This window comes from Triticum aestivum, chromosome 4A (genome assembly GCF_018294505.1).
Source record: "Triticum aestivum cultivar Chinese Spring chromosome 4A, IWGSC CS RefSeq v2.1, whole genome shotgun sequence".
Lineage (NCBI taxonomy): Eukaryota > Viridiplantae > Streptophyta > Magnoliopsida > Poales > Poaceae > Triticum > Triticum aestivum.
This window is the reverse complement of record NC_057803.1, coordinates 750664556-750736644: the sequence shown is the minus strand read 5'-3', so window position 1 is coordinate 750736644 and position 72089 is coordinate 750664556. Positions and strand designations below refer to the sequence as shown.

Genomic DNA, 72089 nt, shown 5'->3' with positions numbered 1-72089 from the left:
ACCTGAAACACAAGACTGCAGTCATCCAAGTTACAATCCAGTGTCAGTCTCCGCAATGTTGACCCCTTCTTCCGGATCAACATGTCTGAATGCATTAGAGAAAGAAAATTACACAGCTTTCAAGTTTACTGAAAAAAGGAACATCAATTCGTACGGAAGGCACGCGGAATGTCAAAGGAAAATTACCTGCTGGAATTCGTCTGGTAATAAAACAGCCAAAACACTGAGGAATATATACTTGTGTTGAAGAGATTCGGCTGAAGTGGATTCACATTCTAAACCGCACTTGAAGAGCCTTGGACTTGCATCGCGTTTCAAGGATATAATGCCTGGGTGGACAGAACTGTAACGGCATAAGCAGTGAAGCCCCATGGCCGATGCGCGCCGGACCTCCACATCCCTCCTCTCCGGCCGCGGCCCCCAGCGCGAAGGGGGGGAATGGATAGAGCGGTGGCGGAGGCTCGTGGCCGGCGGCGTGGAGGTGTGGTGGAGGGCGATAGGGGTGGGCATAAAACCGAGGAACCGAACACCGAACCGATGCCGAAACCGAATAAACCGAAATTTTGGTTTGCTGTACTGGCACACAGAAATTCGGTTTTCACTTCCAGTAACCGAACATAATTTATTCGGTTCGGTGTTGTACCGGTTAACCGAACAAACACCGAACAAGTGAGTCAGCGTACACCCTCAAAAAAAAGTCAGCGTGAAGAATAACCAAAAGCACGACGCCTGTCCTGCCCCTACTCTCGTGAGTCATGCTCCACGTCGCTAGCGACCAGCACATTCTGCGGAGACTCTGTTCTGCGTATCCAAAGAGGGTGGCCCTACGAGAGGGACGAGACTTGCCTGCTCCTCCAGCGTGCTCCCATCCGTGCTCCCACATACGTGGCATGATTTAATTGGAACAAAATAAGGCCCGGTCCCACCCCCTTAAAATCAGGGGGAAGATGATTAGATTAGAAAAAAAAAGGAAAAAAGGACAACCGTAGGATGGAGTGGGAGGACGGATGGGAGCATGGCGAGGGAGCAGGCAAGCCGGATCCCTACGAGAGTAAGGTGTCCAGGTGCATGCAAAGATGTAGGCCCAATTTAATATGGGCTTTTTATTCAAGGGTGAGCCGCAGTAAATCTGCTAGTGTGTTCCACTTCCATGCGTGTGTGTAAACAACATTTGTTTAGTACCACCTCGCCTAGTCGAGGAAACGAGCACATATTGTTGGTTATATAGGGTGTCGCTGCTGCGTTTTGTAGCCACAGTTGCTCACGTGTAGTTCTTTCGGTATAAACCGGGAACCGAACCGAATTATTTGGTTAATCGAATTTTCGGTTATCCATTTGAAGCTGTCATATTCGGTTTCTGATTTTCCTAACCGAACTTTGAAAAAAACCGATTGGTAGAAACCGAATTTTTGGTTTATACCGAACGCCCACCCCTAGAGGGCGACGGAATTGGTTTCTGTCTTTTTTTCCCCTTTCTTCGACAGAGAGAGAGGGAGAGAGAAGCCCAGCCAAGCGTGGTGGGCCGACGACCATTTCTCTCCCCGGCTTCACGCGTTCTTGGGCCCATTTCGTTTCCGCACGTTTGTTTTCTGCGGACATGTGTGCGTGTAAGTGTGTGTGTGAGAGAAAGCTTATGTGATGCAGGATGCTGTTGAAAGTGGGAGGGCTCTTTACCATGCAAAAAATAAAAGTGGGAGGGCTTGTCTAAGATTTATGTTATATGTTGTTTTGCAGTGCAGGTTAATCAAACTTGTAAATTGGGGTTCATTCCTACAGCGAACCGCTGACAGTATCCGCTACACACTCATTTTGCCTGATATCGCCAAGGTGTATACTCAACAAGTTTAATGGAAAGAAACACTTCTAAATGTCCATCCAAAACAATAGAAAATGATCCGCTCGGCATGAGTGGTTCGCTATCTCCACAAATTTATTTTTTCATGAGTCTGATCTAAACGTATTTTTTTTTTGGAATCGCATGCAAAGTACTCCTTTTCAGTCCTTTGCCACAAGCATGAGTCTGCTTTCGTTCTGTTTTCTCAACTCTAATCCTCTGCTTTTGCTCTCCTTTCTAAACTGTGAATACTTGCATGTCGCTTCCTCTGCTTTTGCTCTGTTTTCTCAACTCTGAATATTTGGCTGTAGCTTGAGGCGTCAGGTCGATTCGACTTGGGAGTTGGGGCCTGACAATCTTCCTCCTCCCCACCACGACTGAATATTCTCACACTTACCTGAAGAACAGTTGAAGTTACAGAGTATTAGGCTACTTACCAAGAGGTTAGCGATTGAACAGTCAGCAAGTTTCACGTTGATGCATACCATGAAGCGCTCTGTCTAATCTTCCCTGGTGCATATAATCGTACGCAAACACAAGCTCTACTAGTTTATCAAAAGTTAAATCCCCCTAGCCGTAGTTGTCCCTGTTCACCAAGGACCTGAGAGTCTGCCATTACCGCATCAGAAATTGATAGCGCAATGTTCACAGGCTCAAAAGACAACAGAGGCTACAACTACTTACAACACCAAAACTCACCTCAAACCTGTTCCGAGAAAGATTAACCCGGCCGAGGCACCAACTGCCCCCGTCGACTTCTCTGACGAAAGACACCAATTTTCACCAATGACGACAACCTTGCGTGTAGGTGCTGTTTGTTTTGTAAGCCTCGTTTCTGCAAACCAGTCCAGAAGACAACCAAGGTAACAATTGAAAAGCCATATAATAGACTTATTTATCTCAAGAATATCAGTCCCTGACTCCGCCCGAGTTCTGCTAGCTACATCTCTAGGATAAGAATTAGAAGAATATAAGACTATTGGAATCTGTAAATTACCTTGGTGCAGTCTTCCATCTGCTGACCCTCTAAACCTGCTATTCCTTCCATCTCCTCTTTAGAACTTCCCTTGTTCATCTGGTCTATCACCTGAGCGCTCAAACCATGTTTCTTAGCAAAATATTTTCGTGAAGAGCGAGCATATATAACTCAACACCAATATTGGATCAAAGTACTAGCAATTATAGATGCATATCACTTAATTACCAGACTCACTAATACAAATGACATTGGGCAACATTGTCATTGATAACATCACATCAGTAGGTGATGGCACATTGGGCAGTGTTGCAATGCGAGAAAAAAAATCATAATCTCCAATGGCCATGATCACATTTTGCTGCTTCACCAAGATACACTACCACTCTCAATTTCGTGAAATCATGAACATTTTTTTTAAAAATTGTGAACAATTTGAAATAGTGAACATTTTCTAAAATCAAAAAACATGTTTTGAATTCATGAAAATTTTATACTATTTGCAAACATTTTTTTTATCAATTTTCTTGAATCGGTGAACATTTCTAGAATTGAAGAACATTCTCTTGGAAAATGGTGGAACAATTTTTGAAATTCATGAACATTTTTTTATTGAAAGAGAACATTTTTTAAATGCATGATCTTTTCTTCAATCAGCGAAAATTTTATTTCTCAATAAAAAAAATTGTAAGTCACGAACAGTTTTTGAATTTTTAAGATATTTTTCAATTAATGAACATTTTTTGAAGTGGCGAAATTTTCATCAATTTTATATACTTTTTTAGTACATGAATTTTTCAAATCATGAATTTTTTTTATTTCCTGAACATTTGTTTTAAAAATTGCGAACATTTTTTAAGAGAACATTTCCTGAATCCACAAGCATTTATGAATTATTAAATATTTATATAAAAATTCTCATTTTTTAAATTTACGGAACTTTTTCGAAGTCACAAATTATTTGAAGTAGGAACAAACAAAGACAAAAAAGGGAAACGAAATTTAAAAAACAGGCTGCCCGTGAAGGAAATATGCCCTAGAGGCAATAATAAAGTTATTATTTATTTCCTTATATCATGATAAATGTTTATTATTCATGCTAGAATTGTATTAACCGGAAACATAATACATGTGTGAATATATAGACAAACAGAGTGTCACTACTATGCCTCTACTTGACTAGCTTGTTAATCAAAGATGGTTATGTTTCTTAACCATGAACAAAGAGTTATTATTTGATTAACAAGATCACATCATTAGTTGAATGATCTGATTGACATGACCCATTCTGTTAGCTTAGCACCCGATCGTTTAATATGTTGCTATTGCTTTCTTCATGACTTATACATGTTCCTATGACTATGAGATTATGCAACTCCCGTTTACCGGAGGAACACTTTGTGTGCTACCAAACGTCACAACGTAACTGGGTGAATATAAAGGTGCTCTACAGGTGTCTCCAAAGGTACTTGTTGGGTTGGCGTATTTCAAGATTAGCATTTGTCACTCCGACTGTCGGAGAGGTATCTCTGGGCCCTCTCGGTAATGCACATCACTTAAGCCTTGCAAGCATTGCAACTAATGAGTTAGTTGCGAGATGATGTATTACGGAACGAGTAAAGAGACTTGCCGGTAACGAGATTGAACTAGGTATTGGATACCGACGATCGAATCTCGGGCAAGTAACATATCGATGACAAAGGGAACAACGTATGTTGTTATGCGGTCTGACCGATAAAGATCTTCGTAGAATATGTGGGAACCAATATGGGCATCCAGGTCCCGCTATTGATTATTGACCGGAGACATGTCTCGGTCATGTCTACGTTGTTCTCGAACCGTAGGGTCCGCACGCTTAAAGTTACGATGACAGTTACTTTATGAGGTTATGTATTTTGATGTACCGAAGGTTGTTTGGAGTCCCGGATGTGATCACGGACATGACGAGGAGTCTCGAAATGGTCGAGACATAAAGATTGATATATTGGACGGATATATTTGGACACCGGAAAGGTTCCGGATGAGATTGGGATTATACCGGAGTTCCGGGAGGTTACCGGAACCCCCCGGTAAGTATATGGGCCTTATTGGGCCTTAGTGGAAAGGAGGGAGAAGGAGCAAAGGAGGGGGCGCGCCCCCCCAAGCCCAATCCGAATTGGGAGGTTGGCCGGCCCCCCTTTCCTTCTTCCCTCCCCTCTCTTCCTTCCCTCTCCTACTCCTAATAGGAAAGGGAGGGGGCAAACCTACTTGGAGTAGGTTTCCCCCTCCTAGCGCGCGCCTCCCCCTTGGCCGGCCCCCTCCTCCTCTCCCCCTTTATATACGGGGGAGGGGGGCACCCCATGGACACACAAGTAGATCTTCGTGATCGTTGCTTAACCGTGTGCGGTGCCCCCCTCCACGATATTACACCTCGGTCATATTGTAGCGGTGCTTAGGCGAAGCCCTGCGACGGTTGAACATCAAGATCGTCACCACGCCGTCGTGCTGACGGAACTCCTCCCTGAAGCTCTGCTGGATCGGAGCCCGGTGTGCGTCATCGAGCTGTACGTGTGTCAAGAACTCGGAGGTGCCGGAGTAACAGTGCTTGGATCGGTTGGACCGGGAAGACGTACGACTACTTCCTCTATATAGTGTCAACGCTTCCGCTTCGGTCTACGAGGGTACGTAGACAACACTCTCCCCTCTCGTTGCTATGCATCACCATGATCTTGCGTGTGCGTAGGAAATTTTTTGAAATTACTACGTTCCCCAACAGTGGCATCCGAGCCTAGGTTTTATGGTTTGATGTTATATGCACGAGTAGAACACAAGTGAGTTGTGGGCGATATAAGTCATACTGCTTACCAGCATGTCATACTTTGGTTCGGCGGTATTGTTGGATGAAGCGGCCCGGACCGACATTATGTGTACGCTTACGCGAGACTGGTTTTACCGCCATGCTTTGCACACAGGTGACTAGCGGGTGTCAGTTTCTCCAACTTTAGTTGAACCGAGTGTGGCTACGCCCGGTCCTTGCGAAGGTTAAAACAGCATCAACTTGACAAACTATCATTGTGGTTTTGATGCGTAGGTGAGATTGGTTCTTGCTTAAGCCCGTAGCAGCCACGTAAAACTTGCAACAACAAAGTAGAGGACGTCTAACTTGTTTTTGCAGGGCATGTTGTGATGTGATATGGCCAAGACATGATGCTATATTTTATTGTATGAGATGATCATGTTTTGTAACCGAAGTTATCGGCAACTGGCAGGAGCCATATGGTTGTCGCTTTATTGTATGAAATGCAAACGCCCTGTAATTGCTTTACTTTATCACTAAGCAGTAGCGATAGTCGTAGAAGCAATAGATGGCGTAAACGACAAATGATGCTACGATGGAGATCAAGGTGTCGCGCCGGTGACGATGGTGATCATGATGGTGCTTCGGAGATGGAGATCAGAAGCACAAGATGATGATGGCCATATCATATCACTTATATTGATTGCATGTGATGTTTATCCTTTATGCATCTTATCTTGCTTTGATTGACGGTAGCATTTTAAGATGTTCTCTCACTAAAAATTATCAAGAAGTGTTCTCCCTGAGTATGCATCGTTGCCAAAGTTCGTCGTGCCCAGACACCACGTGATGATCGGGTGTGATAAGCTCTACGTCCATCTACAACGGGTGCAAGCCAGTTTTGCACACGCAGAATACTCAGGTTAAACTTGACGAGGCTAGCATATGCAGATATGGCCTCGGAACACGGAGACCGAAAGGTCGAGCGTGAATCATATAGTAGATATGATCAACATAAGATGTTCACCATTGAAAACTACTCCATCTCACGTGATGATCGGTTATGGTTTAGTTGAGTTGGATCACGTGATCACTTAGATGACTAGAGAGATGTCTGTCTAAGTGAGAGTTCTTAAGTAATATGATTAATTGAACTTAAATTTATCATGAACTTAGTACCTGATAGTATCTTGCTTGTCTATGTTGATTGTAGATAGATGGCCCGTGCTGTTGTTCCGTTGAATTTTAATGCGTTCCTTGAGAAAGCAAAGTTGAAAGATGATGGTAGCAACTACGCGGACTGGGTCCGTAACTTGAGGATTATCCTCATTGCTGCACAGAAAATTACGTCCTGGAAGCACCGTTGGGTGCCAGGCCTGCTGCTGATGCAACTAACGACGTTAAGAACGTCTGGCAGAGCAAAGCTGATGACTACTCGATAGTTCAATGTGCCATGCTTTACGGCTTAGAACCGGGACTTCAACGACGTTTCGAACGTCATGGAGCATATGAGATGTTCCAGGAGTTGAAGTTAATATTCCAGAAGAATGCCCAGATTGAGAGATACGAAGTCTCCAATAAGTTCTATAGCTGCAAGATGGAGGAGAATAGTTCTGTCAGTGAGCATATACTCAAGATGTCTGGGTATTCTAATCACTTGATTCAACTGGGAGTTACTCTTCCGGATGATAGCTTCATTGACAGAATTCTCCAATCACTTACACCAAGCTACAAGAGCTTCGTGATGAACAATAATATGCAAGGGATGGATAAGACGATTCCCGAGCTCTTCGCAATGCTAAAGGCTGCGGAGGTAGAAATCAAGAAGGAACATCAAGTGTTGATGGTCAACAAGACCACTAGTTTCAAGAAAAAGGGCAAAGGGAAGAAGAAGGGGAACTTCAAGAAGAACAGCAAACAAGTTGCTGCTCAAGAGAAGAAACCCAAGTCTGGACCTAAGCTTGAAACTCAGTGCTTCTACTGCAAGCAGACTGAACACTGGAAGCGGAACTGCCCCAAGTATTTGGCGGATTAGAAGGATGGCAAGGTGAACAAAGGTATATGTGATATACATGTTATTGATGTGTACCTTACTAGAGCTCGCAGTAGCACCTGGGTATTTGATACTGGTTCTGTTGCTAATATTTGCAACTCGAAATAGGGACTACGGATTAAGCAAACACTAGGAAAGGACGAGGTGACGATACGCGTGGGAAATGGTTCCAAAGTTGATGTGATCGCGGTCGGCACGCTACCTCTACATCTACCTTCGGGATTAGTGTTAGACCTAAATAATTGTTATTTGGTGCCAGCGTTAAGCATGAACATTATATCTGGATCTTGTTTGATGCGAGACGGTTATTCATTTAAATCAGAGAATAATGGTTGTTCTATTTATATGAGTAATATCTTTTATGGTCATGCACCCTTGAAGAGTGGTCTATTTTTGATGAATCTCGATAGTAGTGATACACATATTCATAGTGTTGAAGCCAAAAGATGCAGAGTTGATAATGATAGTGCAACTTATTTGTGGCACTGCCGTTTAGGTCATATCGGTGTAAAGCGCATGAAGAAACTCCATACTGATGGACTTTTGGAACCACTTGATTATGAATCACTTGGTACTTGCGAACCGTGCCTCATGGGCAAGATGACCAAAACGCCGTTCTCCGGTACTATGGAGAGAGCAACAGATTTGTTGGAAATCATACATACAGATGTATGTGGTCCGATGAATGTTGAGGCTCGTGGCGGATATTGTTGTTTTCTCACCTTCACAAATGATTTAAGCAGATATGGGTATATCTACTTAATGAAGCATAAGTCTGAAACATTTGAAAAGTTCAAAGAATTTCAGAGTGAAGTTGAAAATCATCGTAACAAGAAAATAAAGTTTCTACGATCTGATCGTGGAGGAGAATATTTGAGTTACGAGTTTGGTCTACACTTGAAACAATGCGGAATAGTTTCGCAACTCATGCCACCCGGAACACCACAGTGTAATGGTGTGTCCGAACGTCGTAATCGTACTTTACTTGATATGGTGCGATCTATGATGTCTCTTACTGATTTACCGCTATCGTTTTGGGGTTATGCTTTAGAGACGGCCACATTCACATTAAATAGGGCACCATCAAAATCCGTTGAGACGACACCTTATGAACTATGGTTTGGCAAGAAGCCAAAGTTGTCGTTTCTTAAAGTTTGGGGCTGCGATGCTTATGTGAAAAAGCTTCAACCTGATAAGCTCAAAACCAAATCGGAGAGATGTGTCTTCATAGGATACCCAAAGGAGACAGTTGGGTAGACCTTCTATCACAGATCCGAAGGCAAGACATTCGTTGCTAAGAATGGATCCTTTCTAGAGAAGGAGTTTCTCTCGAAAGAAGTGAGTGGGAGGAAAGTAGAACTTGATGAGGTAACTGTACCTACTCCCTTGTTGGAAAATAATACATCACAGGAACCGGTTTCTGTGACATCAAAACCAACTAGTGAGGAAGTTAATGATGATGATCATAGAATTTCAGATCAAGTTAATACAGAACCTCGTAGGTCAAACAGAGTAAGATCCGCACCAGAGTGGTACGGTAATCCTATTCTAGAAGTCATGCTACTAGATCATGATGAACCTACGAACTATGAAGAAGCGATGGTGAGCCTAGATTCCGCAAAATGGCTTGAAGCCATGAAATCTGAGATGGGATCCATGTATGAGAACAAAGTATGGACTTTGGTTGACTTGCCCGATGGTCGGCAAGCAATTGAGAATAAATGGATCTTCAAGAAGAAGACTGACGCTGACGGTAATGTTACTGTCTACAAAGCTCGACTTGTTGCAAAAGGTTTTCGACAAGTTCAAGGGATTGACTACGATGAGACCTTCTCACCCGTACTTAAGTCTGTCCGAATCATGTTAGCAATTGCCGCATTTTATGATTATGAAATTTGGCAAATGGATGTAAAAACTGCATTCCTGAATGGATTTCTGGAGGAAGAGTTGTATATGATGCAACCAGAAGGTTTTATCGATCCAAAGGGAGCTAACAAAGTGTGCAAGCTCCAGCGATCCATTTATGGACTGGTGCACGCCTCTCGGAGTTGGAATAAACGCTTTGATAGTGTGATCAAAGCATTTGGGTTTATACAGACTTTTGGGGAAGCCTGTATTTACAAAAAAGTGAGTGGGAGCTCTGTAGCATTTCTAATATTATATGTGGATGACATATTATTGATTGGAAATGATATAGAATTTCTGGATAGCATAAAGGGATACTTGAATAAAAGTTTTTCAATGAAAGACCTCGGTGAAGCTGCTTACATATTGGGCATTAAGATCTATAGAGATAGATCAAAACGCTTAATTGGACTTTCACAAAGCACATACCTTGACAAAGTTTTGAAGAAGTTCAAAATGGATCAAGCAAAGAAAGGGTTCTTGCTTGTATTGCAAGGTGTGAAGTTGAGTAAGACTCAAAGCCCGACCACTGCAGAAGATAGAGAGAAAATGAAAGGTGTTCCCTATGCTTCAGCCATAGGCTCTATCATGTATGCAATGCTGTGTACCAGACCTGATGTGTGCCTTGCCATAAGTTTAGCAGGGAGGTACCAAAGTAATCCAGGAGTGGATCACTGGACAACGGTCAAGAACATCCTGAAGTACCTGAAAAGGACTAAGGATATGTTTCTCGTATATGGAGGTGACAAAGAGCTCATCGTAAATGGTTACGTTGATGCAAGCTTTGACACTGATCCGGACGATTCTAAATCGCAAACCGGATACGTGTTTACATTAAACGGTGGAGCTGTCAGTTGGTGCAGTTCAAAGCAAAGCGTCGTGGCGGGATCTACGTGTGAAGCGGAATACATAGCTGCTTCGGAAGCAGCCAATGAAGGAGTCTGGATGAAGGAGTTCATATCCGATCTGGGTGCCATACCTAGTGCATCGGGTCCAATGAAAATCTTTTGTTACAATACTGGAGCGATTGCCTTAGCGAAGGAATCCAGATTTCACAAGAGAACCAAGCACATCATGAGACGCTTCAATTCCATCCGGGATCTAGTCCAGGTGGGAGACATAGAGATTTGCAAGATACATACGGATCTGAATGTTGCAGACCCGTTGACTAAGCCTCTTCCACGAGCAAAACATGATCAACACCAAGACTCCATGGTTGTTAGAATCATTACTATGTAATCTAGATTATTGACTCTATTGCAAGTGGGAGACTGAAAGAAATATGCCCTAGAGGCAATAATAAAGTTATTATTTATTTCCTTATATCATGATAAATGTTTATTATTCATGCTAGAATTGTATTAACCGGAAACATAATACATGTGTGAATATATAGACAAACAGAGTGTCACTAGTATGCCTCTACTTGACTAGCTTGTTAATCAAAGATGGTTATGTTTCCTAACCATGAACAAAGAGTTGTTATTTGATTAACGAGATCACATCATTAGTTGAATGATCTGATTGACATGACCCATTCCGTTAGCTTAGCACCCGATCGTTTAGTATGTTGCTATTGCTTTCTTCATGACTTATACATGTTCCTATGACTATGAGATTATGCAACTCCCGTTTACCGGAGGAACACTTTGTGTGCTACCAAACGTCACAACGTAACTGGGTGATTATAAAGGTGCTCTACAGGTGTCTCCAAAGGTACTTGTTGGGTTGGCGTATTTCGAGATTAGGATTTGTCACTCCGAATGTTGGAGAGGTATCTCTGGGCCCTCTCGGTAATGCACATCACTTGAGCCTTGCAAGCATTGCAACTAATGAGTTAGTTGCGAGATGATGTATTACGGAACGAGTAAAGAGACTTGCCGGTAACGAGATTGAACTAGGTATTGGATACCGATGATCGAATCTCGGGCAAGTAACATACCGATGACAAAGGGAACAACGTATGTTGTTATGCGGTCTGACCGATAAAGATCTTCGTAGAATATGTGGGAACCTATATGGGCATCCAGGTCCCGCTATTGGTTATTGACGAGAGACATGTCCCGGTCATGTCTACATTGTTCTCGAACCATAGGGTCCGCACGCTTAAAGTTACGATGACAGTTACTTTATGAGTTTATGTATTTTGATGTACCGAAGGTTGTTCGGAGTCCCGGATGTGATCACGGACATGACGAGGAGTCTCGAAATGGTCGAGGCAAAAAGATTGATATATTGGACGGATATATTTGGACACCGGAAAGGTTCCGGATGAGATTGGGATTATACCGGAGTTCTGGGAGGTTACCGGAACCCCCCGGTAAGTATATGGGCCTTATTGGGCCTTAGTGGAAAGGAGGGAGAAGGAGCAAAGGAGGGGGCGCGCCCTCCCAAGCCCAATCCTAATTGAGAGGGGGGCCGCCCCCCCCCTTCCTTCTTCCCTCCCCTCTCTTCCTTCCCTCTTCTACTCCTAATAGGAAAGGGACACTAGTAGGAAAAGAGTCAAACGTGAAGCACATTAGTGTCGGTTTGATTTTGGCCCGGTACTAATGGTACCATTAGTGCCGGTTCGAACGGATTTGCCTTAGTTCCGGTTCGTGTTGAACCTTTAGTACCGGTTCGTGGCACGAACCGGTACTAAAGGGGTGGTGGCAGGCTGGCGTCAGGCCGGGGCCCCACGATCACCTTTAGTACAGGTTCGTGGCACGAACCGGTACTAAAGGTCCCTTTAGTACCGGTTCGTGCCACGAACCGTTACTAAAGAGGTCTGACCTATAGTACCGGTTTGTGACACAAACCGACACTAAAAGTGTAGGGAAAATGTAAAACGGCTATAACTTTTCCATACGATGTCGGAAAAAAACGTATAATATATCAAAAAATTCAGCACGAAAATCCGCATCCGATGGAGACAGCCTACAGCCTATTTGGAATTATTTAGAATCCTCAAATTCCAAAAGGAAAAAAGATATGGTAAAATAATTTCAGTTTTTTTTAAAAAAATTGGTTAAATCTGGTCAAACTACTTATTCAAGAAGTATTAATGTTACTACATAATTATTCAAGAATATTAGTGTTACTAAATAATTATTTTAATTTTTTGAATTTTGGTCAAATCTGGTCAAACTATGGTCAAACTATGGTCAAACTTATTCAAGAAATATTAGCGTTACTAAATAATTACTGTTTTTTAGAATAATAGTTTCAAACTCAAACGGTAAAATGTGTGACTTCATGCTCAAGCTAAACTCCTAAGGGTTAATAGGATTAACATCTTACTATTGTCAGGAAAACAACAAGTGCAGACTCGGAAACGAAGGAGAATAGAACCCGAAAGTTAAGCGTGCTCGGGCTAGAGTAGTGAGAGGGATGGGTGACCGGTCGGGAAGTTAGATGATTTGGAATGAGTGATCCACACTTGAGCAGTTAAGAGAGGGGATTAGAGACTAAATCATCAAATAATTCAGAAAAATTAAAAATCGACAAAAAAATCAAAAAAAAATTCCAAAATTTTCAAAAAAAAAACCCTTTAGTACCGGTTGGTAACACCAACCGGTACTAAAGGTCCCCCATACCGGGGCGCGAGCTCATGCCACGTGGTGGCACTTTAGCGCCGGTTCGTGCTGAACCGGTACTAAAGGGGGGGGGGGCCTTTAGTGACCACCCTTTAGTGCCGGTTATGGAACCGGCACTAAAGGCCCTTACGAACCGGCGCTAAAGCTCCGTTTTCTACTAGTGGGAGGGGGCAAACCTACTTGGAGTAGGTTTCCCCCTCCTAGGGCGCGCCTCCCCCTTGGCCGGCCCCCTCCTCCTCTCCCCCTTTTTATACGGGGGAGGGGGGCACCCCATAGACACACAAGTTGATCTTCGTGATCGTTGCTTAGCCGTGTGCGGTGCCCCCCTCCACGATATTACACCTCGGTCATATTGTACCGGTGCTTAGGCGAAGCCCTGCGACGGTTGAACATCAAGATCGTCACCACGCCGTCGTGCTGACGAAACTCCTCCCTGAAGCTCTGCTGGATCGGAGCCCGGGGTGCCTCATCGAGTTGTACGTGTGTCAAGAACTCGGAGGTGCCGGAGTAACGGTGCTTGGATCGGTTGGACCGGGAAGACGTACGACTACTTCCTCTACATAGTGTCAACGCTTCCGCTTCGGTCTATGAGGGTACGTAGACAACACTCTCCCCTCTCGTTGCTATGCATCACCATGATCTTGCGTGTGCGTAGGATTTTTTTTAAAATTACTACGTTCCCCAACAGCCCGGACATGGGCCGGCCCAAAGAGGCGCCCCGTATCTTCTCCGAGTGTGCAGAGTGCAGTATATAAGTTTTTAGTTACTTAATAGTGGTATCGGTCGGTAATATTTTACGACTTTGGGGCAATTTCGATGACATACTGTCAGAAGCAATAGCCTCTTTATTATTAGGTATAGATATAGATATAAATATAGATACATATGTATAGGTATAGATGCCCTGGAGCTAAAACTGTGGATCAACTAGTCCTACGTTGCGCCCTGGCTCATGAGATTTGGGACAGGCTTGGTGTCCTACATAGTACCATCGAGGATTTCTTGCTGTTGCAGTTCATTGATAAGTTGTTGTGTGAAGATCGTTGGTGGATGGTTATCATAGCCGCTTGTGCTATTGAGCTTTGGAAGGTCAGGAGTGCAAGAGACTTTGATGGAATCTTTGTCTCTCAAGCCATCTCCTGCTACAACATCTGTGAGATGCCGAACCAGTCACAGATCGAAGAGGCTCACACATATATTTTCCCTAGCTAGAAGATAAACAGCAGCAACATTGATCTGATGAATTTATTCATTTATTAATTATTATCGACATCCGGAAGGTGCTTTCATATGTTTTTTCATCCAAATGAACTGAAGATATTGACATAATCTGATTCACTCATTCTTTGATTGAAGAGATGATTTTCTCTGACTAGGTAATAATCAATCACAACAGTGACATTGATCTGGCTACAGGTGAGCTGATTGGATGCATCTCATTGTGCTGTTTTCTGTTTTTTTTAGAAAAGGGGGTATTCCCCGGCCTCTGCATCAGATCGATGCATACGGCCTCTCTTATTAACCAAATAAACAGGTTCTGAACAAAGGTCTTACAAACAAAGGAATAAAAGCAGCCTATAGCTCACATAGAGCATCGACTGCAAGGCAGAAATGAGATAAGCCACAAACCGGCTGGCATAATAGCAGGTAGGTAAACTAAATGTCTATCCTATTACATGATCGCCATCCAAACCGGTTGAAGATATCCCGCGCTACCGTCTCCCACCGGACAGATCCAGTAACCAAACGCTCCCTGGCCTCCGTCGGAGTGAGTAAGGACCAAGTACGGATCAGCGCCGTAGCCCGGAACAACACCTGCAAAAAATGAGTATTTGTTGTCCTATTAAAAACCAAATCATTCCTGCAATTCCAAATTGTCCATAATAACGCACATACTCCTACACGAATGTGTCTGGCTGTTTCGGACTCAATCCCAAGCAGCCACACCCCAAATAACGTGTTTACCGATCTCGGTGGAGTAATATTAAAGGCAATTTGCACGGTGCGCCACAACCCTTCTCACAGCACCACAAAGGGCAACCAGTCTTATATGTATGTAGCAGTAACTATCATACGTTTCTTTTCTCCAGGATCAAATCCAAAAAATACAATTATTGCTCTTCTTCTAAGGAAGATCCACCTCCTCTGATTCGTTGGCTACGACCACAAGCGGCAACGGAGCACCGAGCAGGCCGCTCAACAGCGTTTGGTTCAGCCCTCCTATCCCTCGTGCCATTCTAGAATGCCAGATCCTCGACGCCATGCTATGTCACCTGTTGTGGCATCATCCCCTGATGACTCGCTGCGGGGAATGCCACATGTACGCGGATCCAGATAGTAAGTCAGGACTAGGCTGTTCCCACGAGGAACGACCCCGAGCTCTCGTGACAGTGGCTTCCCCACTATTTGGACATAAGACACACTGGATGAAAAAGTACATGATTATTAATATCAGTGCAAATGATCATTCAGAGCAAAACAATACTGTAATAGTATCTATCTCCAAAGTTGGTCGACAACTCACCACACGTAGTAGAGACCATCAAATTCTTGCTTCTGAGCTCTCCCACCAATACAAAGAACCGGGCGCGGTAACTTGAAAGATTGTAGAACATCTTCCTGGAATAACACACATCATGTTACTTACTCAATAGGTTTACGGCACAAGGCGACTGCAAATGTCTAGATAGTATTAAACAAAATCCAAGTGATCTCTGTAATAAGCACGTCTAGAACACTGCTACAATATATTAATTGATCAAATGCAGTTTCTTCATGTTGGGCCTTTCCAGAAAGTTCTGGCTCATTTGTATGGCCCATTTATATATGCACGAGATTCTGTGTTCAGCGGGTAAAAATAATGAGCCTCTGAATTAATATGATTATGTGCTATTCAACTGACCTGCAGCATTGGAAATTGTGGAGATGTGTAGGTCCAGACATAGTTTCTGTCATGAATCAACTGCCCTTCATTTTCATCACAGACAAGTGCTTCAGGGCGTATAGGTGACCTTGGATACCTCTCCGACAATCGGAGTGACAAAACCTAATCTCGAAATACGCCAACTCAACATGTACCTTTGGAGACACCTGTAGAGCTCTTTTATAATCACCCAGTTACGTTGTGACGTTTGGTAGCACACAAAGTGTTCCTCCGGTAAACGGGAGTTGCATTATCTCATAGTTGTAGGAACTTTGTATAAGTAATGAAGAAAGCAATAGCAACATACTAAACGATCAAGTGTTAAGCTAACGGAGTGGGTCAAGTCTGATCCCGTTAATCAAATGACAACACATATGTATGGTTAGGAAACATAACCATCTTTGATTAATGAGCTAGTCAAGTAGAGGCATACTAGTGAAATTATGTTTGTCTATGTATTCACACATGTATCATGTTTCCGGTTAATACAATTATAGCATGAATAATCAACATTTATCATGATATGAGGAAATAAATAATAACTTTATTATTGCCTCTAGGGCATATTTCCTTCAGTTTGTCCATGGATAGCTCGGCGAGGACGAGACGGGCGCGCGCCTGGTTGAAGGTTGGGCAGGGGCACGGTGGACTGGAGGATTGCCGACTGCATCGCAAACTTGGGCCCCAGCCCATCGAGCATCTGCAAGGTGAGGGTGCGATCTGTGACGGGCTCACGGACATCGGCGAGGGCGGCCGCGATGCCTTGCAGCCGGCGACAGTACTCGTGGACGGTGAGGTCGCCGCGCACACACGCCTGAAACTCCTGGCCCAGATGCATAGCATGTTCAGCTTCGTTGGCGAGGAAGTACTCGTGGAGCCGCGTCCAGATGGTGAAGGCGGAGGAGCCGGCGGGGGCGACGATGTCGAGGAGGCCCCCCTCGATCATGGTGTAGAACCAAAGGACGACGGTGGTGTCGTCATCACGCCATGCCGGGTCGGCCAGCCGACGAGTCGAGACGGCCCGAACATGATCCTCGGCGTGGTGCCGCGCAAGCAGCAGGGTGATGTAGTTCCTCCAGCGCGTGAAGTTGCGGCCGTCGAGCGCGAGCTTGAAGTCGATGACGCCGGCGACGCTGGACAGGAGAGGTGGGGGAGGATTGGAGGAGGAAGGCAGGGTTGAGTGGGTGGGTGGGATGGCTGCAAGAGGAAGACCACCGGAGCCAGAGGTCTCGCCAGAAACCAGAGCGCATGAAGGCGCATCGACGGGGTTGCCGGAGGCGGCGGCAGCGGCGGCGGCGGCATCTGCCGTTCACTCGGGAGAGGAGGAAGGGGAAGCCATAGCTCCGATACCAAACTGAGCGAGCAATCACACTGTATCTCCATAACTGTTTACACGTACATATAGAAAGTCAGCCCTACATGCAGGGCGCGTCCCGGATGGTGGCGCTAGATTAGGTCTATCCCTAAAGACTAGGCCTACCTTGTTACAAAGAAGGAGATATACAACAACCCAACATTACAATGTATGTGACAGTTCAACAAAAACACCAACCTGATACTCAAAGCACACTCCAGTCCCTGTCCTGAGCAAGATTAACCCTGTCAAGGCACCAACAGCCCCCGTCTACTTCTCTGACGAAAGAAACCAATTTTCATCAGTGACGACAACCTCGCACACAGGCGCTGTCTGTTTCGTAGGCCACGTTTCTGCAAACCAGCTCAGACGACAACCAAGGTAACAATTGAAAAGCAATATAGACTTATTTATCTCAAGAATATCACTCTCTAACTCCGCCCCAGTTCTGCTAGCTACATCTTTAGGAGAAGAATTAGAAGAATATAGACAATTGGAATCTATAAATTACCTTGGTGCAGTCTTTCATCGGCTGACCCTCTAAACCTGCTATTCCTTCCATCTCCTCTTTAGAACTTCCCTTGTTCATCTGATCTATCACCTGAGCGCTCAGACCATGTTTCTTAGCAAAATATTTTCCTTGTTCATCATCATTTGGACCACCATCAACTTATACTGCACAATGAAAATTGTCACATGTTTGCGTGGAGAGGGAGCATATATAACTCAACACCATTATTGGATCAAAGTACTAGCAATTATAGATGCATATCACATAATTACCAGACTCACTAATATAAATGACATTGGGCAACATTGGCATCGATAACATCACATCAGTAGGTGATGGCACATTGGGCAGTGTTGCAACGGGAGAAAAAAAAATCATAATCTTCAATGGCCATGATCACATTTTGCTGCATCACCGAAATACACTATCACTCTAAATTTCATGAAATCATGAACTTATTTTAAAATCATGAACATATTTGAAACCGTGAACATTTTTTAAATCCATGAACATTTTTAGAAATTTTTAACATTTTCGAAAATCAAAAACATGTTTTGAATTTATGAAAATTTTATACTATTTGCAAACATTTTTTTATCAATTTTATTGAATCGGTGAACGTTTCTAGAATGGACGAACATTCTTTTGGAAATTGGTGGAACAATTTTTGAAATGCATGATATATTCTTGAATCAGCGAACATTTTATGAATCAATAAACTTTTTTGTAAGTCACGAACAGTTTTTGAATTTTTAGTATATTTTCAATTCATGAACATTTTTTGAATTGGCGAAATTTTCTTCAATTTTATTTAATTTTTTAGTACATGATTTTTTTAAATAATGAACATTTTTTATTTCCAGAACATTTGTTTTAAAAATTGCGAACATTTTTTAAGAGCATATTTTCTGAATCCACAAGCATTTATGAATCATGATAGATTTATTTAAAAATTCTCATTTTTTGAAATTTATGGAACTTTTTTGAAGTCACAAAATATTTGAAGTAGGACAAAACAAAGACTAAAAAGGGAAAACGAAATTTAAAAAACAGGCTGCCCGGACAAGGGCCGGCCCAAAGAGGCGCCCTGTATCTTCTCCGAGCGTGCAGAGCGTAGTATATAAGGTTCGTACTGCATGAGCCAGCACATGCGGGCATTCCCGTGTGTGAAATGTTTTTAATTACTTATTGGTGGCATCCGTGGGTAATATTTTACAACTTTGGAGGCAATTTCGATGATGTGCTGTCAGAAGCAATAGCCCCTTTATTGTTAGGTGTAGATATAGATATAAATATAGATACATAGGTATAGGTATAGATGCCCTGGAGCTGAAACTGCGGATCAATTAGTCCTACGCTGTGCCCTGGCTCATGAGATTTGGGACAGGCTGGGTGTCCTGCATAGTACCACCGAGGATTTCTCGGTGTTGCAGTTCATTGAAAAGTTGTTGTGTGAAGATCGTTGGTGGATGGTTATTATAGCCGCTTGTGCTGCTGAGCTTTGGAGGGTCAGGAGTGCAAGAGTCTTTGATGGAATCTTTGTCTCTCATGCCAGCTCCTGCTACAACATCTGTGAGATGCTAAACCACGCACAGATCAAAGAGGCTCACACATATATTTTCCATAGCTAGAACATAAACAACAGCAGCATTGATCTGATGAATTTATTCATTTATTAATTATTATCTACATCCAGTAGGTGCTTTCATATTTTTTTCCATTCAATTTGCATATCCAAATGGACTGAAGATATTGACATAATCTTATTCACTCATTCTTTGATTGAAGAGATGATTTTCTCTGACTAGGTAATAATCAATCACAACAGTGACATTGATCTGGCTACAGGTGAGCTGATTGGATGCATCTCATTGTGCTGTCTTCTGTTACAAGAAAAATACTTTTCAAACAGCACCACAAAGGGCAGCCAGTCTTATATGTATGTAGCAGTAATTATCATATGTTTCTTTTCTCCAGGATCAAATCCAAAAAAACACAATTATTGCTCTTCTTCTAAGGAAGATCCACCTCCTCTGATGCGTCGGCTACGACCACAAGCTGCAACGGAGCACCGAGCAGGCTGCTCAACAGCGTTTGGTTCAGCCCTCCACTCCCTCGCGCCATTCTAGAATGCCAGATGTTCGACGCCAAGCTATGCCATCTGCTGCGGCATCATCCCCTGATGACTCACAGCGGGGAATGCCACATGTACGGGGATCCAGATAGTAATTCAGGACTAGGCCGTTCCCACGAGGAACGACCCCGAGCTCTCGTGACAGTGGCTTCCCCAGTATTTGGACATGAGACACACTGGAACAAAAAGTACATGATTATTAATATCAGTGCAAATGATTATCTATCTATTATATATAAAAAGTGCTTTACGGGCTAACCAGAAAAAAGAGAATTGGACTAGAAAATCCCACAATAATTAGTTATATCTGACCATTGATTTAATAGATATTATATTAGTTAATAAACCGGGGTTGTTAGATGCCCGTAACCTGGTGGACTCCTAACAAATCCATCCATGGAAGAAAGACCTAACCTATCACGTATCAATCCAAGGAAAAAAAATCCCCCTCACGCAACCTGATGGATGCCTCACGCATCCATCCAGGGGATAGAACTAAACCCTCACGTATCCATCATAGGAAGAAAAAAAAAAGAGAAAGGAATCCCCCTCACGCATGGAGACATCTTGACCTACTACTTACATATACATCCAGGGAAGAAACTCCTCTTTTCTTCCCATCCTACCATGGAAGATCAAAGGTGCTTTTTTGGATGAGTATCCTAGAAACTACATGAGATTGTCGGTGGAAGCCTCCCGTTTACTCCCGTACTGCTGCAGAGGATAGATGACGGACATCCATGGAAGAACAAGGTAGTGAGGATCAGGACATCTAAGAAAGATTTACTTTGATTCGAGTTAATGTAACCGGGGAGTCTCCTCCCTGTTCTTTAAAAAAAAGTTCCGATGCACAGACAAACGTCCAATCTGCATTACATGTTTAGCTTGATGACTGTCGGTTCACTGGTGTATGCCTCCGCATTAGCAGATTATATGGTGTTTTGCTTCCAGCGATATAAAGCTATAGAGGACATGAAAACTCATGGCACCACACTGGAGGAATGAAAGTACGGATGCATGGACGGCAGGAGCCCAGTTCCCTTAAACCAACTAGATGAATGAAAGCTAGGATTCTAACGGCATCATGTGCCTTAACTTAATATGAGTAGATCGGTTGGCACATATGTTGACGGGCTCCAAACTATGCAGATCGGTATCGGACAAATAAAGGTAGAATGCATGTGTTCTATTCTTGCATGCACGTCCACGACATCAGGCAAGATGACTTGCTGCATGCCCGTGTGCACATGTCCCAGCTGATGAAGGTAAGCATCCGTACTTACGAATTACAACTAACACATATTTTCCGATACACTAGATATTTAGTTATTTTTATTCGTCCTTCTATTTCAGAAAATATATAATGTGTACGTGAACGACAACCTTATTGCAACAATAACAGCAGATATCTAGGTTTTTATGTCCTACTAATTTGGTTTTTTTCGAAAATCTGCAGCATGTACGGTGGATGACTACCTTCATGCATGACATGTTGCTTCTATGTTGATCTGCCGTGCACTTGATCAGAGATGTCACACGATGTGCCGTGTGTCCAGGCCAGGCTACTGCACGAATGTTAATGTTGCATTAAAGCTCTTCTTTTCAGGTATTGCACACATGAGATAATACTTCACATTCAAGTGGGCTTTTTTAGAAGTGTTGATGGCAGTTAAACTTGATACGCAGAAACTCATAAATTTCTGTATGCTGAAGCGATATGCATGATATATATGATATCTTCCTATTCACTTGACATAACCAAGCATAAGTAATCCTAATTTCTTTCCTATTAAACATCATGGTAAGTATACCTTCTATTTACAATCCTAGAAGATCACTGTTTGGATAGGTTCAGTGGTCGAAAATAGTACTATACGTAATGAAATAATTTCGATGAATAAGTACATTTTTTAAACGCATGTACACATCTTTCAATTTGAATTGTAAAACAGAATTTCAAATAAGTATCAACTTAACGATGCTACACATCCAAGGCTTCATGATACTCCGTCATCTTCTTTTCCACAATTTTTCTCTGTGGACGTGATGGTCCATCAGCTTCCAAATACAGCATTTGAAAAAATTTGTTGGTGGTGGGAAAAGCGACATGAACAGTTATTGAGACACAACTAAGATGCAAAAGCATATTGATGCATTAGAATCCAATTGTCATGTCATACTGTGATCGCGACCATGTAGTGTTCACGTTGGGAATAATATGTGTTGCATACATGCAGAAATTTTGATTTTATTATTTCATTGCACATATTTTCATCTATAAGTGCTTTCAAAAGTCAGATATGATATAGGGTATCAATGTTAAGTATAACCCATTGGTATAAAGCCGACCAGTCTATAGAATTTTTAACCCGGTGCTCAGGAGCTTATTATTTTTGTTTATACATTTATGCTCCTTCATGACCAACCAACATCGTCATTAAATTTTAGAGCCTTCCAATGGAAATTTTTATGTTGCCATTTCCTACAGGTACTGCCACATACTTGGGTTTACCTGGTATTCTATTGTTTATTCCTTCATACGTTACTATAGCTAGATCTACATAACCGTATCTAAACAGACCACATACTTACATTTTCATGTTTGTTGAAACATAGCATAACAAGTAGATATTCGTATCTCATTATAATCACAGCCGGCAAATTTTCATGTTTGTTGAAACGTACTATAGCTATATCTTCATCCTTGCACTTAAGCAGATCTCGCACACAAAACAACTTTAAATGCACATCTTGATTACTGACTGAACTATAAAAACAAGTATATGTTAAATTGACATAAACATCTTAGTTCTTAACATTTAAACAACTGATCTTATGAACTTATGTTTTTGATAATTAATCATTATAGAAAAATCACACGCTACAGAGTATTAACATGTACACCAAGTGTCAAAACACGGGTTCTCAGTTCACATGCATCTAAGCCGTGCATCTAACCGAAAACACAACACAAAAAATAGTACTCGGCTTATGAAAAGTAAGGCGGGTGTGTCGAAATAAAGACGAGATACATAGAATTTTTTTTGTTGACAAGTGACTAAATGCCAGTAAAAAAACTCTACATATAATATAAATAAATACTTTAATGATTCCGGTGCACTAAAGATGATGCCCTCGCATTTGCGAGGGCCACTTTGCTAGTTCAGAGCAAAACAATATAGTACTCCCTCCTTCCTATAATATAAGAGCCTTTTTGACACTACACTAGTGTAAAAAATGCTCTTATATTATGCGATAGAGGGAGTAGTAGTTCCTATCTCCAATTAAAGTAGCTCAAGAACTCACCATACGTAGTAGAGGCCATCAAGTTCCTGCTTCTGAGCTCTCCCAAGAAGCTCAACCTTCACCACCCCACCAATACAAAGAACCGGGCATGGTAACTTGAAGGATTGCAGAACATTTTCCTGAAATATCACACATCATGTTACTTACTCGAGAGGTTTACGGCACAAGGGGACTACAAAGATCTACTCCCTCCCTCCCACAATATAAGATCGTTTTTGCATGCTATGTTAGCTTGAAAAAACGATTTTATATTGTGAGACGGAGGGAGTAGATATTACTATTAAACAAAATCCAAGTGAGCTTTGTAATAAACACGTCTAGAACACTGGTACAATATATATATATATATATATATATATATATATATATATATATATATATTGATCAAATGCAGTTTCTTCATGTTGGGCCTTTCAAGAAAGTTCTGGCTCAGCTGTATGGCTCATTTATGCACAAGCACAAGATTCTGTGTTCAGCGAGTAAAAATAATGAGCCTCTGAATATGATTATGTACTATTCAACTGACCTGCAGCATTGGAAATTGTGGAGATGTGTAGGTCCAGACATAGTTTCTGTCATCAATCAACTGCCCTTCATTTTCATCGGAGACAAGTGCTTCAGGGCGTAGAGGTGACCTTGGATAGCCCATCTGGAACTGGATGCTCTTTGCCGAATATATGGGGTCACCAAGCTGGAAAAATGCTGCAAAATAATAAAGATAATTAACACAGGACAGGAGGCACCTTATGTCATTCTTTTATTTATCTTTTGCTCCATACAGAACAGAAACAAAGAAACCTTTGAAGGGCTGCATCTTGATCTCATCGACTAGGCAGAGATCCGCCTGGAGCCTGTATATGAGGCACTCGGGCGCGTCGGGATCCCCGTTGCTGCGGCTGGACCAGTAGGAGGGCCTAACCTCGACGGGGTCGACGGGCTCGATGGTGTTCTGGATGCTCTCCTCCGGGAAGCTGTCGGTGGTGGAAGCGCCGATGCAGTGGATGATGCAGTCCCTGGGCTTGTACTCCGAGAGGAGGCCCTGGGCGAGGTGCGTGTACACCCTGTGTTCCCGGTGGGGCTGATCCAGGCTGCTGCTGCTGTAGCCGGATGTGGTGGTGACGTCGACGTGCGTGAAGGCGAAGAGCTCCGGGAAGGCCCGCAGGCACTGCAGCTTGCTCAACTGGTTGGCGATCACTGGATAAGAGAAGAGATTCAGTTTAGAATTCAGAACAGATAGTACAAGGTAGCGTAGCAGATTAGCAAATCAGCAGCAGGTGGCCTGGGCGATTACGTGCTCTAATGGATCGGAGATCGGTACTGTTGAGCAGCTAGAGCATAGGAAGGGAGAGGGAGGCGTAGGTCAGATCCAGAAAGAGAGAGGAATTGGTACGCACCGAATTGCCTCCAGGAGCGGGAGACGGCGGATGCGCGGGCGAGGTCGGCCGGGTCGTCGAGCATGCTGAAGAGGGTAGCGGACGCGCGGGCGAGGTCGGCTGGGTTGTCGAGCATGGTGAAGACGGTGTCCGAATCCTCCTCTCGTCTAGTCGCCCCAACCAACACGCCTTTCTCCTGTGTGGAAGCGTGGAGTGGAGCGCGTGAGCAAGGGCGAGGAGGGGGAGAGCAACCTGCGTTGTGCTGTGCGGGTTGAATTCGAAAAAGCAGAAGGACAAGTTGACAAATCTGTCAAGTGTCAACATCCATCTTTTAGCCAACCCACGTCCCCAAAACAGATTCTTTCGGTGCACTATACTGGACACCCTTCAAACTTAGCCCATAGGTGGGGCATATTTCACGCCATCCACCAGGGTTCAAATCATGGTGCTCAAATTTATTCCTGAAGTGATTTCTGGCGATGCGCATTCAGTGGGAGGAGACGTTTCCGTCGACGGCGGGTGGTGACTTTGTAAATTTCAAGATGATATGCCAGCTCAGTCTTTCGGAGGAGCTTATAGGGATAGGGTGTGCGTGTGTGTGTTTATAGGGGTGAGTGTATGCGCATGTATATGAGCACATGTGTTTGTACTGTGTTCAGAAAGAAAAACTTAGCCCATAGGTGGGGCATATTTGGGGTCATGCGGACATGTTTGTCACGTCGGTCACAATATGCCGGACCCATGCCAGATCCCCCCAAATCGATCTTCACCATCGCCCGACCTGTCATCTTTCTGTTTTGTTCTCGTCCGCCACGTCCCTTGACCGTCCTACTTCCCCACCATAGCTTTGTCGTTCCCACAACACCGTCCCTCGTTCGCACAGGTGTGTCCTACTCCACCTGACATACACTTCGCACACATGCGTTTGACAAAATGTCGGAGCTGTTTTTTAGGTTGTTTTGCTTATTTGTAGGCAAACAATGGATTCGTCAGAGGATGAGTTTGCTTAATCGAAGCTTGAACAGTTCATTTTCGAGGAGTTCATCGATGACTCGGATTCGTACCGCGATGACGGAGGAGATGAAGACTAGATGGTGATGATGATCATCCATGAATGAATGGAGAAGGAAGAGGAGCATATTCTCAACTTCAAGGGTTCGATGCAGGGCAGGATAGTTGTACCTAGCAACGGTGTTGTTCTTACATCATTCCTTTGTTCAAGGCATCATTTGAAGTTTGCTAAGACTTCCTCTTCTTGGTGAAAATCCAAGATTAACCTTTCGTGGGTGGATCTGGCGATGGTGGCGCTCGCGTGCCGTTTCCTTCTTAAAGGCGCTGTTGTTGAAGCACTTTCCCTATGTTGGGGGTGCTATTATCGGTGGTGGTTGATGTTGATGGTTTTGCTGCATGTTACAGTTCACTTCGACAGGATTTTGGAGGCGACATCATTTCCCCTTTTTTGTGTGAGTGCGAGTGTTGGTTGTGTCCATCCTAGTTATACAAAGGCCAGGTGTGAGTTCATGATGCTTTGTATACTCTTAATGCGAAATTATGAGTTAATAAAATACACCCTTTACTGAAAAACATAAATCTTAGCAAGGGCACCTTCAGGAGCATTAATTCTCCATTACAGAATCCTTTACTTGGTTATTATACAACTCCGCTGACGAGCTCTGCATATAATTCATCAACATTTTCTACCTCGATCTATTTTATGCTCTAGCAAACTATCCCAATGGCATTTGAGGATTATCGTCTCCCCAACTTTGGGTACAAAAAATAAGAGAAACTGCTCGCACGCATCTCTGATGCTTTCGTGAGACTTAAATGTGACTTTAGGCTTGGGTATTGAAAACAAACATGGCATACCTGATATGTACTTTCTTTCACCCTTTAAGACATCACTCCTATATATTGGCAGAGAAGCCCTACAAAGGAACCCAAGTGGTCTCTTCTTCCTTGGGTAATGATTTTGTACAAAACTTGTCCCCTGAATGTTGCAAACTAGTCAAAGTTGAACCACCATATATGTTAAACTATGATATGTTATACACTTGATCAATTTTTTTTGAAGAAAACAAAGAGCAAATGCTACAAATAAAGGTTACAATCGTCTATCAGAACATAAAATGGTCACGAGATTTCGTAATTAATAGTAGTTTGGCCCCTCCTCCTTTTTCCGGGCTTGGGACCGGCTATGCAACATGAAGTGAAATATCATTATTAGCATAGGCGGAGTTACCCACCCCCCCCCCCCCCCCCCCCCCAACGCATATAGACACACGCACCTGCCTCCTAACCAACCCCCCAGAAAATACACACAAAACGTACCTGCAAAACACATACGCATGTACACAGGAAGACACAACACACAAATGGTACGAGAACCCAACAAGTTTTTTGGATTTTTTTTCTCCTAGCTAAACCACCAAATAACATACTACTAGACTCCACAAAATAAACATATTTTTGTGATTCTCTTTTTCCTTTATTACTACAAAAGACAGTAAAACAATCATTTTTTTGTGATTTTTTCATTAGCTACAAAAGAAACATAGCAAAGAGACACTTTTGTTTTGCTTTCCATTTTTTTTTCAATTTGCTACAAAAGAAAACAAAGCAAAGATATGTTTTTTTGTTTGCTTCCAAAGACAATACATAGAGCAAACAAAGGGAAGTCTCTCACTATCTTTCTTTCTCCGCGGTGATTGGTTAATACTGCCAGCCTACATGTATGAAGTGACTCTCAGAAACCAGACATGTGGAGTATGCATGGTTATTTTAAAATGATGAGAACGATATATGTAGCGTGCATTCAGATTGGAACTGCTTTTTTTTTTACAGTTGATCTTCATGCAATTGATGTTATTTACTCTAGAAAGAAAAGAAAGACAAGGCGTGCAGATAATAAGTGTCCCAGTTTTGAAATAACCTCAACTCAAAACTACGACACTTATTTTGGATTGGAAAAGTTACTGCTTAGATAGATAGGTAGCGTACATATGTACCTTGATTGCTGTCGAGATACCCGCTAGCTTAGATCAATAAGTTTAGCTGGAAAAAGAAATTAAAAACGAAGATCCGTTAGATACACGGCTAGCTGCCCGTTGAGATCAGCGATCCTGAATGATATATACATGTACTTACCTCCTATTTATTATTATATCATATGAATGGATACGATGGCTGGGACGGTTGGGAAGCATATCAATTGCACGCCTCACCGTTTCCTCAGCCTTCTTGTGGTCCGCAGGATGGGCAAGTAAAAAGACTTTGACAAACTGAAGCAAAGGGAGGTTCCCTAGGCTAGCAAAGTCAAAGTCAAAGCTAACGCCATCACCATTGGATTGGGCTACAACGCGAAACTGGAGAGATTCAAGGATCGGCATATCTCCCTTTAAAAATGAGCCAATCGTTGCTTCTGTCTTGAATACCCTTAGCTTGGGGAAAGCACCTGCACCACCCATGGTGTCATGGTGGAGAGCTGACCACGAGCACAACTTCAGGGTAACAAGCTCTCGGAAATTTCCAAAGACCTCCAGTTCCGAGGTGCATACAAATAGTTCTAAATGGGAGAGGTTCGGAAGAAGACGGGGATTGATCCTTGCCACTAGCCCAGGTTCTCCGTAGGCCATGTGTAGAACACGGAGTTGTGGACAGAGGGCATACCGTTCCCAGGTGCTCTCATCAGCAGGAATTCTAAACGAGGCAATAAGATTAATGTCAATGGTTTGGATCTTATTCAGTTTAGCTATAGACTCTGCCCAAGCATTCCTTGCACTGTCAGTCCACAGTTCTAAAGTGTTAGAAACGCGGAGCTTCCTCAACTCTGTCAACTTGGACAGCTCTATCACAAAGTTCGAGTGCTCATCAACTTTATATAGGCATAGCTCTTCCAGAGAAGTCAAATTCCCAATCCAATTTGGCACTTCAATGTCTGTTTCACTGATGTTCAAGAACTTGAGTTGACTTAGTCAACCAACACTCTGTGGAAGTTTACTTACGCTGTTTCCACCCAAGTCCAATACTAGCAAGAACTTCAGATTTCCTATTTCCTTTGGGAGCTTACGGATACCCATGCTAGCTACTTTGAGGTGCCTCAAGTGAACTAACTTTCCAACAAGCTCAAGATAATTAGGATTGTGCGAACTAGCTGAGCCTTCCAAAGCTAGGACCCGCAAAACTTCAAAGCATGAAAGTGATGGCAACATCTTAGCATTGCACATGGCATTAAGTGACCTTGCTTGAAATGTAGAAGTGCTAGCCAACGGTTTGAAGCTTTGTTGAACAGCTAGCCTACGATCATTGCAATGTGAATTTGTATATTGCTCATTATTATCCAATACAGTAACAAAGTTTTCTTCCTTTGACAATAGACATATCATATCAAGTATTATGTCATGGACACGACACCCAGTTATGATGCCATGATATTGTGGGGTCTCTACCGGCATTAACATGCTTTTGTTCACCAACTCGTTGAAGTACCTCTCACCAATCTCAAATAGTCCTACCCCTGGTTTGTCGTGGATGAAACCTTCGCCAACCCACTTCCATATCAAGCTATCTTTTTCAATCAGACGATCTTCCGGGTATATGCTCAGATACAATAAGCAAGTCCTTAGGTGATAAGGTAGATCATAATAGCTAAATAAAAGTATTTTCCTCGTGTTATCCACATCTTTGTTCTCTTCATGCCCAAAACCCATTGAGGTGTATACCTTGGACCAAAGCTCCACTGGTTTATTGATGAGCAAACTAGCTATTGTGATTATAGCCAATGGTACACCACCACATTTATGTAGAATTTTATTGTATACCTCTGCTGGAAGATGACTTGGCTGTTTTATTTCACCACAAGATAATCTTCTATGAAATAAATCCTTGGATAGATCATGGGAAAGCGGTTGTAACCTGTATACTTCACCAGTCATTGTGGCAACTTCGAGTATACGAGTAGTTGTAATTATCCTGCTTCCACAATTATTACACACCAAAGCGAGCTTAACTATTTCCCATGTTTGTGTATCCCATATGTCATCAATAACGATGAAGTACCTGTAATTTTCATTCATAACACAAGGGTTGTCATAAATTAGCAAAACTATTTTGCAAGGTGCCAAAGTATGTAAAATACCTTAAAAAAGAGGATGTAGGAAAGCTAGCCTCCTCATTAAGGAATCCACATTTGGAATAAGGACAAGTTCATGACAGAGACATGCACAAGTTTGATTTCATTCATCATCGATAAATCAAATTTCTCAAATTAAAGAATTTATGAATTACATATCTTTTGTTCACACTTATTTTAGGAAGTCCTAAAATACTCCAGTGGTCACTAGCTATCGACCCAAATGATAGTAAAGAAGTTAAGGAAACATGGTATTTTTACTATATTTAAAAAATAGAACTAGCATATTCTATCCAAACTCAAATGTATAATATCTCAAAAAAAGATTATGGCTCGTGTCAAATTCACTCTTCTTATTTTTGGCAGTAACTTTCTCATTTACTACTTGATGAATTTCAAATTACATAATATGGTGGGTACCTTTTGTTCTCAAGTAATCCTCGGAGTTCGTCAATAAGCTGCCTTTCATCCAATCCCGGGTACATTTGCTTTTTAATTGCAAAGAGAATGTCATTGAGAAGTTTCTTCACACTAGGATTCCGTCTTACGGGAACAAAAGCGCTGTAATAGAATTCCTCTTGGAGCCTATCATACAACGCTTTGGCAAGAGTTGTCTTGCCAAGGCCTCCAAATCCAAAAATAGAGAGTATCTTGAGTCGCTTGGATTCATCACCATCCCCATCACTCAACATCTTGGTTAGCTCATTCAATGAATGATCAATGCCAACTAGCTCTTTCCGGTCCTTGTAAAGAGCCGATAGGCGAGGGTCGACCGTGGCTAGGCCAGCTGGATTAGGGACCACATCTTCGACCTTGTACCGGTCACGCCGGTCAGCCACCTCCTGGACACTGGCCTTGATTCCTTTGATCTTGTCACCAATGGCATGGCATGTCATGAACTTGGTGAACAAGCCGCCCATCTTCTTCATGAGCCGCTTGAGCTTGCGTGGCTTGACGGCATGCTCAGTGCCCTCGACACGCACCAGGAACTTGTCGACGATATCCTCCATTTTATATGACATGTCCCTGACCTCCTCGGCCCAGAGCTTGACCTGTTCGTCGAGCTGATCCCGTGGCACGTCCCCAACCTTGCGGAGGGCAGCATGCATGCTCATCAACTCTCTCTCGAGATACTGGACGTCTTTTTTGACGCTGGTCTGGAGGTGGTACTCCTCCTTGAGGAGTTCGCCAAGCTTGAGGAGCAGACTACCCATGGCCCCCGTTGCGAGGTCCATGGCTCTCTCTCGGTAGCTGGTTGCTCGGTTGAGATAAAATGAGTGTGTTTCTTTTCTTTGTGTGGCAAGGGGGAGTGGCTAGCTGTGTCCTCCTGCGCGCGTCCTTATAGCTAGACTAGATGGACAAGCTATCTAGCTTGTTGGCTGTTGCTGTTGGAATCTATGTGGTACAATAATGAAGGAATTTTATGCTTTCCCCACTAGGATGATATATGCCTCATATCCAACGAATTCTTCCAATATCATCTATATATTCCCGTTAACACGACTTTTTGTATGACTTTTCATCCCACCTTTGCATCATATATATTCTCGTCAAAAGTCCTTTTTGGAGAACGATTCAGCTTTCGGCACGACTCTCTACTTTACTTTAGTTAGTAGTATCAATGTTCCACCACCGATGTGCTGATTAGTTTACACACGTACCACCCATTTCTACACGACAAGGATAAAGCAAGGTTCGCATGCTTATGCTTAGAGCAACTCCAAGGCACCAACGTGAACGGACACGCAGTTTGTCCGCTTTTTATCCGTTTGGATCGGCATCCGTCCCCTTCCATGTTTGGATGGATCTATGCGCCCAACTCACCAATACATTTTCTTCGGTGGGTCGGCATGCAGCCATATTTTTGCACCCTTTTTGCATACATATCGAAAAGATTGCCCGAAGTTCGCATATTTCATAATTAAATAAAAATGTCATATTTTTATAACCAAATAAAAGTCTCATGATTTACAAACCAAATGAAATATAAATTGCCACATATTCATTTGAAAGAAAAGAGCCAATATATCTATTGGTTGCCAAGGTGAGCCCACATATGCAACCAAATCACCCCAAAAGAGCCTCATTTTGTAGTTGAATCGTCTGACGACGACTAATCGTCGGAATCACAAATGAAGTTCATGAAAAAGTCCTTATCTCCACTATCCATTTGTACCTTCCCGACGAAACATCGAACACCTTGTGGGCGAGGTGGAAGAAGCCGGCACCGCCGTCCCCCAGTGCAGGCAGCAGGCCTATCGGCGTGGAGGCGACTAATGTCTGCTTGAACTACGTCCGTATTTCCCCAAAAATGAAGGGATGAGGCAGCACAACAATGGTAGGTATTTCCATCAATGACGAGACCATGGTTATCGAACCAGTAGGAGAACCACGCAATACTACGTGAATGGCATCTGCACGCAAATAACAAATACTCGCGACCCGACGTATTAAAGGGGTTGTCAATCCGTTTCGGGTAACGGCGCCAGAAATTGGCAAGTAGACGGGATAAAAGTTGTGATAGATTGTTAAAAGCAAATAAAAGCAAATAAAATTCAACGAGATATCTTTTGGTTTTTAGATTAATAGATCTGAAAATAAAAGAAAATAAAACTAGATCGCGAAGGCAAATACAATAAAGAAGAGACCCGGGGGCCGTAGATTTCACTAGTGGCTTCTCTCGAAAAAATAGCATACAGTAGGTAAACAAATTACTGTTAGGCAATTGATAGAACTTCAAATAATCATAACGATATCCTGACAATGATCATTATATAGGCATCACGTTCTATCATACCCGAAGGAATTTCATATTCAATATTTTCAGTAGGTGCAGTAGGTTGAGGGGTAGCTAATTGTGGTTCCGGTCGAGGTGAAGATACCCCGAACAAACCCCTCAAATGATTGTTTTCCATAGTAACAAGTGACAATAAATTTCAGCACACTGTATAAATGTTTCCTTACCAAATTCCACTTACCAAAGGCGCTTCACTCCCCGGCAACGGCGCCAGAAAATAGCCTGGATGACCCACAAGTATAGAGATCAATTGTAGCTCTTTTCGATAAGTAAGAGTGTCAAACCTAACGAGGAGTAGAAGGAAATGACAAGTAGTTTTCAATAAGGTAATGTCTGCAAGTGCTGAAATTGCAAGTAACTGAGTAGTTTGATAGCAAGATAATTTGTAACGGGCAAGTAACAATAGTATTAACAAAAGTGCAGCAAGGTAGCCCAATCCTTTTAAGGCAAAGGACAGGCTACGGTCTCTTATGATAAGCAAAGCGTTCTTGAGGGTACACGGGATTTTCATCTACTCACTTTTACCATGTTGGTTTAATTCATGTTCGGTATTTTGATAATTTGATATCTGGGTGGACCGGTTCTTAGGTGTTGTTCTTACTTGAACAAACCTCCTACTTATGATTAACCCTCCCGCAAGCTTCCGCAACTACGAGAAAAGTATTAAGGATAATATTCTAACCATAGCACTAAAACTTTTGGATCCAATCGGTCCCTTACGGAATAGCGCATAAACTGGGGTTTAAGCTTCTGTCACTCTCGCAACCCATCATCTAATTGCTACTCCACAATGCATTCTCTTAGGCCCAAATATGGTCAAGTGTCATGTAGTCGACGTTCACATGACACCACTAAGGGAATCACAACATACATACTATCAAAATATCGAATACATATCAAGTTCACATGATTACTTGCAACATGATTGTTGGAGAACGTAGTAATTTCAAAATTTTCCTACGCACACGCAAGGATCATGGTGATGCATAGCAACGAGAGGGGAGAGTGTTGTCCACGTACCCTTGTAGACCGTAAGCGGAAGAATTAGAACAACGCGGTTGATATAGTCGTACGTCTTCACGGCCCGACCGATCAAACACCGAAACTACGGCACCTCCGAGTTCTAGCACACGTTCAGCTCGATGACGTACCTCGAACTCCGATCCAGTCGAGTGTCGAGGGAGAGTCCCGTCAGCACGACGGCGTGGTGACGATCTTGATGTTCTACCGTCGTAGGGCTTCGCCTAAGCACCGCCACGATATTATCGAGGTGGACTATGGTGGAGGGGGGCACCGCACACGGCTAAGAGATCCAAGGGATCAATTGTTGTTGTCCTAGGGTACCCCCCTGCCCCCGTATATAAAGGAGCAAGGGGGGAGGGGCAGCCGGCCTAGGAGGGGCGCGCCAAGGGGAGTCCTACTCCCACAGGGAGTAGGACTCCCTCCTTCCTTGTTGGAGTAGGAGAAGGGGGGAAAGAGGGGGAGAGGAGGAAGGAAAAGGGGGCTGCACCCCTTGTCCAATTCGGACGAGAGGGGGGCTGCGCGCCTCCTTCCTTTCGGCCTCTCTCCTCTATTCCCGTATGGCCCAATAAGGCCCATATACTCCCCGGCGAATTCCCGTAACTCTCCGGTACTCCGAAAAATACCCGAATCACTCGGAACCTTTCTGAACTCCGAATATAGTCGTCGAATATATCGATCTTTACGTCTCGACCATTTAGAGACTCCTCGTCATGTCCCCGATCTCATCTGGGACTCCGAACTCCTTCGGTACATCAAAACTCATAAACTCATAATATAACTGTCATCGAAACCTTAAGCGTGCGGACCCTACGGGTTCAAGAACTATGTAGACATGACCGAGACACGTTTCCGGTCAATAACCAATAGCGGAACCTGGATGCTCATGTTGGCTCCTACATATTCTACGAAGATCTTTATCGGTCAAACCGCATAACAACATACGTTGTTCCCTTTGTCATCGGTATGTTACCTGCCCGAGATTCGATCGTCGGTATCCAATACCTAGTTCAATCTCGTTACCGGCAAGTCTCTTTACTCGTTACGTAATGCATCATTCCGTAACTAACTCATTAGCTACATTGCTTGCAAGGCTTATAGTGATGTGCATTACCGAGAGGGCCCAGAGATATCTCTCCGACAATCGGAGTGACAAATCCTAATCTCGAAATACGCCAACCCAACATGTACTTTCAGATACACCTGTAGAGCTCCTTTATAATCACCCAGTTACGTTGTGACGTTTGGTAGCATACAAAGTGTTCCTCCGGTAAACGGGAGTTGCATAATCTCATAGTCATAGGAACATGTATAAGTTATGAAGAAAGCAATAGCAACATACTAAACGTTCAAGTGCTAAGCTAACGGAATGGGTCAAGTCAATCACATCATTCTTCTAATGATGTGATCCCGTTAATCAAATGACAACTCATGTCGATGGTTAGGAAACTTAACCATCTTTGATTAACGAGCTAGTCAAGTAGAGGCATACTAGTGACACTATGTTTGTCTATGTATTCACACATGTATTATGTTTCCGGTTAATACAATTCTATCATGAATAATAAACATTTATCATGATATAAGGAAATAAATAATAACTGGTCAATCTCCATCAACATCTTCACCAGCACCATCTCCTCTAAAACCCTAGTTCATCTCTTGTATCCAACCTTTGTCCCAAAACCTCAGATTGGTACTTGTGGGTTGCTAGTAGTGTTGATTACTCCTTGTAATTGATGCTAGTTGGTTTATTTGGTGGAAGATCATATGTTCAGATCCTTTCTGCATATTAATACCCCTCTGATTATGAACATGAATATGATTTGTGAGTTGTCACGTTTGGTCCTGAGGACATGGGAGAAGTCTTGCTATAAGTAGTCATGTGAATTTGGTATTCGTTCAATATTTTGATGAGATGTATGTTGTCTTTCCTCTAGTGGTGTTATGTGAACGTCGACTACATGAAACTTCATCATTGTTTGGGCCTAGAGGAAGGTATTGGGAAGTAATAAGTAGATGATGGGTTGCTAGAGTGACAGAAGGTTAAACCCTAGTTTATGCGTTGCTTCGTAAGGGGCTGATTTGGATCCATCTGTTTCATGCTATGGTTAGTTTTACCTTAATACTTCTTTTGTAGTTGCGGATGCTTGCAATAGGGGTTAAACAGCTGAGTAGAAATCCCGGGGAGGCCCGCAGCCCGTCCAGCAGAGGAGGACAGGCGCCGATGAAGCCTCCATCTTCTTCAGATCAGGTCCCGGCTGACTGCCAACTCGCCGCCTAGCAAGGCCGAGACGACGCACCATAGCGCTGGCGCCACCACCACATCGATTTGGGGAGGCACCCTCTCCAATGGTGGCCGCAGCCCCCCGCAGCACCCGCAGGCCATAGGGATCCAGATCGGCCGCCATTGGAGCAAACCCCTATCGCCACCACAGCGAAGCCGCACCGCCTCCTCCCAGTGCAGAAGCCATCGAATCCGCGCATCCCCGGCGTCCAAGGCCACGCCGGACTAAGCCATCGAATCCGCGCATCCGCGTAGCCCGCGTCGCCGGGATCCGGACAAGGGGTAGGAGGAGAGTAGCCCCGCCATTGCGAGCGCCGCACGGGCTTCTCCCGACGGACGCCCTCCGGCAGCGGTGAGGTGGAGGGGTGGATGAGGGGGGGCGCCTTGCGCCGACGGCGGATCTAGAGCTCCCGTGACGCGCTTGCGGGGCACATCGCAGGAGCGGGTGGGGGTGGGGGTGAGAGATTGAGACCTCCACTGCCAATGTCTCCAATGCGGAGGGTTGTGCCATCATTGTCAAGCGCCCGTCCACCATGCTGCTTCGAGGTGGCCGCGGTGCAGACTGCTAGGCCCCTCTTCACCTACATTGCGCTGCTCGGGAGTTGGAGCCACATGACTATCAACAAGACCTTGTTCCTCTCTCACCGCACCGTCACCGTCAATCGCCACACTTCGCACCGCTTCGAGATGGCCGCGGTGCATCCACTTGGAGGTGGTCGCACCTGGAATTGCCGAATACCTCACAACACCTCGTCGGGATACGCAGGCTGCCGCCAAAGCTTGGGGGGGGGGGGGTGCTAAGGCGATGGGGAAAAAGGATGCTGAAAACATTCCCTTGGTTAGGACGTCCCAGCGAACGAATACACAACCTCACATGTCACTAGCTTTGCCCCAAGATCCGTGCAAGGAGATGAAACGACAGTAAATGCGTTGGCCCCAAATTGCTAAAAGAATATAGCAAGTACTCCCTCCATCTCAAAATAAGTGACTCAATTTCGTAACTAATTTTGTACCAAAGTTAGTATAAAGTTGAGTCACTTATTTTCCGATGGAGGGAGTACAATACTACTCAAACTCTTTGGTACAATCGCAAAATACTCATGGGTAGTAATAGTTTATTACACACCTCGCTAGGTTGCACGGCTGGGCACAAACAACCCCTCTTATGGCTCTTAGTATAAAACAACACAATTAAGCCGGCCATCTTGGTCGTGAACACCACACCAAGCTAGAGCCAGAAACCAAACAAGCAAGCAATCAAGTGTCGCTTGCTTGTCAATCACACACCAATCCAATCCAATCCAATCAAGCATACCCACATCAGATATATGTAACTTGATGGAGAAAGCAGTAAAATTTATTTGTTCCTCCATACACAAGTACTCCCTCTGTTCCAAAATAGATGACCCAACTTTGTACTAAAGTTAGTATAAAGTTGAGTCATCTATTTTAGAACGGAGGGAGTACGTGGCAACACCCTCACCATGCTGCGGATGGAGCTTGTAACAAACACACCAGATTGCAAAAATACACAGGCAATGGGAACACAAACACTTAAGAGATCGTCATGGGGGAGAGATCATAACTGTTTTTCCAACACAAATACGCTGATGCATGGTCCAGATTACCTATAAAACAACAGAAGTAAGCTGATTGAACTCCTTTTGCATGAGCCAGATTAGCTAGGAAATGAAGAATGGATATTGAAAACATTAGTCTCATTACATCAACTAAGTACTGTTTTTGGTGTCTTAAATTCTCATAATCCTCTGTTGTTGACCTTGTGAGTAGAACTGAGATTAAGTGAGGAGGTATATTTCTCAAGGTAAATAAATCTTTAAAGGTTTAGCTTCTTTTAGGTGGACTGCCTAATTATGTACAGGCAGGGGAGGAACAAGGGATGCGGGAACGGACAAACACGGTCAGGACGACCTGAGAAAGGTGCTGGGAAAGATGTCGTTGAGGCGAAATGATTGTGGGAAGGATCTTGTGTTTTCCCTTGTGCATGCTTTCTGGACTTAAGTGGCAGCAATTTACACTCTGTGAGGTAATTCCTACAGGTTCGGCGAAATAATAATAATAATAAAAAAGCAGTAGCAATTCGCTCTATGCATCCCTGCTGGCCGTAGCAGGCACGAGTATATCCTGCTCTGTTAATCCTTCAAACAAATAAGAGTCCTTGGATGTTGCCAAGGAAACTTTGAAACTCAAGTTTTATTTCTACGTGTCTTCCTTGTGGAGTACAGTACCTTAACTGAGGTTAATGTTACCATAATGGGCTGGGAAGGTACCAGAACAGAGTGTAGGTTGTGCCTTGTGTGCTCTGTTTCTGCAGCGTGGTGTTGAGTGCACACTGATGGTCTATATATGTACTTGAGTTGTACCTGCCGAAGACCCCTTGATGATGGACACCGTCAATTCATTCTGTCTCTTGAGCCCATGGTCTGGATTGCTCCAGCAAGCGAGGGTGAAGGCAGAAGGCAGTGGACAAAGATGGACAATCACAACTGATACATATATATATATAGATACAGACTGCAGTTGTGCTTGCGTGTAGCTCTGCTTTCTAAACTAAGCATGTTGCAACCTCTGTTTTGCTCTGTTTTCTCCACTCTGAATATGTGCCTGCTTTTGCTCTCTTTTCTCTGTAGCTTGAGGTTTGATGCATCACCAGAACAGAGGATGGAGGAAGACACTGATGGCGATGCTATTCTTTTTCTTTGACCGATTTGGTATTTTTTTTCTGGTGGCTCTGTTTTCTCAACTCTGCTCTGTCATGTAGTTAGCTTCCTCTGCTTTTGTTCTGTTTTCTAAACTCTGAATACCACTCTGTATCTTGAGGTTTCAGAGATGTTGCCTGCCTCCTCGTGCTAAGGGCGAGTGCTACCTATCCTATCCTTCATTTTAGTAAGGAATACATACTGTGTGATGTTTAGATATGGCGACGAATTGACGGCATCAGAAACCCTAGCTAGTGATTGCCTCTTGACGCTGCCGGTTTACGTCGATTGGAAAAAGGCAGCCGAATCTAATGCGACCATATTCCGGTGAGTTTTAATTTGGTCATGTGACTTTGCAGTCTGTTGCGTACACGCAAAGGGAAATGGAGCTCCCGTGGCACACCACTAAAGGGTATTCGACTGAGAGCCAAAAAGGCCCATTATTGGTAGAGAAACTTGATTACCTGCAGTCGAAACTGTTGCAGAATATTTCATCAGTCTTTCCAAACCCTTGGGGAAATTGGGGAAGTGGACCAATGAGTTCAATCAATCTTCCCCTCATGATAGTCCATTTGAGCGCATTTTATATGTCTTGCTCACCTCAAATTTAATCGCATTCCGGCATAACTCATTTAGTCACACTCTGTCTCTGACTGAACTGTTGCTTTTATGGTTCAGCATGCCCGGACAACAGTTAGCTAATTGTATGTGATTATTTTAGTTCAGGCCAGGCATTGAAAAAATCAATAGGGAGCCCGGGATTTCAGATCTGGATTGACAAACTGAAGCCCTGGCTGCAAGAGCAAAACTTATGCAAAGAATCACTGTTGTTGATAGAAAACTACTCTTGGGACAGGCTTATGCCAGACCAATTACCAGATGCAGATCTTCCTATTTGGATTGCTGCACAAAGGGCAGTCTCTCGTTATGAAGGATTTCTGTCACCTGTCGGCCCTCGCGGCAGACTCCTAAGGAGAGTGCTTACATGGACAGGATTAATTCCATCTTTGCCAGAAGCAACACTGAAATCTGATATTGAAACAAAACAATCTGAAGGCTATGTGAGGTTGGATTCCGAGTAGATGCTGGTTTTTGTATGCTATTTTAGGGACACATCTTTGCTTCTGCTTTATATGAACTTAGGCAAATCTAGCATTAGTACTAGGGGAGACCAGGGTTTGACTGTAAGTATATAACCTCATAACCACTTGCTAATTATAAATTCTTATTTTCCTTTGTGTACATCCTTCTATGCCACAAGAACTCCAGAAGTATTGCTGTCACCCTTATTTATCGGTTTCTTTCTTTTCCTATGTATATCATCGTTGAAATGTGATATAATCAACATTAAAATTCATACTACAGTGTTTTCCTTGTCTATTTGGGGTGCATCTTTGGTACTTGACCACTATATGTTTATGAATTTATGAGGTATATTCTGCTTTTGCTTCAGGCCAAATTTTCTGCCTAGAATTACCCTTGCAAACATATGGGAGCCAGCGAGCAGAGAAGCTTGTGACAACAATATTTGGGAGATAATAAAAGCTTCTTTTGACATTTTATTTGCCAAGTCTACTCTCCAGGTACTTAGTATTTGATATCTGAACACCCTTTCTTACCAGTAGGTTATGGATATGACTATTTAAATTATGATTGTGAAGTATTCACCGTGATGTGTGAAAAAGAGAGGGTAGAGTGGTTCGAAGCTTCGAGCACTATTATATCATTGAGTCCTGCTTCACGTGCAAGTAGAATTGGCTTGCACTCTGTAGTCTCATATATGGCCATGAAGCACCTTGTGTAATGAAGCATAAGCATAAGAAACAATTTAAATGTAAACAAATCATGGACACAACATTTGCCCCAAATGTCCCAGACATTTTTCATTAGCTGCAAACTGACAATATTCAGATGATTATCTGTTATTCTCTTTTTACTTATTGTGGGTTTGGGATGCTCATAAGCTACATAAATGTCATTTATCAAAATAGTCTGCAATGAAGAGACATAATTCCATTTAGTTATTTGCCAGGAACCAGCATTCGAAGAACTGATCATACTTTATTCCGAGGATTCTGCTCAAAGTAATGAGAAGGAGAGTTCTGAGATGCAGATGCTGCCGCCGTAGTTGAAAATTTACGAGAAAATACCCATCCCAGATCAGTCTCATGGGCACATTTGGTTTACCTACATGTAGAGTACAATGCTCATAATCTCTATCTATTATGGTTATTAAGATGGAAAAATTGGACAAACTCGTCTATGCAGATTTCAGTACCGACAATCTGACGTTGCATCCAAAAGCCTATGCACTATTAAGAATATATTTAGCATCAGTACTTTCTATTTCGAGAAAACACAAGAGAAATGTTTATCTTCTGCGTTAAGAGAATAGTGCCAAATATCATAGTAACTACCCTTGTCTGCAGGTGGTTTTCCCTCACAAAAAGTTGTCATTCCGCATCCTTGATACAGTAATTCCCTCTTGTTTTTCTCCTTTTCACTTTCACTCCTGCACTTTAGATTGTTGAGATAACATTTTCCTTAATACAGGTAAGGCTTGATATAGCCACCGTTATAGGATTGTTGGCATATGTTGTCAACTACAAATTTGAGAGTTTAGCCTCACTCCGTAAGTATATAGTTTGCATCAGTAATATTAGAGAATTCTTTCTTATTTTCTCAAAACAAGTAATGTTGTTTGCATTTCTTCCATGGTATGTAATGCAGGTCATTAGCTTTCCTTCTTGATCTAGCTGCTTTTACTGCACTCGCAATACTCGTGTTCCGTGTGACTCTGGGATACAAACAGACCAGAGATAGATACCAGGTGGATCATTTATATTAATCTATATTTGCATAATAGTGAAAGTGTTTATATGGTCCGATTTGCAAAGGGGGACAGATATAGCTAGTATGCTAGTACTTGTTAAGCTTCATGCACTAGCCAACTCAACCAAAAGTCCGAACTGATGCAAACGGCTAGGAAATCCACATATACACTTCAACAGTACTGATTCCTGAGTACATAAATAAAAACAATGATACATTTTAAAACGGCAAAGCTTGTTAAGTTAATGTCTTTAGGAAACCAAGGTTTTTTATGTACTTCTCAGTGCGACAGAAGATAGTTTGTTTGACATCAATACCTCTTCTCAGCTTCTGGTCAATAAGACGCTGTACGAAAAGACATTAGCAAGTGGCTTTGGTTCAGTTTACTTTCTTCTCGATGCTTCCGAGCAACAACAGGTAACACTTGATGAACAGCCAAAAGCATAACTTTTATGCATTTTGACTTGGTATTTGAGCAAGAAAACCCCCTCATCTACTCTTTTCGTACAGTATAAAGAAGCTATGGAGACACTGCTGCGGTTGGGTCTGGTGGTCGAGCTGTCAACTAACGGCAGCTCCTCCTCTGTAATAGCTCTTCCCTGTCCAGACGCTTACGAGATCCTCAAAAGCCGCTGGGATAGTCTGCTGGAACATAAGACGTAACAAGGTTAGTAAACATTGATGAACTCAAAGCATATCATAGCTCTTCGGCAGAGGTGTAGTAACCAAGTAAAGGATTGTGTGATGGAGAATGCTCTTTGATGTGGAAGTGCTTGCCTAAGATTCATGTTGTATGTTATGCAGGGTGCCAAAACCTTGTTACAAATCGAGTTCCGTTCGTCCAGCGGAAGCCGAAATTACAGTGTAGTCAAGTGTGATAGCTGATGGGAACCGCTGCTGATTTTGCTTGATCTCTCCAAGGTGTACACCGGAGAAGTTGAAGGGAAAATACACCACTGCATTTCCAAAAAGAATAGATGCCTCTGGATTTCGAACCTTGAGCCAACGAAGTATAGCAGTTGTTGATAGACAATATGATATTTTTCACTCTCCCCAACTCGTGTGATGTGGAGACAAGTGGGATTCTCTAGGATCTGAATTTGTGCATAAGCTCAGTCCAAGATTTGTATATATTTTGAGGTATATATATTTATTCGGAAAATGTTTAGCGTGCCATACATGCCACAAAGTGGGAGAAACCAAGAATTACACACGGTTTTTGCGAGGTGATAGATGATCTAATTCCTTTTGTCTCTGTTGAGAAGAGAAGTTGAGCTCCTGGTCTGGTGATGCTAATTGGCGGTCACCCGCCAGTTAATTCCTCAGCGTCCCAATTCCTACCAGTTGTTATTTCCTTTCTGGGAAAGTCATCCCTTGGTCAGTCTTTCCATTAACTTTTTGAAAATCCGGCTCCAGTTTTTTGCAAATTCCAAAACTTCCGGTAATTCAGAATTTAAGGAATTTGGAACTTCCATAGTTTCAATTTTCTCTATTAAAAAATACATCTGAAAAGTGGTTGCCTCTTTTTATTTGAAGGGTCGGGGGGTGTGGGCACAAACTGCCCCCCATATTGTGGTTGCCTCTTCCTCCCTGAGTTTCATTCAGATGGGAATGTCCAGAGTGTGCATAGGAGAAGCTGGAAGGAACATACTCTTTTGAATTTCCAGGAAAAAGGGACACTCTTCTGAACGTTTTTTAAGAGGAAACAGATCCTACTGCATGTACATACAATTTTTCAAATGTCTGTATTCAGATATAGCCTTCAACCATGCTTTGAATTCATGATATGATTTCTTTCTTGCACCGTGCATAACTAACCATGGCAAGCTCTGCTTTTAAGATTTGCCCTGCAATCTGTAGAGGGAGTCTTGGCTGGGTGTCTTGTGCCCTGAATGTCCCAGCCCAACTTATCAGCAGAATAGCCAGCCACCTCAATGAATAGGTTGCCCAGCCCAGGCCCAGCTGCTCTCTGCTGGGACTGGTGATGCCCTCCCTGGATAGATCGAGTGCATGGAAATTTACTGCCAGCAACTTGCAGCAAATGATCATCAGAAGAAGAGATGATCCCTGGTTTATAGCTGTAAATTTCCTGACAAAACACCCGATGCAGCTCTTCTGAATTTCCAATCTTCAGCGCCAATGGTGAAAATTGTACAGCAGCTGTATAGTTTTTGAAGACCTGACATCTCAGTTGCGAAACGGGAAGCCCGTTTGTGAAGAGCCGGCGGTTTTGGTTGCATGTATTCTAAAAAATTCTCAGTTAATATATGACCTTGTGCATCAATCAATTGACAGCTGGGAGTTCAAGGAACCTCTTTTTTCGAGGGAAAACAAGGAAGGCTTAGCACGGCACAAATTCAGATATGAGAGGTGTCATGATTTAGATGTGCAATAAAAGAACTATGGTTGAACATGTCTTGGGATGTCTTTACGGTTTAGTCGGTGACCCTTCGACAGCCGACGGGGCGAGCTGCTCACTAGACTCGGCTGGGGTGCCGTTGGGTCGTATTAACTAGATTAGGTTACTAAAATACACCGACCATTTAAACTAGGGAATCATCCATCATGTACAGTTCATCTCTCGTAGATGCGCTTAAACTAGAACGGAGATGAGCTGGGTGACAGAGGTATGGGACATAATTAAGTGCAGCATCTTAATCACTGACGCTGTCCTTGCTAACATGCGCAGAGATCATGTTCAAACTGGTGGTGGAGCTTAATTGCGCCTAAGTGCAGTATCTTAACCACTGTTTCTTACATTTCACAGTTAAATTACTTTTGTAAAGTACGAATAATACTGTATGTTCAATGGACATAAGTATAAAATCTGCCCTTCAGGTCTGATCATGCAAAAGGTGGACTGTTTTTTATAACATTGCAACAAAAATATGCATCTACAACATCATGTACTAAAATGTCAAATCCAAAATCAGAGTTTCAGAAATAAAGATAGAAAATCATGCGGTGTAAAATAGTTGTGCAAGTAGATTTTGAATTAGTCACAGTACTATTTCATCACCACTCGTAGTTCTGTTCCTGTTCACGACACATGCATTAGTTCAAAGTTGAAGCTATACCTGAATTTTGTGATAATATATGATATATGAACCTTGTGTCAACAGGGTGAATAAGAGGAGGACAGTGCCTGATTGCCAGGTTGGCCACACGGAAGCTTCGCTTCCCGTTCAAAGTTGTGCCGTGAACGCATTGATGAGGAAGTTGACTAGCATATATATGCAATTAAATTGAATATATTACGTTTCAACTTGCACAACTTTCTGTTGTTCGTTCGCATTAGGTCACAATATATCTACAGCCTGTTGGCATCTTGGACAGGGAGAAAACTAATAACTTGTATATATGTGTTGTTGATTTGGGAGATTGGGGCAGAGCAAGGTCAGGAACGAGAGAGAGACAGAGAGAGAGAGAGAGAGAGAGAGAGAGAGAGAGAGAGAGAGAGAGAGAGAGAGAGAGAGAGAGAGAGAGAGAGAGAGAGAGAGAGAGAGAGAGGAGGATTTTTCTGGAAAACTCTGTTTCTTTCATCTCTCCAGTCTAGGTATATACATGCCTATCTTACATTCCAACCCTTCTACAACTTAACTATTACATCTCAGTACTGCCAACACTCCCCCTCAAGATGTGGCAAATATATCTATGAGCCCCATCTTGTTACATAATTTTTCAAACACTGCTACATTGACCCCTTTTGTTAATACATCGGCAAGCTGGTCTACAGTTTTGACAAACCCAACCTGAAGTGTCCCCTCATCTAGTTTTTCTTTGATAAAGTGTCTATCAATTCCCACATGCTTTGTTCTATCATGGTGAACAGGATTGTTTATCAAGTTGATAGTGGCCTGATTATCACAATATAGTCGAAGAGGTGCAGCTTCATATAACCTGAGTTCAGGTAGCAAGAATTTAAGCCACATTAACTCACATAAACCTGAGGCCATTGCCCTAAACTCTGCTTCTGCTGTAGACCGTGCCACTACGCTCTGTTTTTTACTCCTCCAACTAACCAGATTACCACCTAGAAACATACAGTAGCCTGAAGTGGACCTTCTACCGTCCAAGCACCCCGCCCAATCAGCATCGGTGTAGCCTTCTATCTTCAGTTGTCCATGGTTTGAGAACAAGATGCCTTTCCCAGGACAACCTTTAAGATACCGCAGAATCCTATTTGCTGCATTTAAATGACCAGACCTAGGGTCATGCATATATCTGCTCACTATGCTAACTGCATATGCAATGTCTGGCCTTGTGTGTGACAAATAGATTAGGCGCCCAACTAATCGTTGGTATCCTCCCTTATCTACAGGATCACCAAAGCTGCTACAATCCTATGGTTTTGTTCAATTGGTGTATTAGCTGGTTTGCACTCGAGCATTCCAGTTTCAGCAAGCAAGTCAAGAACATATTTTCGCTGTGACAGATAAATACCTTTGGCCCCATAAGCAACTTCAATTCCGAGAAAGTAATGCAAATACCCCAGGTCTTTAACATCAAATGATCTTGCTAAAGTCTTCTTTAGGCACCTTATCTCTTCATCATCATTTCCTGTAATCACAATATCATCAACATAGACAGCGAGTATAGTAATCTTATTATTACGGTGCCTAAAGAAAAGAGTGTGATCTGCATTGCTCTGTCGATATCCTAGGGAACACATCTCCTTGTGTAACCTTCCAAACCATGCTCTTGGTGACTGTTTGAGGCCATAAAGGGATTTCTTCAGTTTACACACTTTACCTTCTGTCTCATCACTATTAAACCCTGGAGGAATTTCCATATAAACCTCTTCCTGCAAGTCTCCATGGAGGAATGTGTTTTTAACATCGATTTGAAATAATTTCCACCTGTGGTTTGCAGCTATTGATATCATTGTTCTAATGGTATTCATTTTTGCTACTGGAGCAAATGTTTCATCATAATCCACACCATAAGTCTGGCTATATCCTTTCGCCACTAACCTGGCCTTGTATCTCTCTACCTTACCCTCAGGTGTTTGCTTCACAGTGAACACCCACTTGCAGCCCACTGATAATCCCCAAGTGCAAGGAATCATCATAGCAATTCCCAAAGGTGGAAGTGATAAGTATGGAGTGTCGAACCCACAAGAAGCTAAAGGTAAGATCAATATTCTCTCAAGCCCTATCTGCCACTGATACGACTCTACGTGCACCGAACATTTGCTTCCAACTAGAAACAAGAAATAAAACTGTGTTGTGGGTATAAAGTGGATAACTTTGTATGATATCGGAGAGTTAAAATATAAAAGTAGGTGATGTTATCATAAAGTTAGAATATATTACTAAATAATATAAATAGCGAGTGTGGAATAATGGTGGATCAGTGTGCGGAATTGTCCTAAGCAATTGTTAACAAGATCGATAGTCGTCATTGCAATTTCATATGAGGGAGAGGCATAAACTAACATACTTTTCCTCCATGGATCCTATGCTCTTATGATTGGAAACTCTAGCAAGCATCCGCAAATACTAAAAGATTCATTAAGGTAAAACCCAACCATAACATTAAAGCATCAAGTTGTTGGGGAACGTTGCAGAAAATTAAAATTTTCCTACGGTTTCACCAAGATCCATCTATGAGTTCATCTAAGCAACGAGTGAAAGGAGAGAAGCATCTACATACCACTTTGTAGATCGCGTGCGGAAGCGTTCAAAAGAACAGGGTTGAAGTAGTTGTTCTCGTCGTGATCCTATCACCGGAGATCCTAGCGCCCAACGGACGGCACCTCTGCGTTCAACACACGTACGGTCAGCGTGACGTCTCCTCCTTCTTGATCCAGCAAGGGGGAAGGAGAGGTTGAGGAAGATGGCTCCAGCAGTAGCACGACGGCGTGGTGGTGGTGGAGCAGCAGTACTCCGGCAGGGCTTCGCCAAGCTCGTGACGGAGGAGGAGAGGTGTAGCAGGGGGAGGGAGGCGCCAAGATGCAAGGGGTGCGACTGCCCCTCCCCCCTTTATATAGGCCCCCAGGGGGGGTGCCGGCCCCTGGAGATCTGATCTCCCAGGGGGGGCGGCGGCCAGGGGGGTGGAGTGCCCCCCAAGGCAGGTGGGGCGCCCCCCCCACCCTAGGGTTTCAACCCTAGGCGCAGGGGGTGGGCCAAGGGGGGCGCACCAGCCGACTATGGGCTGGTTCCCCTCCCCACTTCAGCCCATGGGGCCCTCCGGGATGGGTGGCCCCACCCGGCGGACCCTCGGGACCCTTCCGGTGGTCCCGGTACAATACCGGGTGACCCCGAAACTTTCCCGATGGCCGAAAAAGCACTTCCTATATATAATTCTTTACCTCCGGACCATTCCGGAACTCCTCGTGACGTTCGGGATCTCATCCGGGACTCCGGACAACTTTCGGTAATCACATATAAGTCTTCCTAGTAACCCTAGCATCATCGAACCTTAAGTGTGTAGACCCTACGGGTTCGGGAGACACGTAGACATGACCGAGACGGCTCTCGGGCAATAACCAACAGTGGGATCTGGATACCCATGTTGGCTCCCACATGCTCCTCGATGATCTCATCGGATGAACCACGATGTCGAGGATTCAAACAACCCCGTACACAATTTCCTTTGTCAATCGGTACGTTACTTGCCCGAGACTCGATCGTCGGTATCCCAATACCTTGTTCAGTCTCGTTACCGGCAAGTCACTTTACTCGTACCGTAATGCATGATCCCGTGACCAGACACTTGGTCACTTTGAGCTCATTATGATGATGCATTACCGAGTGGGCCCAGAGATACCTCTCCGTCATACGGAGTGACAAATCCCAGTCTCGATCCGTGTCAACCCAACAGACACTTTCGGAGATACCTGTAGTGTACCTTTATAGTAACCCAGTTACGTTGTGACATTTGGTACACCCAAAGCAGTCTTACGGTATCCGGGAGTTACACGATCTCATGGTCAAAGGAAAAGATACTTGACATGGAAAAAGCTCTAGCAAAACGAACTACACGATCTTGTGCTAAGCTTTAGGATTGGGTCTTGTCCATCACATCATTCTCCTAATGATGTGATCCCGTTATCAATGACATCCAATGTCCATAGTCAGGAAACCATGACTATCTATTGATCAATGAGCCAGTCAACTAGAGGCTCACTAGGGACATGTTGTGGTCTATGTATTCACACGTGTATTACGATTTTCGGATAATACAGTTATAGCATGAATAAAAGACAATTATCATGAACAAGGAAATATAATAATAATGCTTTTATTATTGCCTCTAGGGCATATTTCCAACAGTCTCCCACTTGCACTAGAGTCAATAATCTAGTTACATTGTGATGAGTCGCACAACCATAGAGTTCTGGTGTTGATCATGTTTTGCTCGCGAGAGAGGTTTAGTCAACGGATCCGCGACATTCAGATCCGTGTGCACTTTGCAAATTTCTATGCCACCATCTTGAACACTTTCACGAATGGAGTTGAAGCGACGCTTGATGTGCCTGGTCTTCTTGTGAAACCTGGGCTCCTTGGCAAGTGCAATAGCTCCAGTGTTGTCACAGAAGAGTTTGATCGGCCCCGACGCATTGGGTATGACTCCTAGGTCGGTGATGAACTCCTTCACCCAAATTGCTTCATGCGCTGCCTCCGAGGCTGCCATGTACTCCGCTTCACATGTAGATCCCGCCACGACGCTCTGCTTGCAGCTGCACCAGCTCACTGCTCCACCATTCAACATAAACACGTATCCGGTTTGTGACTTAGAGTCATCCAGATCTGTGTCGAAGCTAGCGTCGATGTAACCCTTTACGACGAGCTCTTCGTCACCTCCATAAACGAGAAACATGTCCTTTCTCCTTTTCAGGTACTTCAGGATATTCTTGACCGCTGTCCAGTGTTCCTTGCCAGGATTACTTTGGTACCTTCCTACCAAACTCACGGCAAGGTTTACATCAGGTCTGGTACACAGCATGGCATACATAATAGATCCTATGGCTGAAGCATAGGGGATGACGCTCATCTCTTCTTTATCTTTTGCCGTAGTCGGGCATTGAGCTGAGCTCAATCTCACACCTTCCAATACAGACAAGAACCCCTTCTTGGACTGATCCATTTTGAACTTCTTCAAAATCTTATCAAGGTATGTGCTTTGTGAAAGACCTATGAGGCGTCTCGATCTATCTCTATAGATCTTGATGCCTAATATATAAGCAGCTTCTCCAAGGTCCTTCATTGAAAAACTCTTATTCAAGTAGGCCTTAATGCTGTCCAAAAGTTCTATATCATTTCCCATCAAAAGTATGTCATCTACATATAATATGAGAAATGCTACAGAGCTCCCACTCACTTTCTTGTAAACACAGGCTTCTCCATAAGTCTGCATAAACCCAAACGCTTTGATCATCTCATCAAAGCGAATGTTCCAACTCCGAGATGCTTGCACCAGCCCATAAATGGATCGCTGGAGCTTGCATACTTTGTTAGCATTCTCAGGGTCGACAAAACCTTCCGGCTGCATCATATACAGTTCTTCCTTAAGATAGCCGTTAAGGAATGCCGTTTTGACGTCCATTTGCCATATCTCATAATCATAGTATGCGGCAATTGCTAACATGATTCGGACGGACTTCAGCTTCGCTACGGGAGAGAAGGTCTCATCGTAGTCAACCCCTTGCACTTGTCGATAACCCTTAGCGACAAGTTGAGCTTTATAGATGGTAACATTACCATCCGCGTCCGTCTTCTTCTTAAAGATCCATTTATTTTCTATCGCTCGTCGATCATCGGGCAAGTCTGTCAAAGTCCACACTTTGTTTTCATACATGGATCCTATCTCGGATTTCATGGCTTCAAGCCATTTGTTGGAATCTGGGCCCGCCATCGCTTCTTCATAGTTCGAAGGTTCACCGTTGTCCAACAACATGATTTCTAAGACAGGGTTGCCGTACCACTCTGGTGCGGAACGTGTGCTTGTGGACCTTCGAAGTTCAGTAGGAGCTTGATCTGAAGTATCTTGATCATTATCATTAACCTCCTCTCTTGTCGGTGCAGACACCACAGGAACATCTTCCTGAGTTGCACTACTTCCTGTTTCAAGAGGCAGTACTTCATCAAGCTCTACTTTCCTCCCACTTAATTCTTTCGAGAGAAACTCTTTCTCCAGAAAGGACCCGTTCTTGGCAACAAAGATCTTGCCTTCGGATCTTAAGTAGAAAGTATACCCAATGGTTTCCTTAGGGTATCCTATGAAGACGCATTTTTTCGACTTGGGTTCGAGCTTCTTAGGTTGAAGTTTCTTGACATAAGCATCGCATCCCCAAACTTTTAGAAACGATAGCTTAGGTTTCTTCCCAAACCATAATTCATACGGTGTCGTCTCAACGGATTTAGACGGTGCCCTATTTAAAGTGAATGTAGCTGTCTCTAGAGCGTATCCCCAAAATGATAGCGGTAAATCGGTAAGAGACATCATAGACCGCACCATATCCAATAAAGTGCGATTACGATGTTCGGACACACCGTTACGCTGAGGTGTTCCAGGCGGCGTGAGTTGTGAAACGATTCCACATTTCCTTAAGTGCGTACCGAATTCGTGACTTAAATATTCTCCCCCACGATCTGATCGTAGGAACTTTATCTTTCAGTCACGTTGATTCTCTACCTCATTATGAAATTCCTTTAACTTTTCAAAGGTCTCAGACTTGTGTTTCATTAAGTAGACATACCCATATCTACTCAAGTCATCAGTGAGAGTGAGAACATAACGATATCCTCCGTGAGGCTCAACGCTCATTGGACCGCACACATCAGTATGTATGATTTCCAACAAGTTGGTTGCTCGCTCCATTGTTCCGGAGAACGGAGTCTTGGTCATCTTGCCCATGAGGCATGGCTCGCATGTGTCAAACGATTCATAATCTAGATACTCTAAAAGTCCATCAGCATGGAGCTTCTTCATGCGCTTGACACCAATGTGACCAAGGCGGCAGTGCCACAAGTATGTGGGACTATCATTATCAACTTTACATCTTTTGGTATTCACACTATGAATATGTGTAACATTACGTTCGAGATTCATTAAGAATAAACCATTGACCATTGGAGCATGACCATAAAACATATCTCTCATATAAATAGAACAACCATTATTCTCGGATTTAAATGAGTAGCCATCTCGTATTAAACGAGACCCTGATACAATGTTCATGCTCAAACTTGGCACTAAATAACAATTATTGAGGTTTAAAACTAATCCCGTAGGTAAATGTAGAGGTAGCGTGCCGACGGCGATCACATCGACCTTGGAACCATTCCCGACGCGCATCGTCACCTCGTCCTTCGCCAGTCTCCGCTTATTCCGCAGCTCCTGCTGTGAGTTACAAATATGAGCAACGGCACCGGTATCAAATACCCAGGAGTTACTACGAGTACTGGTAAGGTACACATCAATTACATGTATATCAAATATACCTTTAGTGTTGCCGGCCTTCTTATCCGCTAAGTATTTGGGGCAGTTCCGCTTCCAGTGACCCTTCCCCTTGCAATAAAAGCACCCAGTCTCAGGCTTGGGTCCATTCTTTGACTTCTTCCCGGCAACTGGCTTACCGGGCGCGGCAACATCCTTGCCGTCCTTATTGAAGTTCTTCTTGCCCTTGCCCTTCTTGAACTTAGTGGTCTTATTGACCATCAACACTTGATGTTCTTTCTTGATTTCAACCTCTGCTGACTTCAGCATTGCAAATACTTCAGGAATGGTCTTCACCATCCCTTGCATATTGTAGTTAATCACAAAGCTCTTGTAGCTTGGTGGGAGCGACTGAAGGATTCTTTCAATGACCGCCTCGTCCGGGAGGTTAATGTCCAGCTGGGACAGGCGGTTGTGTAACCTAGACATTTTGAGTATGTGCTCACTGACAGAACTATTTTCCTCCATCTTACAACTATAGAACTTGTCGGAGACTTCATATACCCATGCTAACTTACATCCAATTGGATATATATATCATGATCTTTCAAACACGAGGAGCTTGCCAAAGGATAAAATGAAAAAGGGAAAGGTGAGGATCACCTTGACTCAAGCATAAAGTAAAAACATAGAGTAAAAGATAGGCCCTTCGCAGAGGGAAGCAGAGGTTGTCATGCGCGTTTCGGGTTGATGCACAATATCTTAATGCAAAAGAATGTCACTTTATATTGCCCCTTGTATGTGGACCTTTATTATGCAGTCCGTCGCTTTTATTACTTCCACAACAAGATCGTACAAAGCTTATTTTCTCTGCACTAATAAGTCATACATATTTAGAGAGCAATTTTTATTGCTTGCACCGATAACAACTTACTTGAAGGATCTTACTCAATCCATAGGTAGGTATGGTGGACTCTCATGGCAAAATTGGGTTTAAGGGTATTTGGAAGCACAAGTAGTATCTCTACTTGGTGCAAGGTATTTGGCTAGCATGAGGGAGAAAGGCAAGCTCAACGTGTTTGGAGGGTCAATGACAATATACTTTAACTGAGATGTCGGAAAACATAAACCATTACGTTGTCTTCCTTGTCCAACGTCAACTCTTTTAGCATGTCATACTTAATGAGTTCTTCACAATCATAAAAGATGTCCAAGATAATATATTTGTATGTGAACCTCTCTATCCTTATTACTTCCTATTAATTGCAACGATGACCAAAACTATGTTTGCCAACTCTCAACAACTTTCATGCCTCATGCTTTCTATGTGTGAAGTCATCACTAACCATGTTGTAAGCATATGAAACATATAAAAATTCAGATTTATGACATTTAATTCATTCCCCCATTTACTCATAGGATATACATGAAGCACAAAAGTAATTGACAAACTACTCCAAAAGATATGAGTGAAGGACACTGAGTAGGCAAATAATTAACTAGCCATGGGAGGGTTCCTTTTCTATTCAAAATTTAAAATCCAATGATTTTATTCAAACAGCAAGTACAACAAAATAAAATGACATTGCAAGGATAGCACAACTCATGTGAAGAAGCAAAAACTTAGGTTCAACCGATACTAACGCGATAATTGTTGAAGAAGAAGGTGGGATGCCTAACGGGGCATCCCCAAGCTTAGATGCTTGAGACTTCTTGGAATATTATCTTGGGGTGCCTTGGGCATCCCCAAGCTTGAACTTTTATATCTCCTTAATTCCTCTCATATCGTGGTTTCCCTTTTTATCAAAAACTTCATCCACACCAAACTCAACAAGAACTCGTGAGATAGGTTAGTATAAACCAATGCAAAACCTTATCGTTTTCTACTGTAACAAAACACTAAAATTATTATTCAACATTGCATACTAAATGTCTCTGCATATTTAATACTCCTATCCTGAAATAGAATCATTAAATAAGCAAACAAATGCAAACAATGCAAACATAACAGCAATCTGTCAAAACAGTACAGTCTGTAAAGAATGCAAGAGTATCAATACTTTCCTAAATCCAAAAATTATGAAAGAAAATTCCCACTGTAGTATATTTATCAGAGATCATATGCAAAAAGTTTCAACATTATATCATGCTCTGACTTTTCTAGGGAATTTTTGCAACAGCGGTAATATTTCTGTTTTCAAACAACATGTATACTAGCAAAATAAGCATGGTAAAGGCTATCCTTGACATTTTTATTGAAAATAAAGATGCAAAACACTATTATAAATAACAGCAAGCTAATACTAACAAAATAAAATGATGCTCCAAGTAAAACACATATCATGTGACGAATAAAAATATAGCTCCGAGTAAGATGTACCGATAGTTTTGAAGACGAAAGAGGGGATGCCTTCCGGGGCATCCCCAAGCTTAGGCGCTTGAGTCTTCCTTGAATATTACCTTGGGGTGCCTTGAGCATCCCCAAGATTAGGGTCTTTCCACTCCTTATTCTCCTCATATCGATATCTCACCCAAAACTTGAAAACTTCAATCACACAAAACTTAATGGAACTTCGTGAGATAGGTTAGTATGATAAAGAGTAAACCATGCACTTTGGTACTGTAAAAGACAAGTTTCATAATTTTTTTCACATAATACCTACTGTACCATATCATTTCTACAATTTATATTGAAAAATATAAGCCATAGAAACTAGAAAACAAGCAAACTATGCAATGAAAACAGAATCTGTCAGAAACAGAACAGTCTGTGATGATCTGAACAATAACCATACTTATGCTACTCCAACAATTATGAAATAAATTGGTGGACGTGAGGGATTTGTCTATTAATCTTCTGCAAAAAGAATCAACTCAAAAGCACTCTTCTGTAAAAAATTACAGGTAATCTCGTGAGCGCAAAGTTTCTGTTTTTTACAGCAAGATCACATTAACTTTCACCTAAGTCTTCCCAAAGGTCTTACTTGGCACTTTATTGAAACAAAAGCTATAAAACATGATTAATACAGTATCTTAATCATGTGGACACACAAAAACGGTAAGGATAAATATTGGGTTGTCTCCCAACAAGCACTTTTCTTTAATGCCTTTTAGCTAGGCATGATGATTTCAATGATGCTCACATAAAAGATAAGATTTGAAACACAAAGAGAGCATCATGAAGAATATGACTAGCACATTTAAATCTAACTCACTTCCTATGCCTAGGGATTTTGTGAGCACACAATTTATAGGAACAAAAGTCAACTAGCAAAGGAAGGCAAAACAAGTATAACTTCAAAACTTTAAGCACATAGAGAGGAATCTTGACATTATTGCAACTCATACAAGCACATATTCCTCCCTCATAATAGTTTTCAGTAGCGTCATGAATAGCAACTTTGTTCTCATACTCAATTGGAACCTCTTCCAAAATAGTGGAATACTAACTAAAGTTGACACTCTTCCAAATCCACTTTCATAAATATCGTACGAAGATTCAACACCCTCCAAGATAGTGGGATCACTAATTTCTAAAGTTGACACTCTTCCAAACCCACTTTAAATGTATTATTCATACTCCAAAAGATCTAAGTGAAGTTCATGGAGCATTCTACAATTAATATAGACTAGCCAATATCCAAGCTCAAAATATATAAGTGAAGTGCACGAAGCATTCTATAAAACCATACTCAAACGATTTAAGTGAAGCACAAAGAGAAATTCTATAAGAACATACTTAAAAGATATAAGTAAAGCACATGAAGTATTCTATAAATAAATGAAGATCTATCTCATACTAGCATGACTCTTTAAGAAAAACAAATATACAAAGGAAACAAACAATGTGAACAAAACAAAAAACCGAGGTATACCGATATTTGTTGAAGAAGAAAGATGGGATGCCAACCGGGGCATCCCCAAGCTTAGATGCTTGAGTATCCTTTGAAATATTTACTTGGGGTGCCTTGCGCATCCCCAAGCTTGAAATCTTGTCTTTCTTTATTTTTCTCACATCGGTAACTCCTCGTTCTTCAAATACTTCATTCACAAAAACTTAAACAAAAATTTTGTGAGATCCGTTAGTGTAATAAAGCAAACCACCACTTTAAGGTATTGTAATTAACTCATTCTTTGTTTATATTGGTGTTACACCTACTGTATTCCAACTTCTCTATGGTTCATACCTCCACATACTAGCCATAGATGCATCAAAATAAGCAAATAACACACGAAAAACAGAATCTGTTAAGAACAGGACAGTCTGTAGTAATCTGGAAGTTTAGTAAACTTCTGTAATTCCAAAAATTATGAAATAAATTTGAAAATTTGAAAAATTTGTACAGAATTAATTTTCAAAAAGTTTCAGACCTATTTTACTTTCCAGTAAAAAAATGTAAATTCATGCACTACAGCCAAAGTTTCTGTTTTTGTTCTGCACATAGTAAGCAAGCAATCTTATCATACTAAAACCAAAGCTAGGCATAATATTTTTATAATACAAAGGATATATACAAGGGGATAATTGTTTACAGAGAAACTTCCATGAAAAATTCTACATTGTTTCCGTGAGCATGAACACAAGTGCTCAAGGTCGACCCTCACTTCTTCAATGCATAACTTTCCAATCACTTCTCTTTTTTTGGTATTTTCATTCTTTTTAATTTTTTTTGTATGTTTCACCCACAACTAAACAGAAACAAAAAGGAAAAAAATCTACTAAGTAAAGAAAGCAAACAAGCACACACGAGAATATCAACCCCATGCTATTGCTCCCCGGCAACGGCGCCAGAAAAGAGCTTGATAATTCCAGAGTGCAAGGAATCATCATAGCAATTCCCAAAGGTGGAAGTGATAAGTATGGAGTGTCGAACCCACAAGGAGCTAAAGGTAAGATCAATATTCTCTCAAGCCCTATCTGCCACTGATACGACTCTACGTGCACCGAACATTTGCTTCCAACTAGAAACAAGAAATAAAACTGTGTTGTGGGTATAAAGTGGATAACTTTGTATGATATCGGAGAGCTAAAATATAAAAGTAGGTGATGTTATCATAAAGTTAGAATATATTACTAAATAATATAAATAGCGAGTGTGGAATAATGGTGGATCAGTGTGCGGAATTGTCCTAAGCAATTGTTAACAAGATCGATAGTCGTCATTGCAATTTCATATGAGGGAGAGGCTTAAACTAACATACTTTTCCTCCATGGATCGTATGCTCTTATGATTGGAAACTCTAGCAAGCATCCGCAAATACTAAAAGATTCATTAAGGTAAAACCCAACCATAGCATTAAAGCATCAAGTCCCCTTTTGTCCCATATGCAACAACCCCCTTACTCGGGTTTAAGCTTTTGTCACTCTAGCAACCCACTATAAGCGAATCATGAACGTATTGCAACACCCTACAGCGGGAATCCCTCACGCTTGCGCGACACGGAGGGCACCATAGGACAGCACCAAAATAAAGCATACAATTCGTACCAATCTAGATCATCAACCAACTCAAAGACAAAAGACATCTACTCAAAACATCATAAGGTGGCAACACATCATTTGATCATAATATGTGGCATAAAGCACCATGTTCAAGTAGGGATTACAGCGGGGTGAGGGAGAGTGGACCGCGTAAAAGAGATGAGGATGGTGATGATGATGGTGATGTTGATGAAGACGATCACCGCAGCGATGATTCCCCTCCCGATGGCACTCCGGTGCCACCAAGAGAGAGGAGGAGAGGTTCTCCCCCTTGTGCTTCCTCCTCCATGGCTTCCCCCTCTGGTCCTTGGCCTTCATGGAGATGATGGCCCCTCCGAGATCCTCCTCCATGGCCTCCGGTGATGATGGCCCCCTCCGGCAGCCTGCCGGAGAGGGCCTAGATTGATTTCTCGTGGCTACAGAGGCTTGCGGCGGCGGAACTTCTGATCTAGGTTAATTCCCGAAGGTTTCAGTATTTATAGGAATTTTTGGCGTTGGTTTCACGTCAAGGGGGCCTCCGGGCTGTCCACGAGATAGGAGGGCGCCCCCCCAGGGGGGGTTCCCCCCTGTCTCGTGGGTAGCCCGAGACTTCTCTGGCCCAACTCCGATGCTCCGTGGTCTTCTTTTGGTCCAGAAAAAATCCTCAAAAATTGGCACGTCAATTGGACTCCGTTTGGTATCCCTTTTCTGTAAAATACTAAAACAAGGAGAAAACAAAAACTGGCACTGGGCTCTAGGTTAATAAGTTAGTCCCAAAAATCATATAAAATGACATATAAATGCATATAAAACATCCTAGATGGATAATATAATAGCATGAATACTTCATAAATTATAGATACATTGGAGACGTATCACCCACAATTTTCTTTCCCGCTGGAATTGTGGTAAGAACACAAGTATTGTTTTTATCAAGTGCTCGCATTTCTTCCAACATTGCTGCTCTCCACCTCGGATCTTTCTTCGCCTCTTGCCTATCACGAGGTATAGGAAATGTGGAGTCTAAAGCAGCTATAAATGATCTATACTTAGAACCCACCAACGAGTATGAAACATGGTTAGAGACAATATATTGGGACAATTGAGGGTAACTTCCCAACAGCAGTGCGAGTTTTCTTTCTAAGGGCAATTGGAACATCTAGATCGTCATATGAAGAGGATGTACCATCATGTGAAGCTGAAGGGTGTGAAGCTGAGTCATGTGGGTCGGCCTGTCCTCGGGCTTCATGATCATGTCCCGAAGGGATGATTTCTTCCTCTCGAGCATGCTTCTCCTCGGTCTGATGCCTTCGTGTGTACACTTGAGGATGTTGTTCTTCATTTGGTTTTGGCCACCGTGAATCTCTCTGTAGTGTTTCTTGTGGCCCCTCCTGTCCCTGTATTTGCTCGATTTCCGATGTGTTTGTGTCTTCAGCCGGTATCAATCCAATTATCACCTCTTGATATGCTCCATTATTGTCTTTCTCCTCCCTCTCTCCCCCTGCTGCACATTCTGCGTCAGAGATGTCATTAGAGAACAAATCAGGGAATACATCAGTTAAATCAGTTGGTTCCCCATAAAATGGTTCATGCTCTCTAAACACCACATCCATACTCACGAACATCCTCCTTTCAGATGGACACCAGCATTTATAACCCTTCTGCAACCGGTGGGGGGTGATGACGGGCAACATGCGGAAGTCGTTGCACGAACCCACTTGGTTGATCCCTTCTATGGACTCCCAAGGCTCGAACACAACGCCACATGTCGTTCCATTGGAACCTCCGCGGTTATATGATTGCCAAGGGCTCGGCCTCATTGCCCCTTGCAGCTATTATTCTCTTGCCCGAACTGGACCCATGCATCCCTAGTACACATAACCTCCTTCCACCTCCGCATCGAGTTTCTCTCTTTGTCAAAGATGAAGAGATGGCTCATGGCAGTCGTCTGACAGATTTGTTAAGTGAAAATTGCGATGGCCACTGAAGGGAGCTCCAGTGGAGGAGTCCAGCATTGGGGGAGCTCTGGTGGTGGCCGTTAGCAGTATGGAAGCTTTGGTAGCATTGACCGGCATGGGGTGGACCCTTTCAAATGAGAGGATGGCATCAAAGGGAGCTCTGGTGGTGACAGTGTGCTTGTGCGATCAACTGATGAGGTGAGTGTGGTGAGAATTTATATTGAACGAATGGGTACCAATTTCTAGCGAATACAGAGGGTCTGGGCATGGTATTATGGTGGGGATCCTCTAGTTGTGCTCAACACCATGTGGATATCGGGATGATTTCCAAATTCATTTCTATGGTCATCAAAACGATGGTGTTCTGCACTATAAATTTCAATTTGGAATTGTAGGACCGAATATTTAGATCTAAATGGGGGGAGTGGGTGGGGGTATTGCTCATGTTCACACATTACATTTTTATCTTGGGGACATTGCACAATGAATCATGCTGATGAATTGTAAATATGAGGTTGGATAGCATGATATATCGAGAACCTATTAGTTGCATATAATTAAATATACCAGCGGAGATAATATCAATTGCGCATATGCCAGCACAAGATGGTTAGGGGGCTCTATGAATTCGCCAACACAACAAAATAGTTTTCCTTTAAAAATATGGAGAGTCAACATGAGTAGAGTGCAGACGACACACAGTAGTGAATTGATCTCCCTCAATAGAATAAAAAAAAATATATCTAATCGATGTGTAAAGACAACAAAGAAGAATTAACATGACAATGTTATGTGCTATATTCGTGATTGTGCATTTGTTTATACTGAAGTAAAACAATTATGTCATAGCAATCGTAAAGGTTCAAACAAAACATCATGTCAATTATGAAATAAGAAGTATAGTTTTGTTCGATGAAATATAAGTTGACACAAACAACATGGGCATGATAAAGGAAGACAATCTATGAAGGGGAGACGGATAAAGTACGAGTGTGTGTGGAAGGATCTAGATGCATCACATTGCATTAATTGAAAAACAATAATATGATACCACCAATGACAATTCCCGTCGAGAATGAAAAGTTCAAGTACGAGCCATAAATATGTATATTTAATTACTGGATAAAATTTCTCCAAAATAAAAGATTGATCATGTTGAGGTGTTTTTTCTATATCTTCTGTAATTTCCTGTCGACATGAACCATGCATCCCATATGAGGATGAAGGACAAGGAGATACGTGAATAGAAGATAAAAGTCACAAGGCGTATTTGAGTATTATGCTTTTTAGTTTAACACAAGGTCCCAGTCTAAGTCAAGGCTCATGTGATTAAAAAAATTGGAGTGTAATGAGGTGGCTGTGGAAGGTAAAATTAAAGTTCTATATTCCAGGTCATGTCAAGTAGAATCCATTCTTATTGACAAATTCCAACAAAAAGTAGCTGGTAATGCAGACACAATTCAAAAAGATGAATGCGATGATGACAAAATTGTGCGGTTTTGCATGATAAGCTATTTAATCACAATAGCTTCGATTTGATTTATCACATCAGAAAATACTTACCTACAGAAAACTACACCTGATCATAAAAATCTGCTAACCATCAATCATGCATCCTCAAGGCATGATTATATTTACAAAAACATCATTCTGTATATTTGAATGATATGTAAATGCTAATATAAAGATGAACTAAATCAGATAACTGTTTGCTCCATTGACAATAATCATTCCGTGTATCTGAAGTCCCGACATTACATCATTCAGCAGAACCTAATAGGTCTAGGTACGGACAAATTTAACAAATATGTGTAAGAGGACGGGACATAAGCAAAGTTGACTACAAAATTGAGGATTTGTCACGGACCATGACGAGATGGAGCGCGACGGCTAGGCAGCGGGTTATAACAGCCGTTGCAATTGCAGATCAACACCGGCGGCCGCCATCTACGAGGAGGTGATGGGCGATGGGTGACTGAGCGGCGTGGCTGAAGCCGGGGCGTAGACGAGGTGGATGGAGAGCCGAGTGGCACACCGGCCAAGGTGCATCCATGAGCAGAGGTCGATAGCCACTCATCCAAGGCGCACCGCACGGGGGCATGCAAATGCAATGGAGATCAATGAAGGAGCGAGGAGAGTCATCGGCACAGGAGGATTAGGGTCGGCATGCGCGGATGTGGGAGGCCCGAGGTGCCGGTGGAGAACATGGCCGAGGCTATGGAGGAGAGTGATGCGGGTCTCCGTCATGTTACCTGACACATTACACTGCAATATAGCATATGTACAAGGACCTTAAGCTATGTTTAAATAATAGATCATTTATTGTTTAAGTTCAGCTATTCCTTGGTTGGTAATAACAGTTTTTGCTTAATGATTTTGCTTGAATTATATTTCCAATAATGTGACTGTATTTTCCACATGTAGTTCATTTTTTGTTAATCAGGAATTAGTACAAGGTAAAATAATTATCATCTCATTAATTAATTAGTCTCAAGTCGAATAACTAACAAGCAAATCTTTACTAAGTATTGATCTAGTGTTGAGAAGAAGGGTGGTTATTCCCACCAACCGTGTTTGATTAATCCCATTACATATATACACATGGGCTTTAAAATTTCAAAACCAGTGCATGTGCCATAAAATTCTAAGCGTACTGGACACACACGCATGTGCGTATCATGTGATGTGAATTCCACATGATGACAAACACCAATATAATACACATCATTGTAGGGTTGCCTTGTGGCTATGAGATGCATGTAGGTGCAGTATGCCATATCTCCTATAAATAGAGCGCATGCAAGTCTTAGATCATCAGCAAGTTTTGTGAGGTAAACATACACGGAGAATATGGCAACCAATAGTCGTAAGAGTGTGATTATGGGAGTAGTCATAATAGTTCTTGTCATACAGCAGGCCCAGGTAGAAGCCAAGAGCTGTTGTTGTTCCATCTCGGGAAGAAACTGCTATAACGCATGCCGTGTCACGGTTGCCTCTCGCAAAACATGTGCAAGCTTGTGTGGTTGCAAAATTCTTGACAAGTGTGTGAGTCCTTGTGATCGCTTCAATCTTTACCCGGAAGCAGGTAAACTGTAAACATATTCTTTCCATTCTTCTATTTTTCCTCTCAAGCACAAAGAATTATATTTAAACACACGAGGTTTGTTTTCCCAGACGAAGCAGAAGTCATTGAGTATTGCAAGTTGGGATGCATGTCCTCCGTCTGCAACACCACAAACACTTGTAAGATTAAATCCTTACATGCATCTGACTATCTTATTGCTGCTCGTTGTCTATAAATGATTGTTTCTAATGCAAGCTATCTTCCATGCAGTCATCGTAGGTGAACAAGAGAAAGATGTCATAGAGAATTGCACAACTGGATGCGATCGTGTCTGTACCAAGGATGTTGAATTTGCCGCAGCTATTGCATAAGAAAGTCTATACGCCGGGATTTCATGCCGAGATAGTCGAAATGTTCTTGTTGTCTTGAATAATTGGACATCATGTCCCGTCCAGTAACGTGTAATCTTATTTTTGTTTCTTTGCATCTATCGAAAAGGTGTGATAGCTCCCGGGGTTCCATTCCTTTCCATATATTTCCAGTAAGGGTTTCGATGGTGTGCCATTTCCTTGCGAAAATGTGCTCGTCATTTTGTAATAATTGGATACAGTATCCAATAAAATGTGTCAACTTATTGTGTTTTATGGCTTTTCAATAAATGAATATTCAGTTATGCTACTATGCTTCAGGTTTTCTGCATGAAATTTAAAGTAAATTGATGGCTCTTCGCCTCCTCTATGCATCTCGTCGGACCACTCTCCTCTGCTCTAACTCTTCCTGCACCTGCTCTACCCTGGTTCATTGCAGCGGATGTGCAACAGGGAAGCCTGGGAACCACCGTGGCAATCTAAACATTCAACTGGTTGCTCCTTCTCTGCCAAGAAGCGCATGAGAGCCTCCACAGTTGTTCCTGATGTTGGCTGCACCACTCCAACAAAAGGCCGCACCAGCCAGCTGCTCCAGGCACGTGGCTCTATGGCCACGATCCATGGGCTCGAAACGTGCATGACTACCTTGCTGCCGCCAAGCCTATCATCTGGCACGACCACCATTTCTGTCTAGAATGTCTCATGATGTCGCTCGACTTTTCATAATTCCCGGGTGGACTTTGCTATGACACAACAACCAGATTGTCTTTCATGCTCTAGATGAGAGGCATTGGTGTGACTTTTTTCCATTTAGATATTTGTGTTACGGAGTAAAGAGAAATACTTCAGTTTACAAATCAGGGGATTTTATCAATATTTATTCCTTACCCGCAACAAAGGTGGGGCATATGATCTATATATCTAGCGGCCCTTTAATCTTGGATCTTCGACCTCTGTTGTCAAGAAAAAAGAGAAAGGTGTGGACAACATTTATTTGCTCGGACCATGGACCAAACCTCGAGCTCAACGTGCGGGGAAGCGGGAGAGGTATTGTGTGGCGAAGCATGAACACTCAGGGGCACAAAGTGCTGAGTCAGATCGACCCGTTCGTCCCGTGGGCACACCGAGCTTTCATGTGTCCGAGCAAAGCTCGTGAGGCCTGCCCACCATGAGTTACAACCAATAGGTAATTATTTGTTAGCTTTATTGATCACATTTCATTCACCTAGCACAATGTGCATCAACTTGTATGAGCAATCCAACGAATTTCAGTGAAAAAAAAACTGAACTAGCGTATCTGCCATTATTTTGCTTCCATACCCTTCATCAGATTGGCTTCTCGGTCCATGGTGGCACTTTACCAATGGCTAAGAGGATCTCCAGCCGTTCGGCCCCCCAGGAAGCCGAAAAAGCGCCGTCTGGGGCCGAGCCAGCGTTTACTTTCGGCATGGGGGCGATTGCGTTCCCAGTCATCGCCCCCAGAATTGGCGCAAACTCGGCGATCTCATACGAATTTGGCACAAACTCGGCGGTTTTTCATTCGAATTTGTACAAAAAATAGAAAAACAAAGAAACTACGCCTAGCCCTACTACGCCACGGCCGCAGCCCGCTTTCTACATGATGAGGAGCCTACAGAACTGGGTGTAGTCACCGCCGCCGCCTTCATCGTCGTCGCCCTGCGTCCCACCGGAGCCGCCGTCGTCCCTACTGCACCCCTGACCAGGGTCGCCAACGCGCGGGGGGTCTGACGGCCCAGGCGCATCCTCCTCGTTGCTGTCGAGGACGACGACGCCGCCCTCCTTGCATCCGTGGCGCCGGGCCTTGATCCCCGCGTAGGCCCGGCGCTGGCGCGCCACCTGCTCGTGGACGTAGTCCGCCTTCACCCACCTGAGGGTGGTCTCGTCGTCGGTGGCCATCTCCGCGTGCTCCTTCCTGACGGGGAGCAACCCTGGCCCGGTCTTAGGCCGGACTAGGTGGAGGGAACACGGGGAGGGCGGCCACCCTCGTTGATGACGAGGGCGCAGCTGCGGGTGCGGCGCCCAAGCGGCGTCTCCTGTGGCTCCGACTTGACGGGGCGGAGCGTCGGCGACCCGGAGGAGAGCGAACCGGAGCCCGACGATGAGGAGGTCATCGCCTCCATTCGCCACGGCATCCAGGAAACTGCCACCACGGCGAGAGAAGGACGGGCGCGCCGGGTACTCGAGGCGCGGCGTGTTGCCGGTCTCGATGTGGTCGAGGACGGCCTCGAGGGTGCGGCCAGCCATGCCCCACCTTTCGCGTCGCCCGTCGGCGTTGAGTCGGCCGCGGGGGATGATGCCGTTGGTGGAGGCCATCCGGTCTTCGCGGTTGCGGCCGAAGTACATCGTCCACAGCGTGTGGCTGCGGCAACGTACTTCGGCTCGTTCCGCTGCTCCTCCGATAGCGACAAACGGAGACTACGCCGGCTCTCAACTTGCACGAGCCCGGCACCTGCATGTCTAGGGGCACTGGATAGTCGGCCTTGTAGAGGAGGCACGCCTCATCCTCATGGAGATGGCGGCGGCCGAAGCCGTTCCCCACCGCGGCATTGCCGGGGTACCGCTCAGCCATAGCTCGTCGGCGAGGGAAGAGGGGGGCGAGTTGCTTCCGTGGTGAGACGAGGCGAGAGAGAAGGGGAGTTGTGGCGATTGTAGCGTTCACCGGCGGGGAGGTCGGCTTTTATAGGCGAAGCGGGGCGGTGAGAACCTGCATGCCGGGTGACGCGTGGCGGGAGCGGGCGGGACACGCGTCGCGGCGCCTTCACTGCGCCGCCGATGAGGCATCAATGGAGGCTGACCAGCGCGGCAGCGCGACAGCCTTGGCATTGATTCCCGCAGGAACCGAGGCGATTAGGATGACGAAGCGGCGTGTCGCTAACTTGGCTGGCCCATTCCCGTTCGGGCCAAAATCGGTTTCCCCGGCGCTCCCAGGCGCACCCCAGTGCGCCGGGTTCGTCCTGGGTCCGCCGGCGCCAGTTTCGGCCCAAACCGGCGAAATACGGGCTCCTGTGGGTACGACTGGGCCATTTTTTGCGCGCCGGTGCTAAAAAATGGCCTGGAGGGCCTGTTGGTGTGCGGTTGGAGATGCTCTGACCCCTAATACATAAAACTAACTGCCAAGAATTGGCCATCACTGAGCAATTTGTCAGCTCGTCAGAATAATCAATGCTGATCTGCTCTCAGCTCAAAAATTGGAGCGATGTTCTCCATAATATGCATAATTGGCTGCAGGAAGATTTACGCATAAATCAGTAGGTCATATATCAATTATTAACTGTAGGCTGCACTAAAGTTATGGAAACGCAACATAAACATGCTTCGGAGGAAAATGTATGTACAATGAATAGTGTTCTCAGAGGAGCAGGACAGGGGAGGCCAGTATATGGTCCTTGTTCCGATATAAACTTGCCACTATAATGAAATACAATGTTTCAAGACTTGTTGCTGGATGCCTCACGTTTTGTTCATGGGTCGTAGAAACCATATTATTGCCTCATGGAGATGTGCACATGGCCAAGTAGGTAGCTCTATCACGTGGTCCAACATAGCAACAAGCCAACAACCATAACGTGATGACAGCATTTGCTTAATTTTGCCCCACTGTCCTCCTAAGTGTGCTAGCTGGTGCATATACCGAACCAGCACTTCAATTTCGGCTCCTTGGTATGAAATTTCACTCTCCTACTTCAGAAATATATACTAGAGTATCTCTCCAAAAAACAAGACGTTTTTTCACCATTTAATATTCGAAATAAAAGTAGTTCACTATTACTGCATATAACATGTTGTCTAAATTTGGCAAACTCTAAGTCCGCTTCCACCAGTTCGACAAGCCAGTTGCAGCACTCAAATTTAAGTCGCCATTTACTTGGTTCGGATATCGATGTTGTTTAGCATGGAACCGAATTGGGTTCTATTCCAAATCACCCATGCATGACACTAAAATTGTCTGTAATGCAAACTATGTTGTTTGGATGCTCATTGATTGGTTTTAGAATCCTGGGTACGCAGGCAAATTCAATTCCTTTTTGGGTGCACAAATGCTTGGGAAGGAAATTTTGATCCCAAGAGTCGCGCCACCTTGAATGGCTTGCCACTCGTGCAGCCATGACAAAGTCGTCCCATGTGGCAGCGGAGGAGCTAGCAGTGGAGATCGCAGCCCTAGAAGAGGAAGCCTTAGCGCAGAACTCGCATGCTACCCGGCCGCACGCAGACCCCAAGTGAGCTTCTTGGGATGAATTAGAAGGAGGCACAAGATCCCGCAGGGCCAAAGGATAATACATCTTGAGATGGCATACAGTCAGCATCACATTAATGCTATGGAGATCAAGCCATCAGTGGGGAAGAAGAGATGGGGATCCGATTGTGGTGGTTGGTAGGGAAACAACAGACGGAGTGGTCGGGAGCCGAGGGAGCCGACAATGGTCAACAAACGAATTTGATGTTAAGGAACCGGTGGGGGTGATGACGGGCAACATGCGGAAGTCGTTGCCCGAACCCACTTGGTTGATCCCTTCTATGTACTCCCAAGACTCGAACACAACGCCACGTGTCGTTCCATTGGAACCTCCGCGCTTGTATGATCGCCAAGGGCTCGGCCTCATTGCCCCTTGCAGCTATGATTCTCTTGCCCGAACTGGACCCATGCATCCCTAGTACACATAACCTCCTTCCACCTCCGCATCGAGTTTCTCTCTTTGTCAAAGATGAAGAGATGGCTCATGGCAGTCGTCTGACAGATTTGTTAAGTGAAAATTGTGATGGCCACTGAAGGGAGCTCCGGTGGAGGAGTCCAGGATTGGGGGAGCTCTGGTGGTGGCCGTTAGCAGTATGGAAGCTTTGGTAGCATTGACCGGCATGGGGTGGACCCTTTCAAATGAGAGGATGGCATCAAAGGGAGCTCTGGTGGTGACAGTGTGCTTGTGCGATCAACTGATGAGGTGAGTGTGGTGAGAATTTATATTGAACGAATGGGTACCAATTTCTAGCGAATACAGAGGGTCTGGGCATGGTATTATGGTGGGGATCCTCTAGTTGTGCTCAACACCATGTGGATATCGGGATGACTTCCAAATTCATTTCTATGGTCATCAAAACGATGGTGTTCTGCACTATAAATTTCAATTTGGAATTGTAGGACCGAATATTTAGATCTAAATGGGGGGAGTGGGTGGGGGTATTGCTCATGTTCACACATTACATTTTTATCTTGGGGACATTGCACAATGAATCGTGCTGATGAATTGTAAATATGAGGTTGGATAGCATGATATATCGAGAACCTATTAGTTGCATATAATTAAATATACCATCGGAGATAATATCCAATTGTGCATATGCCAGTACAAGATGGTTAGGGGGCGCTATGAATTCGCCAACACAACAAAATAGTTTTCCTTTAAAAATATGGAGAGTCAACATGAGTAGAGTGCAGACGACACACATTAGTGAATTGATCTCCCTCGATAGAATAAAAAAAATAGATCTAATCGATGTGTAAAGACAACAAAGAAGAATTAACATGACAATGATATGTGCTATATTCGTGATTGTGCATTTGTTGATACTGAAGTAAAACAATTATGTCATAGCAATCGTAAAGGTTCAAACAAAACATCATATCAATTACGAAATAAGAAGTATAGGTTTGTTCGATGAAATATAAGTTGACACAAACAACATGGGCATGATAAAGGAAGACAATCTATGAAGGGGAGAGGGATGAAGTACGAGTGTCTGTGGAAGGATCTAGATGCATCACATTGCATTAATTGAAAAATATAAATATGATACCACCAATGACAATTCCCGTCGAGAATGAAAAGTTCAAGTACGAGCCATAGATATGTATATTTAATTACTGGATAAAATTTCTCCAAAATAAAAGATTGATCATGTTGAGCTGCTTTTTCTATATCTTCTGTAATTTCCTGTCGACATGAACCATACATCCCATATGAGGATGAAGGACAATGAGATACGCGAATAGAAGATAAAAGTCACAGGGTGTATTTGAGTATTATGTTTTTTAGTTTAACACAAGGCCCTAGTCTAAGTCAAGGCTCATGTGAGTAAAAAAGTTGGAGTGTAATGAGGTGGCTGCGGAAGGGAAAATTAAAGTTTTATATTCCAGGTCATGTAAAGTGGAATCCATTCTTATTGACAAATTCTAACAAAAACTAGTTGGAAATGCAGTTCAAGAAGATGAATGCGATGATGACAAAATTGTGCAGTTTTGCATGATAAGCTATTTAATAACAATAGCTTCGATTTGATTTATCACATCAGAAAATACTTACCTACAGAAAACTACACCTGATCATAAAAATCTACTAACCATCAATCATGCATCCTCAAGGCATGATTATTTTTACAAAAACTTCATTCCGTATATTTGAATGATATGTATATGCTAATATAAAGATGAACTAAATCAGATAACTGTTTGCTCCATTGACAATAATCATTCCGTGTATCTGAAGTCCCGACATTACATCATTCAGCAGAACCTAATAGGTCTAGGTACAGACAAATTTAACAAATATGCGTAAGAGGACGGGACATAAGCAAAGTTGACTACAAAATTGAGGATTTGTCACGGACCATGACGAGATGGAGCGCGACGGCTAGGCAGCGGGTTATAACAGCCGTTGCAATTGCAGATCAACACCGGCGGCCGCCATCTACGAGGAGGTGATGGGCGATGGGTGACTGAGCGGCGTGGCTGAAGCCGGGGCGTAGACGAGGTGGATGGAGAGCCGAGTGGCACACCGGCCAAGGTGCATCCATGAGCAGAGGTCGATAGCCACTCATCCAAGGCGCACCGCATGGGGGCATGCAAATGCGATGGAGATCAATGAAGGAACGAGGAGAGTCATCGGCACAGGAGGATTAGGGTCAGCATGCGCGGATGTGGGAGGCCCGAGGTGGCGGTGGAGAACATGGCCGAGGCTATGGAGGAGAGTGAGGCGGGTCTCCGTCATGTTACCTGACACATTAGGCTGCATTATAGCATATGTACAAGGACCTTAAGCTATGTTTAAATAATAGATCATTTATTGTTTAAGTTCAGCTATTCCTTGGTTGGTAATAACAGTTTTTGCTTAATGATTTTGCTCGCATTATATTTCCAATAATGTGACTATATGTTCCACATGTAGTTCACTTTTTGTTAATCAGGAATTAGTACAAGGTAAAATAATTAGCATGTCATTAATTAATTAGTCTCAAGTCGAATAACTAACAAGCAAATCTTTACTAAGTATTGGTCTAGTGTTGAGAAGAAGGGTGGTTATTCCCACCAACCGTGTTTGATTAATCCCATTACATATATACACATGGGCTTTAAAGTTTCAAAACCAGTGCATGTGCCATAAAATTCTAAGCGTAGTGGACACACACGCATGTGTGTATCATGTGATGTGAATTCCACATGATGACAAACACCAATATAATACACATAATTGTAGGGTTGCCTTGTGGCTATGAGATGCATGTAGGTGCAGTATGCCATATCTCCTATAAATAGAGCGCATGCAAGTCTTAGATCATCAGCAAGTTTTGTGAGGTAAACATACACGGAGAATATGGCAACCAATAGTCGTAAGAGTGTGATTATGGGAGTAGTCATAACAGTTCTTGTCATACAGCAGGCCCAGGTAGAAGCCAAGAGCTGTTGTTGTTCCATCTCGGGAAGAAACTGCTATAACGCATGCCGTGTCACGGGTGCCTCTCGCAAAACATGTGCAAGCTTGTGTGGATGCAAAATTCTTGACAAGTGTGTGAGTCCTTGTGATCGCTTCAATCTTTACCCGGAAGCAGGTAAACTGTAAACATATTCTTTCCATTCTTCTATTTTCCTCTCAAGCACAAAGAATTATATTTAAACACACGAGGTTTGTTTTCCCAAACGAAGCATAAGTCATTGAGTATTGCAAGTTGGGATGCATGTCCTCCGTCTGCAACACCACAAACACTTGTAAGATTAAATCCTTACATGCATCTGACTATCTTATTGCTGCTCGTTGTCTATAAATGATTGTTTCTAATGCAAGCTATCTTCCATGCCGTCATCATAGGTGAACAAGAGAAAGATGTCATAGAGAATTGCACAACTGGATGCGATCGTGTCTGTACCAAGGATGTTGAATTTGACGCAGCTATTGCATAAGAAAGTCTATACGCCGGGATTTCATGCTGAGATAGTCGAAATGTTCTTGTTGTCTTGAATAATTGGACATCATGTCCCGTCCAGTACCGTGTAATCTTATTTTTGTTTCTTTGCATCTATCGAAAAGGTGTGATAGCTCCCGGGGTTCCATTCCTTTCCATATATTTCCTGTAAGGGTTTCGATGGTGTGCCATTTCCTTGCGAAAATGTGCTCGTCATTTTGTAATAATTGGATACAGTATCCAATAAAATGTGTCAACTTATTGTGTTTTATGGCTTTTCAATAAATGAATATTCAGTTATGCTACTATGCTTCAGGTTTTCTGCATGAAATTTAAAGTAAATTGATGGCTCTTCGCCTCCTCTATGCATCTCGTCGGACCACTCTCCTCTGCTCTAACTCTTCCTGCACCTGCTCTACCCTGGTTCATTGCAGCGGATGTGCAACAGGGAAGCCTGGGAACCACCGTGGCAATCTAAACATTCAACTGGTTGCTCCTTCTCTGCCAAGAAGCGCATGAGAGCCTCCACAGTTGTTCCTGATGTTGGCTGCACCACTCCAACAAAAGGCCGCACCAGCCAGCTGCTCCAGGCACGTGGCTCTATGGCCACGATCCATGGGCTCCAAACGTGCATGACTACCTTGCTGCCGCCAAGCCTATCATCTGGCGCGACCACCATTTCTGTCTAGAATGTCTCATGATGTCGCTCGACTTTTCATAATTCTCGGGTGGACTTTGCTATGACAGAACAACCAGATTGTCTTTGATGCTCTAGATGAGAGGCATTGGTGTGACTTTTTTTTCCATTTAGATATTTGTGTTACGGAGTAAAGAGAACTACTTCAGTTTACAAATCGGGGCATTTTAGCAATATTTTTTCCTTACCGGCAACAAAGGTGGGGCATATGATCTATCTAGCGGCCCTTTAATCTTGGATCTTCGACCTCTGTTTTGAAGAAAAAAGAGAAAGGTGTGGACAATATTTATTTGCTCGGACCATGGACCAAACCTCGAGCTGAACGTGCGGGGAAGCGGGAGAGGTATTGTGTGTCGAAGCATGAACACTCAGGGGCACAAAGTGCTGAGTCGGATCGACCCGTTCGCCCCGTGGGCACACCGAGCTTTCATGTGTCCGAGCAAAGCTCGTGAGGCCTGCCC

At 43.3% G+C, this 72089-nt stretch overlaps 2 protein-coding genes, 2 long non-coding RNA genes and 1 pseudogene across 4 annotated transcripts; 3 read left to right on the top strand and 2 right to left on the bottom strand.

Annotated features, from left to right (window-relative positions):
- Positions 1-19684: 19684 nt before the first annotated feature.
- Positions 19685-24977, bottom strand: LOC123088627 (F-box protein At4g00755). The gene is made up of 5 exons (XM_044510837.1): positions 24742-24977; positions 24146-24541; positions 23874-24049; positions 23348-23466; positions 19685-20217 (listed from the first exon to the last, which is right to left on the bottom strand). Exons 1-5 carry the CDS (start codon positions 24854-24856, stop codon positions 20007-20009), a joined length of 1017 nt encoding a protein of 338 aa, XP_044366772.1. The 5' UTR covers positions 24857-24977; the 3' UTR covers positions 19685-20006.
- Positions 24978-27068: 2091 nt separating this feature from the next.
- LOC123088626 (disease resistance protein Pik-2) lies at positions 27069-31145 on the bottom strand. The gene is made up of 3 exons (XM_044510836.1): positions 30272-31145; positions 27868-29778; positions 27069-27774 (listed from the first exon to the last, which is right to left on the bottom strand). Exons 1-2 carry the CDS (start codon positions 31084-31086, stop codon positions 28695-28697), a joined length of 1899 nt encoding a protein of 632 aa, XP_044366771.1. The 5' UTR covers positions 31087-31145; the 3' UTR covers positions 27069-27774; positions 27868-28694.
- Positions 31146-36438: 5293 nt separating this feature from the next.
- On the top strand, positions 36439-61284 carry LOC123084600 (uncharacterized; annotated as a pseudogene).
- Positions 61285-62146: 862 nt separating this feature from the next.
- On the top strand, positions 62147-63015 carry LOC123083642 (uncharacterized). Its single transcript, XR_006439344.1, has 3 exons — positions 62147-62394; positions 62484-62552; positions 62644-63015. It is a non-coding gene; the product is annotated as an uncharacterized lncRNA (long non-coding RNA).
- A 7309-nt stretch (positions 63016-70324) lies between these two features.
- LOC123083641 (uncharacterized) lies at positions 70325-71202 on the top strand. Its single transcript, XR_006439343.1, has 3 exons — positions 70325-70580; positions 70675-70737; positions 70838-71202. It is a non-coding gene; the product is annotated as an uncharacterized lncRNA (long non-coding RNA).
- The last annotated feature ends 887 nt before the right edge of the window (positions 71203-72089 follow it).

What these genes read in the sequence shown, in the direction of transcription:
- LOC123088627 (XM_044510837.1), bottom strand. Translation starts at nt 24,856, where the DNA reads ATGCTCGACAACCCAGCCGACCTCGCCCGCGCGTCCGCTACCCTCTTC. An exon ending in CCGCTCCTGGAGGCAATTCG is followed by an intron (nt 24,542 to 24,741) that starts GTGCGTACCAAT and finishes TCTCTTATCCAG; the next exon opens with TGATCGCCAACCAGTTGAGC. An exon ending in CACAATTTCCAATGCTGCAG is followed by an intron (nt 23,467 to 23,873) that starts GTCAGTTGAATA and finishes GTGATATTTCAG; the next exon opens with GAAAATGTTCTGCAATCCTT.
- LOC123088626 (XM_044510836.1), bottom strand. Translation starts at nt 31,086, where the DNA reads ATGGACCTCGCAACGGGGGCCATGGGTAGTCTGCTCCTCAAGCTTGGC. An exon ending in GGATTACTTGAGAACAAAAG is followed by an intron (nt 29,779 to 30,271) that starts GTACCCACCATA and finishes TGAAAATTACAG; the next exon opens with GTACTTCATCGTTATTGATG.